At 37.2% G+C, this 72,089-nt stretch overlaps 1 protein-coding gene across 1 annotated transcript; it reads left to right on the top strand.

Annotated features, from left to right (window-relative positions):
- Positions 1–36,152: 36,152 nt before the first annotated feature.
- PPIF (peptidylprolyl isomerase F) lies at positions 36,153–59,479 on the top strand. Its single transcript, XM_053692106.1, has 6 exons — positions 36,153–36,338; positions 42,617–42,647; positions 49,859–49,947; positions 52,849–52,945; positions 56,168–56,243; positions 57,947–59,479. The coding sequence occupies exons 1-6, from the start codon at positions 36,174–36,176 to the stop codon at positions 58,080–58,082; spliced, it is 594 nt and encodes a 197-aa protein (XP_053548081.1). The 5' UTR covers positions 36,153–36,173; the 3' UTR covers positions 58,083–59,479.
- The last annotated feature ends 12,610 nt before the right edge of the window (positions 59,480–72,089 follow it).

The following is a 72,089-nucleotide window of genomic DNA, read 5'->3' as shown; positions in this document are numbered from 1 at the left end:
GCTCCACGGAAGATCTCACCCCGTGGGGTCAAAATGATAACAAGAAAGGTGAGCAAACATCCCAGAACCACACGGGGGGACCTAGTGAATGACCTGCAGAGAGCTGGGACCAACGTAACAAAGGCTACCATCAGTAACACACTATGCCGCCAGGGGCTCAGATCCTGCAGTGCCAGACGTGTCCCCCTGCTTAAGCCAGTACATGTCCGAGCCCGTCTGAAGTATGCTAGAGAGCATTTGGATGATCCAGAAGCGGATTGGGAGAATGTCATATGGTCAGCTGAAACCAAAGTAGAACTGTTTGGTAGAAACACAACTCGTCATGTTTGGAGAAAGAATGCTGAGTTGCAACCAAAGAACACCATACCTACTGTGAAGCATGGGGGTGGCAACATCATGCTTTGGGGCTGTTTCTCTGCAAAGGGAACGGGACGACTGATCCGTGTACATGAAAGAATGAATGGGGCAATGTATCGTGAGATTTTGAGTGCAAACCTCCTTCCATCAGCAAGGGCATTGAAGATGAAACGTGGCTGGGTCTTTCAGCATGACAATGATCCCAAACACACCGCCCGGGCAACAAAGGAGTGGCTTCGTAAGAAGTATTTCAAGGTCCTGGAGTGGCCTAACCAGTCTCCAGATCTCAACCCCATAGAAAACCTTTGGAGGGAGTTGAAAGTCCGTGTTGCCCAGCGACAGCCCCAAAATATCACTGCTCTAGAGGAGATCTGCATGCAGGAATGGGCCAACATACCAGCAACAGTGTGTGACAACCTTGTGAAGACTTACAGAAAACGTTTGACCTCTGTCATTGCCAACAAAGGATATATAACAAAGTATTGAGATGAACTTTTGATATTGACCAAATACTTATTTTCCACCATAATTTGTAAATAAATTCTTTTTAAATCAGACAATGTGATTGTCTGGATTTGTTTCCACATTTTGTCTCTCATAGTTGAGGTATACCTATGATGAAAATTACAGGCCTCTCTCATCGTCTTAAGTGGGCGAACTTGCACAATTGGTGACTGACTAAATACTTTTTTGCCCCACTGTATGTGTCAAGCGTTGTCTAATACCTGGAAATGTTTTTTCTGGCCGGAGAGGTATGGGATACCTTTAAGCTGCTGTGTTCTAATGGTTATACTTGAAACAACTATCAAGTATGGTAGGTATGATGTAAAGGAAGGAAAAGGAGCGCTGTAAGGTCCCAAATGATAAATAGAAAAATTCCACTATTACTATATCAATAATATGGTATAGTGTGTAGCAAATGACTGAATATCCTGTTGAGAATATTTATGACCCCACTATTGTAAATAGTTATAAGATCATATAATTTAAGGTGATACGGATGAATAATTAATAGTTTCCTTATATGGTGTATATAAACCAGTTGAAAATGTTGGACACAGTGAACACTGGCTGTAGTCACAGATTTTTGAAAACAGCGCTGGTGTGCTGAGTCCAGATGCACAAAAAATAAAAGCACAAAAAATAAAACAAAATAAAAGCACAAAAAATAAAACAAAAAGATCAACATACAATACACTAAAACCAAAGCTGTTTAATCTGGGTCTGGGCTACTGACTAAAACTAACTCATGGAAAGTATGTAAAAGTCAGGTCCCAGATCGTGGAAATGTCCAGAAAACCGGAGAATACATATTGCAAAGAAAAAATATTATTTAATATAGTGGATAACTTAATTTTGTTATATAAGAAACATGGAAGATTCTATAAGAACCAGCAGTGGTTCGCACAGACCGTAAAAAAGGATAAAGGGATAATAAAAAACAGGTAAAACTATAAAATATATCACAAGGTGTTTTAAAATGTATCCTACATTCTATAAAACAAAGTATAATCTAAAAAATAGCGAGGATAAAACTGTGTGAAGATGTGTAACTTATCTGAAAATCTGCCCAATCGTTGGTGTATAAAATGGAGGAGCCAAAAACACGCCGGCGTGAGTGGTTTTGAAGAAACCGGAAGTGATGTCACTCGTATCGCAATATCTTTTTTTTTGGCTCCTCCATTTTATATGTACACTGGATACATATATATTTTGTTTCCAGCTGTAATAGACGTCTTCCATGGTCCCCACCTCTAGTCAAGGGTGGTATGTTATCTATGATCATAGTCCTTAGACTGGAGACACAGTGTTTGAGCTGTTTTTTTTTTTCCAGTTTCTGTGATTCAATGACTCACTATTAGTTTCACCTTAAAGTGATGTAAACTCTCCCTGTTTTAAAATCAGATCTGGAATGTAAGCGCTATTTTAGATGAAGTTTAATTCATTAGCTGTAATGAAGATGCAGTATAACATGCTTTTTAATATAGATATGACATTTAAATACTGCATGCTCCTCCGCCCACTTCAAAAGTAAAATTTTCTGTGAGCTTACAGATTGAATTGTTGTCCAATCAGCACTCTCCCCATATGGCACTTTTGTTGTAGCTAGTGCATTAATTGGAGAGTAATTCAATCATTTAGCTGACAGAAAAATTGACTTTTGAAGTGGGTGGTGTAACGTGGGGCATTTGAATTTCATATCTATATTAAAAACTAAGTTATAGCGCATCTTCATTGCACATGATGAATAAAACTCTATCTAAAATAGTGCTTACATTCCAGATCTTATTTTAAAAAGGGGAGAGTTTACCATCACTTTAATTCTTCACTCTCTAGTTAAAAATTATTTCATTATTCAGATAGAGAATACAATCTTAAACAGCTTTCTATTTTACTTCTATTATTTAATTTGTTTTATTCTCTTGGTATCTTTTGTTGAAGGAGCAGCAATGCACTACTGGTTTCTAACTAAACACATGACAATCAGTATATATATGCAGCGGCCAATCAGCAGCTAGAACATAGATTATCTGCTGCTCCTGAGCTTTCATAGATAAACCTTTTAGCAAAGAATAACAAGAGAATGAAGCAAATTAAATAATAAAAGTAAATTGAAAAGTTGTTATCGTATTCTCTATCTGAATCATGAAAGAAACATTTTGGGTTTCATGTCCCTTTAAGTGCACATATACACAGTTTTTTTTTTAACAAACAGGCCTTTCTAGTTATGCCCTAATGGGTATATAAAATAACAATACATATGAATTTAATACTAAAAAATGGGGGGCAATAGAAAAAAAAAAACTTTTTTTTTTTGCAGTTTTCTTTATAACTATTTGTACAAAACTTCTGTAACTAAAGAAAAGTATCGTCAGATTCATTATGTTGTCCTGATTTTTTGCGAATATTCCGTATGTCTTTGTTTCCAGGTAAATTATAGCAAATATAGGCCAAATACTACAAAGATGGAATCATTGCTTTGCTATGATTTGTTTGCAATCTAAATAGCGGTCACCCAATTCAACACTGTTACACAAATGTATACATTTATAGAATGTAGACGTTCTGGGTTTCCCCATCCTCAAACCAACATACATACAGTCAACATTGCTTACCTAACTTAAAGTGATGGTAAATTCACTTCCATAACTTCACATAGTATGAAAACGCTCCTCCTAACTAGCATACTGATATGCTTATTTTGTTCCAATATCAAATCTACTTTTAATACTGAGCGTTTTTGTCAGGCTCCGTTACCTGATTCAATGCTGCCTCTCTGAATAATTTTCCCTTAGGCTTCTTTGACTGGCAGCTCTTTCAGCCAATCAGAGCCTCACCATGCGCCCCATGTAAGTTAATAACAGCACGCTCCCGTGCTTGGAACTCAGGCTGGAAGTTGAACTGCGCAAACGCAACTGCTACGCTATTTGCGCAACATAAACAGTGAGGCTACTTACAGTATGTTAACAGTAAGCAGCCTCACTGTTCATATGCAAATATATATATATATATAAAACTATATATATATATATATATATATATATATATATATATATATAAAACTGTCTTAAAATAAAATGTATTTAAAAAAAATATTTATATATATATATATATAGAAGCTCTTTACTAAAATAAATTGTACACTTTATTCGCTGTAAGTGTTCACTGGGACAAAATGGGAGGGGCAAAGACAAGCCATTGTTAGCATATTTCATTCATGACGTGATCAATGTGACTGGCTGTCACAGTGATCACATGACATTTTTGTGCTTCAGACCAGGACACAGTTGCTGTACAAGTTACGGCGCTGACTCTCAAGGTCTAAATGATCGGCGCCGGTCGTTATGGTGTTAAAGGGATAGAAAGGTCAAAATAAAAATGCTGATGGGTGGATTTCAGCTTTAAACACACACATTTTTGTAGTATTCTTCCATTATCAAAAATGCTTCAAGTAAAAGGTATTCCATTTTTTCAGTGGCATCTGCACATATGCTGTGAGGACCTGACACCACAACCTCTCAAAGAGACCAATTTCCCTTTAAGTAAAAAAAAGGAGATGAATAAGTGTGTGGCCATTCGCTCTCTTATTTTCCACTGATGTCGGGTTATGAAATACATTTTAATCTGACAAACAATAGTCACTCCTGAGCTTTTTCAGGTTAGACAAATATTTACAAGTGTTTCAGAACAAACAGTAGTTTACAAAGTCCAGCGTTTGTGCACTGCCAGGAAAGTAAACTCTCAAGGTGATTTCAAAGCTTTTTCTTTACAGTGAACAATTCTTATTTAACTCAATATTAGAGTATAACTACAGATACGTTTGTCATAATTTTTATATTATAGTGTTAGCCCTTCAATGTCAGATGTTTTTATTATATCTGACTAATTTCCCCTCAATTTTAGTTTACAAAACCTTAATTTTGATCTAGATTGTAAACTAAGCCCTATTTTCAATTTGTATCAGTGTTATAAAGTGTCAACAAATGTATATAGAGCCCTTGAGCACGTTACATTGACAGTTAAAGGAACAGTCAACTTAAAATCTTTTATTGTTTAAAAACATAGATAATCCCTTTATTACACACTCCCCAGTTTTGCACAGAAAACATGGTTATATTAATATACTTTTAACCTCTGTAAGTACCTTGTATCTAAGAATCTTCTGACAGCCCCCTGATCACATGATTTTTTATTAAAGGAATAGTCTAGTCAAAATGAATCTTTCATGATTGATAGAGCAGGTAATTTAAAGCAACTTTCTAATTTACTCCTATTATCAATTTTTTTCCATTCTTTTTGTATCTTTATTTGAAAAAGCAAGAATGTAAGCATAGAAACCGGCCCATTTTTGGTTCAGCACCTGGGTAGCACTTTCTGATTGGTCTCTAAATGTAGCAACCAATCAGCAAGTGCTACCCAGGTGCTGAACCAAAAACAGGCCAGCTCCTAAGCTTACATTCAATTAAAGATACCAAGAGAATGAAGAAAAATTGATAATAGGAGTAAATTAGAAACTAGAAAGTTGCTTAAAATTGCATGCTCTATCTGAATCATCAAAGTTTACTTTTGACTAGACTATCCCTTTAATTATCTATTGACTTACATTCAAGCCAATTAGTGCTGTGGTGTGCACAACTCATGGGCGTGAGCACGTTATCTATATGGTTCACATGAACTATCACCCCCCTGTTGTGAAAAGCTAATAAAAAAGCATGTGATAAGAGACTGTCTTTAGTGGCTTAGAAAAAGGCAGAAATTTAGAGATTTAAAGGCACACTCAAGTCAAAATTACACTTTCATGATTCAGATTGAGCATATAATTTTAAACAACTTTCCAATTTACTTTTATTACCAAAATTTACACGTTTTGAGTCATCAGCTCCTACTGAGCATGTGCAAGGATTTACAGAATATAGGTATATGCATTTGTGATTGGCTGATGGCTGTCACATGATACAGGGGAAATAGACATAACTTTGAAATTTGTCAGAAAAAAATCTACTACTCATTTGAAGTCCAGACTAAGTGCTATTGCATTGTCTTTACTGGTCCTTTTAATGCTATAACGTATATTACTCTAACAATGTTGGTTGTGCAAAGCTAGGGAATGATAAGTAAAGGCATTATTTATCTTTTTAAACAATAACAGTTTTTGTGTTGACTGTTCCTGTAAAGTGCAAAAAAACAATGCTCTAATGAGTTATTGCACATAGCTGTGTTTAATCCCTGTAAAGGTATATAGTTTAGCATACAATTTTAACCAACTTTTCTCTTTACTTCAATTATCATATTTACTTTGTTCTCTTGGTATCTTTTGTTGAAGAGTAAACCTACATAGGCTGATATGATCGCAGAGGAGCATGCACATTTCTTTAGTACTCTATGGCAGTAGTGTGTGTAACAGTGTACAGGGAGTGCAGAATTATTAGGCAAGTTGTATTTTTGAGGATTAATTTTATTATTGAACAACAACCATGTTCTCAATGAACCCAAAAAACTAATTAATATCAAAGCTGAATAGTTTTGGAAGTAGTTTTTAGTTTGTTTTTAGTTATAGCTATTTTAGGGGGATATCTGTGTGTGCAGGTGACTATTACTGTGCATAATTATTAGGCAACTTAACAAAAAACAAATATATACCCATTTCAATTATTTATGTTTACCAGTGAAACCAATATAACATCTCAACATTCACAAATATACATTTCTGACATTCAAAAACAAAACAAAAACAAATCAGTGACCAATATAGCCACCTTTCTTTGCAAGGACACTCAAAAGCCTGCCATCCATGGATTCTGTCAGTGTTTTGATCTGTTCACCATCAACATTGCGTGCAGCAGCAACCACAGCCTCCCAGACACTGTTCAGAGAGGTGTACTGTTTTCCCTCCTTGTAAATCTCACATTTGATGATGGACCACAGGTTCTCAATGGGGTTCAGATCAGGTGAACAAGGAGGCCATGTCATTAGATTTTCTTCTTTTATACCCTTTCTTGCCAGCCACGCTGTGGAGTACTTGGACGCGTGTGATGGAGCATTGTCCTGCATGAAAATCATGTTTTTCTTGAAGGATGCAGACTTCTTCCTGTACCACTGCTTGAAGAAGGTGTCTTCCAGAAACTGGCAGTAGGACTGGGAGTTGAGCTTGACTCCATCCTCAACCCGAAAAGGCCCCACAAGCTCATCTTTGATGATACCAGCCCAAACCAGTACTCCACCTCCACCTTGCTGGCGTCTGAGTCGGACTGGAGCTCTCTGCCCTTTACCAATCCAGCCACGGGCCCATCCATCTGGCCCATCAAGACTCACTCTCATTTCATCAGTCCATAAAACCTTAGAAAAATCAGTCTTGAGATATTTCTTGGCCCAGTCTTGACGTTTCAGCTTGTGTGTCTTGTTCAGTGGTGGTCGTCTTTCAGCCTTTCTTACCTTGGCCATGTCTCTGAGTATTGCACACCTTGTGCTTTTGGGCACTCCAGTGATGTTGCAGCTCTGAAATATGGCCAAACTGGTGGTAAGTGGTATCTTGGCAGCTGCACGCTTGACTTTTCTCAGTTCATGGGCAGTTATTTTGCGCCTTGGTTTTTCCACACGCTTCTTGCGACCCTGTTGACTATTTTGAATGAAACGCTTGATTGTTCGATGATCACGCTTCAGAAGCTTTGCAATTTTAAGAGTGCTGCATCCCTCTGCAAGATATCTCACTATTTGTGACTTTTCTGAGCCTGTCAAGTCCTTCTTTTGACCCATTTTGCCAAAGGAAAGGAAGTTGCCTAATAATTATGCACACCTGATATAGGGTGTTGATGTCATTAGACCACACCCCTTCTCATTACAGAGATGCACATCACCTAATATGCTTAATTGGTAGTAGGCTTTCGAGCCTATACAGCTTGGAGTAAGACAACATGCATAAAGAGGATGATGTGGTCAATATACTCATTTGCCTAATAATTCTGCACTCCCTGTATATAACATTGCTACAAACATTGTTACAAATGCTGATTCCATAGAGTACTGAAGAAGACACATGCACACTCCTCTGAGATCCTTTCAGCCTATGTAGGTTTACTCCTTCACGTGACAAAGGATGCCAAGAGAACAAAGCTAATTTGATAATATAAGTAAAATAAAAAGTTAATCAAAATTGCATTCTCCATCTAAACCATGAAAGTTTTTAATTTGGACTTTACTGTCCCTTTAAAGTCATCTCCAGTACAGCAATTCAATACCGAGAGCTAGCAGAACACATCTGATGAACCAATCACAAGAGGCATATGTGTGTAGCCACCGGTCAGCAGCTAGCTCTCAGTTGTGCCTTGCTGCTCCTGAGTCTATCTAGGTATGCTTTTCAGCAAATAATAGCAAGAGAACAAAGTACATTTGATAATAGTGAATTTAAAGGGATAAGAAAGGCAAAATTAAACTTGCATGATTCAGATAGAGCATGTCATTTTAAGACACTTTTAAATTCACTTCTATTTTCAAATGCACTCTGTTCTTTGGTATCCCTTGTTGAAAAACAAAATACGCATATAACCTGCACTAGTGCCAGAAACATGCACCAGGATAACAGATTTATACAATTCAATTTTTTCCTTCACAATTCAGGCAGAGCTTGCAATTTTAAACAACTTTCCAATTTATGTCTATTATTAAATTATCTTCATTCTCTTAGTTTCCTTTACTGAAATAGGGGAGGTATGCTCAGGAGCATGCACGTGTCTACAGTTTTACAAGAATGTTATACATTTGCAAGAGCACTAGATGGTAGCACTATTTCCTGTCATGTAGCGCTGCAGACATGTGCACCACTACCTATCTAGATATCTCTTCAACAAATAATAACAAAAGAACAAAGATAATTTGAAAATAAAAGTAAATTGAAAACTTTTGTATGTTCTGTCTGAATCACAAAATAATGCATTTGGGTTTCATGTCCCTTTTAAGTCTGATCTATTAGAAAACATTACAGGTTATTGCTGTGATTTATTTATGAACAGACAAATATTCTGTATGATCAGATGTACAAAAACAGCTTCCATTGAAGTCAGTATGTCCGTCCTACACTGGTGGGCAACTGGTGGTCTTTACAAACTTCCGATACAGTGTACTAAGGTTCTCTTGAGTGTATCCCTTTGCCAGAATAAATGCATTTTCTTTCACATTTATATTTTCTGCTTTGTGTCCTCCTCTCAGTTTCCTATTACATGTTACAAATAAAGCCAAGCACCTGCAATGGATTTTAAAAAAAATTGCGCAGAATTATAAGCAAAACAGTTTAAGGCACTGTAAGTTTTTTTTTTTACATTTTTGTTGTATTAAAATTTGCTCCCATTCACATGGGTTAGAATCGTTCTCTCCTCTTTACATAGCTTTTCTACAGCCAATACTGTATTATTACATTTAAAGTATAGGTAGTGATATAAGTAGGCAATATCACCTATTTCAAGCAACAAAATAAAGGTAAATGAGATACTTGTAAACTATTTAATACACTCCAGCAAGTAAATTGGGTTATTAGTAACATATTAATGGGGAGAAAATTTACAGTACAATGTCCCTTTACGTTAAGTGAGCATGAGCAATACAGATAAAACAGGGCTGCCCTAGAGAGATCATGTATCCCTATTTATAATTGCCAATTATTAAATGATAGATTTCTTAAAGGGACATTCAAGTCAAAATTAAACTTTCATTATTCAGATAAAGCAGCAATTTTAAACAACTTTCAAATTTACTTCCATTAACAAAATGTGCACAGTCTTTTTATATTTACACTTTTTGAACCACCAGCTCCTACTGAGCATGTGCAAGAATTCACAGAATATACGTATATGCATTTGTGATTGGCTAATGACTGTCACATAATACAGGAGGAGGGGAAATAGACATAACTAAAATTTGTAAGAAAAAAAATCTACTTCTCATTTGAAGTTCAGACTTTGGGGTCGATTTATCAAAGGCTTTCGCCAGCCTTCGACCCCCTACGACTGCAGTTTCTCACAAGAGAACCTGCAGTCTGTATTTATGAAGCAGCGGTCATCAGACCTCTTAGGTGGCGAATTTCAATCTCCCGGTCTTGTCCGACTGGGGAGATTGACAGCTCCTACCCACATGTGATTGGCTGTGCGTGGGCAGGATTCAGCCAGAGGCGAGCTGCGACGGACAGGGGCGCGTATGTGTGCCCCTGTTCGCCGCAGCTTGATAAATCAACCCCTAAGTGCTATTACATTGTCTTGCTATCGTGCATTTGTGTTTACTGGTCCTTTAACAGGACACAATCTCTGTTGTGAAAATGATAGATTAGGGCCATACTAGATACAGTTTGGGTCTATTCGCTGCCACATCTCAAAAGTTAAAGGGTTATATACAGATATAGGTTAAAGCAGCTATTTAGTGAAATCCACAGGAAATACTTATCACAACTGTGGGTATGTGGTTGCAGATTAATTATAAACTGCTTTATTTTGTATCGGTTTAAATAACAATAAAATGGCTACATTGGTTTGTAACATAAGATTCTCATCTCATTCTGCAAAGGTATAATGGCAACACCTTACAGCATGTTTAACCACTGAAATATAATGTAAGATATATACTCTAGAGTTTTCTCTTTGGTTTCAAGCACCACCCACCTCCATTCTCTACTTTTTCTTTTCAATTTTTGTTTTATTGAGGTTTTTAGCAAAAGTTACATTAGAAATATAATTTGCCACAATTCAATACAAACAGATAAAAGAACAATTGTTGTACCATAACGATAAAATATACAAATCCGTATGAGGAAACAATACAAACCTATCTAACATTTCCTTTTACAAAAATGTATGAGCCTCCCATTAGAACAATAGACTACACTTGAGTCTATGGCCTCTAGTTAAGAAGGTCTGTCGGACCTGATCTGACAGTGCGGATCAGGTCCGACAGACCTCGCTGAATACGGCGAGCAATACGCTCGCCGTATTCAGCATATTCACAAGAGCTGCTGGTGCAACGCCGCCCCCTGCAGAATCGCGGCCAATAGGCCGCCAGCAGGGGGGTGTCAATCAACCCGATCGTAGTCGATCAGGTTGAATTGCGGCGATGTCTGTCTGCTCAGAGCAGGCGGACAGGTTATGGAGCTTCGGTCTTTGTTACTGCTGCTTCATAACTGCTGTTTCTGGCGAGCCTGCAGGCTCGCCAGAAACACGGGGCATCAAGCTCCATTCGGAGCTTGATACATATGCCCCAATGTGTGGGGATTAAGATACATTAAATTAGGCTAAGCAAATATATAGACGTTATTTGGTGAGAATATATTCGCCTAGTATTACAATATAGGTACAATACAAACATATACATATAATGACATATAAACCAAGGAATGTTAGGCAAATACCACTGAAACCTCCTTTTATATATTTATATAAACCTCCTATGCTATAAGTAGGCCACTCTTGAACCTGCATAAGATAATAACTAGTATCAATGGAGGTAAACTAACATGAGATATAGTTTTATAGACCTCCTCAAGTAATATATGGGCTACACTTGAACCTATATACCTTGAATCTCTGGAGGTGGAAGAACTAAAATGATATACGATCACTTTTGGTCCATGGCACATCATTTATAATCTGATTAGATTTTATAGCAGACAAAAAGCTGCTAGTTAATAATTCCAGATAATAAATTGGGAATTTTTCTTAAATTTGAAATTAAGTCACATTCACAATATGTATAACTGTGAACCAGTAAAATATAAACTGCGTGACATAATGCTAAAATATTATCTTAATGGGGGGGGGGGGGGGGGAGCAGAGGTTTCTGGGACGGCCCAAGGTTATGGTATGAAATTGAATAGCAAAAAACATGGATGTTGTATAAATATATATAGATGGCATCATGTCAACCGTTTAGTATCACTGTCACGATTAGGCCTTAGATAATAAGCTATAACTAACCTATACATTGTCCATCCCCCATAATATCACAAAAATTAAAGGGTACATATGTTATAAACAGTACAATACTTAGACCCTAGGATAGTGTAGTGATAACCATCCAAAGATAGACACCCTATTACAGAATAATGTCTTCACAATCATGGTGCATAGAGGGTGGAAGTAGTATGGCATACTGAAGATAGCATAGCATAAATTAGCCCTATATATAAATAGCACTCTCTTGGGTTCTTCATTAGGCAGGTGGAAGGTAAGATAACAGGGATATCAAGTATTTAGCAAAATCCCCTTATATAAACATAGGATTACAAAGTATATACAAAACCATCTATTATGAATCTTAATATGCTCTATACCGACATTACACAGTCATCTGAATTATTGCTGGGTATATACAGGACCAGTGAGAAGTCACATAATACATAAATAAACTAACCATATTTGTGCAACAATAAAATATTGTGTTATCTATAATCCTAGGCCTAGGTTCTAGCTATACTAGTAGTGAAGTATAAGTATAAGAATATAGCCCTCTGCAGGCTTTAGTAATTTGGACCCTACCACCCTAGTATGGGCCTTTTACCGGGCGATAGGAAGTGAGGAGAACCTTCTATCCATGAGGGTGGTATAGTTATCCCCAAGCAGAAAATAAGTGAACTAGTAAGTAGGAGAGGAGATCTGGAGGGGCTGAACCTACATAAAGTAGCATAGTTATAATAAGTAAAGGTATAAGAGCAGTTATATATTTATAAAAAAAACATGGACGTCCAAAGAACCCTAAAGCTTTATTCAAGTAGAGGGTGAGCAATATTAGATCTAAAGCATAACAATAAACTCAGACATATAAAGGAACACAGATACCAAGCTAGCTCGTGACTCAATACTTGTAGTAAATATAGATAGATGTGATACTGACATATTAATCTAAGACTTCGCTAGTAGAGCCAAGGTAGCATTTCCTTTTTTTTAGTAAAGGTCGCAAAAACCGATTGTTGTAATAATATAGGGACAGATAGACCTTTACTTTAATCTATATTAGGCTATAACAATATAATATTAAACATAACACCCTATACTAAAACATTGTGCTTAGTCCACTAAAGAGCTGCATATCGTAAGAGACTGCTGTCTTGTTACATGGGGCTATGTAGGTCAGCAAGAGAGCGTACAGTAGAAAAGATTATCTAAATAGATAGCTAATGCGATAAAAACACTCCTAGCAATAAATCTGGGGACATCAAACTACCAGCCAAAATAGGGAGTAGCTTAGGATAGATTATAATAACAGGCATATGTCCTGGCAACCTACGATATTAGATTCAAAAAATTAACCTATGCCTACTGGAACATAAGAGCAAAAGTGTTTATCTTGTCCTTCGGTTTTCTGTGGCAGCGATCCGCTTGTTGCAATGAGATGTGGTATGACCGGGCAAGCTTTCCAAAGGAAACGGTGACCTCCTTTCAGACATGTTATGCCAGTTTGGAGTTGCACTGATGTGGAAGTGTCTACGAAAGGTTGCATGTAAATGGGGCAATCACATCTGAAGTGTGTTTCCCAGCTTAACAGATTCAGTCCGGCTGCATCTGTCAGTGTCCCAGCAAACGTTCTACAAGAGAACCGCTCGCTCTCAAATCTCCAGACTGCCAGCTTATCACCAGAGGCATATTCGAGAGGTCCAAGGTAGTAAGCATAGAGAGCTTGATCGTGGGGGTCCAACGGATATACCTCACCGAACCTGACGTCCTTGTCAGCTCTACTGCCATCTCCCTCAATCTCCCACCGGGTGCCAGCCACATCTTCCATGGCGGAAGCTGAGGTAAGAGGCACAGGACTTGTATCTGAGCTCCATGGCGAAACAGCAGGCACACTTTCTCTTGTAGGTATACTTATTTGAGCTTCTCTCTTCTGGCCGTTTACTTTAGCGGATACCTCCAGTTCAAAGATGGCCAACTCCATGTGTATATCTCTCACCATAGATTGCAGGGTGCCAAACCTCCTGGACAGCTTTTGATCTAGTCTCAGCAGCATCTTACAGATAGTAATATTGTCTTCCTCCATAGTCAAGGCGGCAGTCGTGTACTTAATGTAGTTAGAACCCGGTGACCGGAGGGATTAGTGCAGTCAGGTTGCTAGGTCATTACTGTGTAGCTTGAGTTAGTCCGGGTTCCTGAGGTCATACTCGCAGCAAATTTGAACTTAATGCAGATGGTAGCTTTAGGTTAGATATTGTTTAGCCTCCGTGATGTGGATTGTCAAAATTAACTTTTTAAGCTAGAAACAGTAGGAGCTCAGCTCAGGCACATCCACTCTCTTTGAGCGGTGGCTCCGCTCCCCCATTCTCTGCTTTTTAAAGTATTTAACATTGTTAATTAATAAATTCAAATTAGAAGGTTTTGCAAATCAAGAGACGGTCCCAATTACACCCCTTGTTTCTGGGCTACTTTGGTAGGGTCAATCAGGGCAGATTTTAGAGCTGTTATGATCTAAAGAATCAATATTTAGAATGTTTCAGGGTCATTTACATTTCACTATGTTTAAAAGGGACATAAATCCAATTTTTTTTCCCTTTAATAATTCAGAGTGTTAATTTAAAAAAACAAAAACAAATGTATTTTTATCCTTTATTGAAAAGCAGTAGGTAGACTCAGGAGCATGCACGTGTTTGGAGCACTAAATGTCATCAGTTTTGCAAGAATACTTTTAACAATGTTATACATTTATAAAAAAAATCAGACAACGCTACAAATGTGTGTCCAACAAAGTATTTATTTATGTTTAAAAAAACACAGTGAAAACAATGGCACCTGATGAAGAGGTGTGTCCTTGAAACGCGTTGCGTTCCAGTTTAGTCTGGCAAGACACTAATCAGGAGTTTGTAGAGATGTAAAGTCTCTATACTGGGAAAGTATTTTTGTTTTCCGTTTGTGCTGTAATATTAATATTATTTTTTGTTTTGTTAATATTATTTTTGCTTTGTATATTTACTACCCCATGGACAATAGTAATTTTATCTCTCATTTTATATGTTTTTAATATATTTTGTAAACGTAAATAAATACATTATTGTATATATATTTTTATACAGTTACTTAAAGGGACAGTATACTGTAAAATTGTGTTTCCCTTAATGTGTTTCCAATTACTTTTTTTTACCAGTTGCAGAGTATAAATGTATGAGATTTGCTTTTTTAAGGCTTATTTGTGAATATGAATTATCTGATTTTGTGTTTTGAAGCCACAACTTAATAAAATGGTTGGGCTAGGTATAATCAGATCTCATTACTTTATCACATTGTGTACATATACATACTTCTTTATCTTATATCTGTTCATAAACCAAAGACTACAACTTGGAGAGAACAATGGAAAATTGAATACACTCCAGCAGGTAAAGTGGATTATTGGGAACAAATTAATGGGAATATAATTTTTGAGTAAACTGTTTCTTTAAGTAATCATATTTCTTCCAAGATAGTAGCTATAAATTATTTTTATTGGTGCGGTATTCTTTTTTCTTCTGTATTGAACATTATACATCTGCAAGCGCACTAGAGGGCAGCAGTGTTTGCTCCCATGTAGTGCTCCAGACATGAGCCAGCTGTCTACTTAGGTATGTTCTTCAACAAATTATATCATGAGAAGTAAATTTAATAACGCAACATAATGGGAAACTTTTTAAAAATTCTATCAGCTATCTGAATGAGGAAAGACACATTTTTGGTTTTATGTCCCTTTAAGTATACTATTTTTATTGGTATTTTATCGCAAAAACAGGCAAAATAAATAATGAATACATAATGTAATCCTCCTGTAATTCTGTCAGCTTTACAGGTCACTGCCTTGTAAAAGATAAAAAATATTTTAGAGTCAAACTGAAACTTTGTTCTGAACAAACTGATGCTCATTTGCATGTTGTTTACATTAATCCACCCAATGATGTGATGTCAAATGCGTCTATTGTACAAACGTGTAATACTCACTTTTTTATGTAAGACACAATAACACCTAATGAAATGCCAAAGTTATGACAAAAAATACTTCAGAAAGGACGTCATTTCTATTGTAGATGTAAACAGTGTTCCAAACACTTAATTACATGTTGTACAGAGATACCAAATAAATAATTACGTTATGTACAGTCTTAAAGGAAAATCAAATAATTACATTGTGTACACTATTTCAGACAAATCTGATAAATAACTATGTTATGTATGTACAGTCTACAGTCTTTTCTGTCAAATCAAATAAGTAATTACATTGTTCACACTCTGACAAATCAATTAAATGATTATATAGTTTACAGTATTAAAAACAAAACCATAATTGCTGGTCTTAAAGGGACAGTCTACACAAAAATTGTTATTGTTTAAAAAGATAGATAATGCCTTTACTACCCATTCCCCCTGATTTGCCCAACCAACATTGATAGATTAATATACTTCTTAACATTTAAACCTCAAAATGTCTGCCTATTTCAAAGGATCTATTGACAGCCGCTTAATCACATGCTTTTGTATTTGCTTTTCACAACAGGAGACTGCTTGTTCGTATGGGTCATATAGATAACATTGTGCTCACACCCGGGGAGGTATTTAAGACTTAGCACAACACAGCACTACATGCAAGTCAATAGATAATAAATACAATGTCATGTGATCAGGGGGCTGTCAGAAGATGCTTAGATACAAGGTAATCACAGAGGTAAAAATTATATTAATATAACTGTGTTGGTTATGAAAAACTGGGGAATGGCTAATAAATGGATTATCTATCTTTTAAAACAATAAAAATGCTATTGTAGACTGTCCCTTTAAGCTATGTCTGTACAATAAAGTTCTAATTTTGTCACCTAATTATCAACATTTTACCAAAATATTAATATTTTTTTTTCTAACCCAATTTAACTATAAAATGTGAATATTTAATAATTGCTCCCTCCCTTGAGTCTATCTTTATGCATTGTCACAATATACTGTATATACTTGACAGATGACTACATTGTTGAATGTATATTTAGATTCTGTAACTTATGAGTTCCTTCATAAACAGACACATGACTAAATTAAATATATGTGTTCCTTACTGATGTACAGTACATTTTTGCATATTTGGAAGAATGTCTCAAGTGAGTAACATTTAGATATTCTTGTGCTTCACTATCAGTTCCCTCTTTGACATATTATACATAGACAAAAGAGAAAGATATGTTTGTGACAGAGGTTACAGCGTCTGTAAACTATGTGGGATGCAAAAGTTAGCAGTAATCAAGGGAGATAAAATAAACATACTCAGAGTTTTCAAGTGATTTATTGCCTGTGTAGTGTCGAAATCTGCGAGCCGACAGAATGTACGACCGTGACGTCACCACATTCCTTAGCACACACGTGACTGGTTGACCACCAGTCAACTGCAAGAGACACCTCTTTCAGTCATGGTCGCACATTCCGTCAGGTCACCTGACTCGCACTACTCACACTAAGTGACTTACTCATTGAAGGCATCTGAGTGCTCACATTGATCCGTGTGGGAAAATTACACAGTCACGTGTGTGCTGAGGAATGTGGTGATGTCACGGTCGCACATTCTGTCGGGTTACAGATTTCAACACTACACCGAATTTCAAAATGGGCAGTTTTTGAAAGTTTTAAATGCTTTTAAAACCTTTATAGAAGTATATACAAGCATAGCATTGTTTAAAGCAGCGGTCGCCAACCAGTGGTCGATGAGAAGATGTTGGTGGTCCTTGACACCATCAAGCAGGAATTAATCTCCTCTGATGGTGTCACCCCCGTTGCACTGGAACTCCCTACAGTGCCTTGCTAGACATCAGTGAAAACCAACGAAGGAGGAGTTAAATTACAATCTATCTACACATGTTGCGTAGTACTGCGCAACTTGCGTAGCTAGATTGTATTTTTAACTCCTCCCGCCCGACGCGCTGCTCAGAGGAAGATACTTCCTTTCTAAAGCCAGCAGATGTTGGTATAGTCTTGGATTGAAATAGTGGAATTAAAGTATAAAAAAAATTCTCTTACATTTAATTTATTTTCTTCCCTTTACCTGTCTCTGTAGTAGATTTCCTAATTCCTTCAGATGGACTTACACCACTGTTTGTCTTCCTCCCCTCCATCTTCTTTTTTTTTTTTAACTAAATATTATTTTTCATTCTAATAATTTTCCTGCGCACAAAGCCATTCCACCTGAATTCTAGTAATTGCCATCCATCAGATCAACCATAGTCCACCAGTATTATAGTAATTGCCAGTAACATCAGTCGTGGTTAGCTCACATCCATATTGAGAGCTTTGTGATATAAGCTTAATTTCTACTCCATTGTCTGTCCATGACCATAAGTAGTTTTGAATAATTCCTAACTGGGGAGGTAACTTGGAAGTCTTGTGGTCCTTTTAAACATAAGTCTTTTTTTCCCAAGTTGGAACTCACCCTTCATCTGTCATTTTGGAAGTATTCTCTCAGTTCTGTCATTCAGTTAGTTAATTCCAAAAAATAATTCTTAAAAATTTGTAAATATATACATAATGTAAACTTAGCTATGGTTATACTAGTTATGTACAGTATGTATGTGTTTATATATATATATATATATATATATATATATACACACACGCATTATAGAGGTTTGTACCTCATATATGTATGCTCTGTGAACTTTTGCACACGCTCAGTAGGATATGCATTTAAAAAGATTATGCACAATTTGATACTTGAAGTAAATCAAAACATTTTTAAAATAGCTTGTTTTATCTGAATCATGAAAGTTTAATTTTGAATTCTAATCCCCCCCTCTAACTCTACTCCAGTTTCAAAATTTTCTATCCCTGTTGGCGGCACCACTATCTCCCCCTCACCCCAAGTCCGCTGCCTTAGAGTCACACTTGACTCAAATCTGTCCTTCATTCCCCACATCCAATTGCTCTCTTCATCCTGCTGCAACCACCTACGCAATATCTCCAAAATTTGTCAGTTTCTGAGCGCTGAATCTACTAAACAGCTAATCCACTCCCTGGTAATTTCCCGACTTGACTACTGTAATAACCTACTAACTGGCCTCCCTCTCACCCGCCTCTCTCCCCCTTCAATCCATCCTAAATGCATCTGCCAGGCTAATCCACCTCTCCCGACGCTCTGTATCTGCTGCACCTCTCTGAGTCCCTTCACTGGCTCCACATTCACGGCAGAATTAAATTAAAAAATCTCACCCTGAACTACAAAGCCCTCACCAATGCTGCCCCACCCCCACATGTTTTCACTAATCAACAAATATACCCCAGCCCGCCCCCTAATATCCAACAACCTACTCCTTGCGTCCTCTAACATCACCTCCTCCCATGCTAAGCTACAGGACTTCTCTCATGCGGCACCAACCCTCTGGAACGCACTTCCTCGAGCTGTCAGACTTTCCCCTAACCTCTCCTCCTTTAAACACTCCCTAAAGACCTTTTTGTTCAGGGAAGCTTATCATCCGACTCATTAACAAATGAATTTCACTTACCTAACAGTTGCCCTCATCTATCTCCTCACTAACATCATTCTCACCTTTGCAGTCCCCACCTCTTGTTTCTCATCCTCCTACCCATCTAGATTGTAAATTCTTGTATAATATGATAGCAAATAAAGATAATGTAACACTATATATATATAACCACTTCCAATAAACGGTATTTCCCAGACAACAAAATATAATAATACAATTCATAATATAATGCACTCTTCAATGCAAAAAAAGCATTGTATGTTTGATGTTAATTACAGAGTTACATTAATACCTCAATTTTCTGTTATAATGTCTCTTTTGAGATACATTACATATTATAACATGTGAATACAAATAAACATCACATAACACTATGTAATTAACTGTTTCTAATAAACATTACATTTTATAACAACATTCAATACAAAATATTTATTGCTAGCATAAATACAATTTAAAGGGATAGGACATCTAAAAAAAAGACAGATTATACAACTGTTTTAAAAGTTTTCTCTTATCAAATTTGCTTCATTCCCATGATATTCTGTGTTGAAGAGATACCTAGGTTGGCATCTGGAGCACTACATGACAGGAAATAGTGCTGCCATCTAGTGCTCTTACAAATGGATAACATTCTTACAAAACTGCTGCCATCTAGTGCTCTTGCAAATGGATAACATTCTTACAAAACTGCTGCCATCTAGTGCTCTTGCAAATGGATAACATTCTTACAAAACTGCTGCCATCTAGTACTCTTGCAAATGGATAACATTCTTACAAAACTGCTGCCATCTAGTGCTCTTGCAAATGGATAACATTCTTACAAAACTGCTGCCATCTAGTGCTCTTGCAAATGGATAACATTCTTACAAAACTGCTGCCATCTAGTACTCTTGCAAATGGATAACATTCTTACAAAACTGCTGCCATCTAGTGCTCTTGCAAATGGATAACATTCTTACAAAACTGCTGCCATCTAGTGCTCTTGCAAATGGATAACATTCTTACAAAACTGCTGCCCTCTAGTGCTCTTGCAAATGGATAACATTCTTACAAAACTGCTGCCATCTAGTGCTCTTGCAAATGGATAACATTCTTAAAAAAACTGCTGCCATCTAGTGCTCTTACAAATGGATAACGTTCTTGCTAAACTGCCGCCATATAGTGCTCCAGAAATGGGCCGGCTTTTAAGCACACATCCCTGCTTATCAACAAAAGAACCAAGAGAACTATGAAAAATTGATAATAGGAGTAAATTAGAAAGCTGTTTAAAATTGAACACTCTATCTTAATCACGAAAGAAAAATTTGGGTTTCATATCCCTTTAATTAATGCCTATTTTTTTTCTTTTCTATAATATTACCCCTACACTAAACCTCTTAAGAACACATTAATACAGTTTTACTTATGGCTATCATAACCATCTACTTTTTAATCTCTCATCCTTTAATGTCATGAATTTTTAAAAAAGTTTTAGAATCTGGCTTTGTATATTACTAGGTGGTGCTAAAATAAAAGTTTGCCATTTCCTTAATAATGTACGTATACTAATTTAATTATTCATTTGTGAGTCATGCTTTCTTAATAATCATTTAGTTCTTAATAGCTTTTATAAATTGTGAAAGACTAGGTGATTTCTTATCTTTCCACTTCTTGAGAATTAAATTCCTGCTAATTAAGTTTCACAATGCTGCCACCACCAAGAGTTTTGAATAAGGGTGTATTGGAAACCCAATAACTCACACAATTAACAGTTAGGTAACATGCCTTGTCTCTTCAGAGTGTGAATTCAGATATTAGAGCCCAAAGACAGAATTAGATGTTCTATATGTTTAATAACAAAAGACAAATACAGGTTACACAGTGCCAAATTATAAAAACATACAAAAATAACAAAAAACAAGATATGCAAAGATACAATTCTTTAAAATAAAATGGGACATAATAAACAAACACAATACCTGTATATATTACCAAGTTTCTTTGTGTATGTGGAGAACCTCCTTCAGGTGTTACTTCTTCTGTTCCCAGGCAAGTTCTGAATACTTTTTCTGTAACATTCAGTTATAACTCAGTTTTCATTTGTCTTGTCAAGACCACCGCCCTTGTGTTAATTTATGATCATTTAACCATGCACCAGGGGGAGGGGGATCTTGAGACCACTGCATTCCTTAAACACAGATTCCACACAAAAAAAAGAACAGTTCAGATTAAACCTGGCAATGCTGAGACAACAATACCACCTCTGCTCGGTAGCTGATCCAGGTATCAACTACTCCTCATGAGTGTATCGTGCATGACAACTCCCCCTTTAAGATGGTGAAAAGAGGTGGTTAGCCCACGCTGAGCCCCTATGCCTACCTGAACCCTAGTCTTTCTCTGTTCATAATATCAGTTCTACCCATTTTGCACACCCTCTGTATTCATTTGCCCACTGCAGCAGTAAGCATCAGCTGACATAATTTCCTTTGTGGAGGGTGCTCCCTTGCTCTCACACTCACTCATGAAGGGATCTTAGGGTAACTCACTAGGGGACTAAGGGCAGTTCTTGCCAAGCTTAGGCCATGTAGTCTACTGTTCACACCAACCCATGTATGCTCTGTAGGCATAGCAGGTTCTCTATCCACTGTAGCTGCTGGGCTCATACATTCTTCATCCCGGGCACACACAACTATGGGAGAGTTGTAGGGGGAGTTCCATGTTCCCTCCCCTTCGTCTTCATATAAGCTATTACTGTAGGGTGGGGTTACAGAAACACCTAGGGTCCCATTCTGTCCTATCCTCTGTAACAGGGCAGAGGGTACTCTGGCCTCTACACCAGCTGTACCATTCACTCCTACTTCCATATGCAATGCTGCTTCAGAGGCAGACAAGCACATACCTGTCAGCTGTTCTTCTTGCCAGCTGCATAGCTGAGCCTGACATCCCTCACTAAGAGTGCATTTTACCTCAGGGGAAATCAGAGAAGAAGCCTCTTCTCCTGCCCCCTGTTCACTACACTCAGCTGACACACCACACTCAGGCACCAGACATGTCACATTGGCCACTTTTCCCCACTCCACACATCCTACCTTTTCCTGGGGTATAGCAATCCCAGCTCCAACAGTCCCTTCACTAGGTCCTGCCACTGCACATTCAATACCTTTCTCTTTCTCTCAGCATGCAATACTGGTTCAAGCACAGAAGGGTTCACACACTCAGTCTGCCCTTCTGCCCAACCCTGCTGCCCTCTATCTTCCCACACACTACATCAGGCATCACATGCTCACAGCATCCAGCAACCTCTAGGGCATCATCCTCTCTCTGCCCCCCACTCCACTCATAAGCAGGGGTAAACCAAGCTCTTCCACCAGTCCCTCCACTCTAGGGCCTGTCACATGGCACACATTATGATCATCAATGGCAGTATATCCCTTTTCACTGGAACAAGAAATTACTGGTACAAGCTCAAGTAAATCTGCATTTACCCTAGGCTCTCCCTCCCAGCAACCATGTTCAATAGAATCAATATTGCCACAATAACTTACAATACATCCCTCTTCCCTAAAACAAGACATTACTGGTGTACACACAGGCAGAGGTGGATTAACCCTCAGCTGCCCCTCCCAGCAACCATGTTCAAGGGAAGTATTCTCCATCCTTGGGTAGGATACTTCCGGCCCTGGTGTAGCTAGCGATTTGTCTATCCCCAGACTCCCCTCTGGGTCCACCAAAGTTTTACACAGTACCTCAGTTGGTGCTGGGCCCTCTGCTGGCCCTTCCAGGTTGCGGGTGTTGTCTTCTGAGGCATACTGACAAAGCATCCGGCCCAAATCATCCCCCATTAAAACATCAACAGGGATATCCACAGAAATCTCTACTCCCTGCAAACCTTTTATGACACCCCAATTTTGGTACACTTGTGCCACAGGCACTGCGGGGCAAACTCCCCCAATTCCTTGGATGGATACAGTCTTCTATGGTATAATGTCCTCCAGCTTTACCATTCCAGGATGCACCAAGGTAACCGAAGCTCCACTATCCCTGGGTCCTGTTGCCACCTGGTCACCCACAGATACTCTGTAGGTTATCCATGTATACCCACCCACAAACAAAACAGTTGCTGGTCCCCCAGCCATATTCCCACCCTCAGGAGTCTTCTTCTCTGGGCAGGGGAAACTCAGATGCCCCATCTGGTTACAATGAAAACATTGGCGGGTATCCCCCTGGCCAGATGTGGCCCCTGCCTCTCTCGCTGTAGGGTGTAGAGGAGATGGTCTCCCTGCTGGCTTGGTTGCCCTTTTCCATTTAGGAGATAAAGCTTGAACAGTTGCCTGCCTTGCTGCAGGTGCTCTGCTGTTGGCATAATCATTAGCCAGGTCTGCAGCCTCTGCCACTGTTTTGGGATTTCTGTCCAGAATGCATTCTATGGCCTCAGGACTCAATGTAAGGAATTGCTCCAGGATCGTCAAATCCTCCAAAGCCTCATAAGTGAGGACTTATAGGCCCCAGCCCATTGCTTAAAAGTAGTTCTCCGCTGTGCAACATGCTCTGTGCAGCTGTCACCTGCACCTTGCTGGACATTCCGACATTTGTTTCTGTAGAATTCTGGAGTGAGGTTAAAGCTTTTTAATAAGGCTGTTTTTATGGCCTCATAGTCTTTGTAATCCTCCACTGGCAGGAAAGCAAACACATCCAGGGCTTTACCCTTCAAGCGAGGAGCTAAATAGCGAACTCATTGCTCTTGGGGCAACTGATACTGCCTGCAGACTTTGTCAAAGCCCCTCAGAAAAACATCCATGTCAGTGTCCTTTTCTAACATTGGAAAATACTCCAAGTGGGTTTTCTCTGTTGCTGGTTCCCCACGATCACTGGTTTGGGGAGTCAGGCTGGTTCTGTTAATCCGCAAATCCTCCAGCTCTTGTCTCCGTTGAGCCTCCTTTTCTCTCTCTCTCTCTCTCTCTCTTGGCAGCCTTTCTCTCCCTCTCTCTGCAGCCTCTCTCTCCCATCTTTTTTCCTCTTGATACTTGAGGATCAGTCCTAGTTTTAGCTGCGGTTCAGCATCCTCCAAGTACCTGAGTGCTGTTTGTAGCTCACACTCCATGGCATTCACAGGGGTAACAGCATTAGGTATCATCTCCTGGGTTACAGGTTCCACAGTAACCCTTTCTGTGTCTATTTCATGCTCTGCTGTGATGCAGTCTGTCTGATGCAGCTTCTGGATCAACTGCTCCTTTGTTTTGCCAAAAGTTGCTATTGCTCTTTCTTGACAAAGCAACTCAAGTGAATCCTTGGGCATCTTTCTGTATGCTTCCAAATTGTTAGTAGAGACAGACACACAAGAGGGAACGGGAAATAACTGATTTCTTTGCACTGTATGTCTGTAATTAGGCACTGAGTTCAGTCTTTGGGAAATTACACAAAAAGCATGTAATTTATTTTATTACTATACAAATAGCACTAAAAAACTCTAAATATCCCCACCGCTGCCAACCAGTTTGTTACGATTAAGCCTTTCCACCCAGCCGTCACTATGGGGAGGGTGTGGGAATGAGGGGGTTAATATCACTCAGCCACTGCTTTTCCCTTACCTTTATCTCTACAAAGGACCTAAAGGGATACCAAATTAACCCCCAAATCCTGCCTACACCACCCCAGTTTAACAATTGCTGCCACCACCAAGAATTTTGAATAAGGGTGTCTTGTAAACCCAACAACTCACACAATTAACAATTAGGTAATGTGCCTTTAACCTTGTCTCATCAGAGTGTAAATTCAGATATTAGAGCCCAAAGACAGAATTAGATTTTCTATATGTTTAATAACAAAAGACAAATACAGGTTACACAGTGCCAAAATATAAAAACATACAAAAATAACAAAAAACAAGATATGCAAAAATACAGTTCTTTAAAATAAAAAGGGACACAATAAACAAACACAATACCTGTACGTATTACCAAGTTTCTTTGTGTATGTGGGGAACATCCGTCAGGTGTTACTTCTTCTGGTCCCAGGCAAGTTCTAAATACTTTTTCTGTAACATTCAGCTATAACTCAGTTTTCCTTTGTCTTGTCAAGACCACTGCCCTTGTATTAATTTACAATCATTCAACCACTCATAGCCAGCCTTAACTCACAGTATCAAGAAATAACATGCACCAGGAGGAGGGGGGGCTTGAGACCACTGCATTCCTTAAACACAGATTCCACACAAAAGAACAGTTCAGATTAAACCAGGCAATGTTGATACCACAATATCACTTCTGCTGGGTAGCTGATCTAGGTATCAACTACTCCCCATGAGTGTATCATGCATGACAATGTCTAATTTAAAGATACTCACAAAATTGTGAATTTAACATATTACATTTTATTTTTAACTCTTCAAAAGTTTTGCTTTGTTTTTTTTTTTTATGTGTATCAAATAATTGTGTTATATTAATTATACCTTTTTCTATTCCAATGATTAAAAGGTAAGTTTATATCATCTTTAAATTCTGGGTTGCTTCTAATGGGTAGAAAAATCAGAAACAAATATATTCATATTCCAAATCTTACACAACCTATGCCATACACCAACCAAATCTTTTTAAATTTCTTAATTTTATAAGGTAATTTGTTCAGTTTATTATAAAGAATGGCTTTTAGGTTTTAAGGATTAATAAATTATTTTTTTTCTACATTTAATACTGAAAAATGACCTTCAGATATTAAAGGAACAGTTAATACCGTAGATTTGAACCTGCAGTCAGTATTTATCAAGCAGCTGTCTCTTTGGTGGTGAATTTCAATCTCCCCGGTCTCTTCCGATCGTGATTGGCTGTGTGCAGGCAGGGGGCAATGATTAAAAGGTAAGACGTTTATATCCTCTTCAAATTCTGGGTTGCCTCTAATGGGTAGAAAAATCAGAAACAAATATATTAATTTTCCAAATCTGGGTTGCCTCTAATGGGTAGAAAATTCAGAAACAAATATATTCATTCCACCAAAGGAATTCTGCCCGCCAGAGGCAAGCTGCGGCGGAGAGGGGCACATATGTATGCCGCTGTTGCTTGCTAAATCGAGCCCATAGTCTGAACTTCAAATGAGTAGAATGTTTTCTGACAAATTTCAATTATGTTTTTCCACTCCCCCTGTATCATGTGACAGCAATCAGCCAATCACAAGAGCATATACGTATATTCTATGAATTCTTGCACATGCTCAGTAGGAGCTGGTGACTCAAAAAGTGTAAATATAAAAAGAATGTACACATTTTGTTAACGGGAGTAAATTGGAAAGTTGTTTAAAATTGCATGCTCTATCTGAATCATGAAGTTTAATTTTGACTTGAGTGTACCTTTAACCAATCTATTGCTAATTTACTAAAGCATAATAAGGAATACCATCCTAAATTTGGCAACATCAGTCCTCCATTTTCCTGCTTATAGTGTAACCTTCTGATTCTTGGCCTTTTTTTTTATCCCAGAGGAAATCCGTTATGGCTGTGTTCAAATTGTTTTATATCACTCTTTTTAATAACAAATGTAACATTTTGTATAACATATACGAGTTTGAGAAAGATAATGCTTTTAATCAAATTTACCTTACCAGAGAAGTATAGTGGAAATATGGAGCATTTGTTTAGATTATTATTTTTTTTTTAGTTTAGATCATACCAGGGGAGAGATGAAGTTGTACTTTGTATACCTAAATATGTAAAGTTTGTTTTCACTTCTTTAAATAGATTATTATATCTAGAAGATCTAGTCTTATGTATCCAAAGGACCTCTGTTTTAGAGGTATTAATTTTGTATCCTGAAAATGAGCCAAAACATTTAATTATATTGATGATTTTATAAAAAAAACAATCTTCAAATATCAATAAACCATCAGCATATAATGATACAGTTAATTATTTAACCCCAAATTATAATTCCAACACTGTTATTTCTAAGAGAAACTGCTAGTGGTTCTATGGCTAAATCAAACAAAAGAGGTGAAAGTGGACGGCCTTATCTAGTGCCACGATTAAGTGCAAAATAGTGTGTTAATTTCCCATTTCTTAACAAAGTTGTTTGTGGATCATTATATAAACTTATCTTATTACTCAAAACATATCTAATGTTGTAAATAAATGGTCCCATAAGAGACAGTCAAATGCTTTTTCTGCATCAACAGTTATTATAAAACTATCCTCATCACTTTAGATAGTATATGCAATTTTTTATGAAAACAAAAACAGCTTCCTTACGTCTTTCCACAAGAAGCAATTACTGATCACAGGGGTCGGACCAGGAAGCACCCTCCCTTGTCCCGGTGTGTAAATGTCCATGAATATTGTACTGGCACCTTACCAACATTCCCCTTGCCTTACATGCTGAGGCAGAGCTTGCCCAGTAAATCTGAATAACTTATCTTTAAAGGTAGGCTATCATGCTGACACTTGTGGAGTTTTGACCTTATGTATAGTTTGGCAGGGATATTGAACAGTTAAGCAAATTATCAATGTTCTTGCCATTTTATTTGTGTCTGTGTTAGTGTTTGTGTGTGATGGGTGTGTTTGTTTGTATGTATGTTTGTATGTATGTATGTGTTTGTTTGTGTATAATGCATATGGGTGTGTGTATGTGAGTGTGGTGTTTGTGTGTAGAGTGGTGGATGTGTTTGTATGTGTATGGTGTGTATATATGTGTGGTGTAGTAAGTGAGTATGCTATATGTGTATGTGGGTGTGTTTGTGTATGTGTGTAGACAAATGATCAGGAATGACAGAATTTGTAACCCAAATTCAATTTAGCTTTTTAAAGGTAATTTAACTGGTACCTAAAGTGTGTTCCTGTATGTGTGTATCTGACTGGTGTGTATATCTGACACCTAGAGTATACTTGACTACTGCCCTATTTTCTTGGTTCAGTCCTGTTTTTGGCCTGCTGTTCCATGAAAAAAAAATTGCTCTAAGGTGTGGGGCTTAGAAGGGATGTTTTGCTATGGGAATCCGATATATAATAATAAATGTATGTTGAAAAAAAATATTTTAATAAAATCAAAATCACAATATTGAATTATTATTTTATTTTTTCATTTAAATAGTTTCTATTTAAGATACAGTATCATTTAAAGGTTATACATCCTGAAATATAGATTAGTTTTTAATTATATAGCAAGATACTTTATATTCATTGGAGTAAAAGTTTAATATTTTTGGTAAATTCATTCCATTAATCCATTTACAATGTTATGCTCTTCCAGAGGTTTCTGTCAGATTATTTTGAGCAACTTTTTTATCTTGTAGATATTATTACTTATTATTGGTTTTGTTTTTCTCAAAACAGTGAATTTGTGACTGCATATATAACATAGGAAACGTTATAAAATAAACATACAGGGGGGTAGTTATCAAGCCGTCAACCTCAAATACGCTGCGTATTCCGCAGCGTATTTGTGGCGAGGCTGATACGCCTTAGTTATCAAAGGCTCGAGACCGGCAAAAGTAGAATTTTGTGACGTCAGCTTCGATCCGCCGGACTCAGTCCGACACAGATCGATTCTTACGTCACTCCAGATGTTCCGCACACAAGTGCGGCACATTCTCACTACTTTTGCTAGCTATCAAAAAACTAGCAGGTACGCTCGGCACTTTTACGGCCCAGCGTACCTGGTTTTCAAAGCGCCAGCCTGGAGGCGGCGGATCCCATAGGAATCAATGGGAGTCTGACCATAGCGAAAGTACAAGTTCGCTGCTGACAGACATCCCATTGATTTCTATGGGAGCTGTCTACACCTAACACCCTAACATGTACCCCGAGTCTAAACACCACTAATCTGACCCCCCCCTACACCGCCGCAACTAAATAAAGTTATTACCCCCTAAACCGCCGCTCCCGGAGCCCACCGCAAGCTACTCTATACATATTAACCCCTAAACCGCCGCTCCCGGAGCCCACCGCAACTATAATAAATGTATTAACCCCTAACCCGCCGCTCCCTGAACCCGCCGCAACCTATATTAAATGTATTAACCCCTATCCTGCCCCCCCTACACCGTCGCCACCTATAATACATTTATTAACCCCTAATCTGCCCCCCCTACACCGTCGCCACCTATAATAAATTTATTAACCCCTATCCTGCCCCCCACTACGCCGCCGCCACTGTAATAAAATGATTAACCCCTAAACCTAACCCTAACCCTAACGCCCCCTAACTTAAATATTAATTAAATAAATCTAAATAAATTAACTCTTATTAACTAAATGAATCCTATTTAAAACTAAATACTTACCTTTAAAATAAACCCTAATATAGCTACAATATAAATAATAATTATATTCTAGCTATCTTAGGATTTTTTTTTATTTTACAGGTACCTTTCAATTTATTTTAACCATGTACAATAGCTATTAAATAGTTATTAACTATTTAATAGCTTACCTAGCTAAAATAAAGAGAAATGTACCTGTGAAATAAATCCTAACCTAAGTTACAATTACACCTAACACTACACTATACTTTAATAAATTATTCCTATTTAAAAATAAATACTTACCTGTAAAATAAACCCTAAGATAGCTACAATGTAATTAATAATTATATTATAGCTATCTTAGGATTTATATTTATTTTACAGGTAACTTTGTATTTATTTTAGCTAGTTAGAATAGTTATTAAATAGTTATTAACTATTTAATAACTACCTAGCTAAAAGAAATACAAAATTACCTGTAAAATAAATCCTAACTTAAGTTACAATTAAACCTAATACTACACTATCATTAAATTAACTAAATAAACTACCTACAAAGAACTACAATGAAATACAATTACATAAACTAACTAAAGTACAAAAAATAAAAAAAGCTAAGTTACAAAAAATAAAAAATTAAGTTACAAACATGTTAAAAATATTACAACAATTTTAAGCTACTTACACCTAATCTAAGCCCCCTAATAAAATAACAAACCCCCCCAAAATAAAAAAAATCCCTACCCTATTCTAAATTACATAAATTTCAAAGCTCTTTTACCTTACCAGCCCTTAAAAGGGCCATTTGTGGGGGCATGCCCCAAAAAGTTCAGCTCTTTTGCCTGTAAAATAAAAATACAACCCCCCCCCCCAACATTAAAACCCACCACCCACATACCCCTAATCTAACCCAAACCCCCCTTACAAAAACCTAACACTAATCCCCTGAAGATCATCCTTGAGTCGTCTTCACTCAGCCGAGCCACCGATGGAACTGAAGAGGACATCCGGAGCGGAAGAAGTTAATCCTCCAAGCGGCGCTGAAGAAATCTTCCATCCGATGAAGTCATCATCCAGGCGGCGCTGAAGAAGTCTTCGATCCGGCCGATGTCATCTTCAAAGAGGCGCTGAAGAGGTCTTCTATCCGGGCGAAGTCATCTTCCAAGCCGGGTCTTCAATCTTCCTTCCGCCGACGCGGAACCACCTTCTTCACCGACGGACTACGACGAATGACGGCTCCTTTAAGGGACGTCATCCAAGATGGCGTCCCCTCAATTCCGATTGGCTGATAGGATTCTATCAGCCAATCGGAATTAAGGTAGGAAAATCTGATTGGCTGATGGAATCAGCCAATCAGATTGAGCTCGCATTCTATTGGCTGTTCCGATCAGCCAATAGAATGCGAGCTCAATCTGGTTGGCTGATTGGATCAGCCAATCGGATTGAACTTGAATCTGATTGGCTGATTCCATCAGCCAATCAGATTTTCCTACCTTAATTCCGATTGGCTGATAGAATCCTATCAGCCAATCGGAATTGAGGGGACGCCATCTTGGATGACGTCCCTTAAAGGAGCCGTCATTCGTCGTAGTCCGTCGGTGAAGAAGGTGGTTCCGCGTCGGCGGAAGGAAGATTGAAGACCCGGCTTGGAAGATGACTTCGCCCGGATAGAAGACCTCTTCAGCGCCTCTTTGAAGATGACATCGGCCGGATCGAAGACTTCTTCAGCGCCGCCTGGATGATGACTTCATCGGATGGAAGATTTCTTCAGCACCGCTTGGAGGATTAACTTCTTCCGCTCCGGATGTCCTCTTCAGTTCCATCGGTGGCTCGGCTGAGTGAAGACGACTCAAGGTAGGATGATCTTCAGGGGATTAGTGTTAGGTTTTTGTAAGGGGGGTTTGGGTTAGATTAGGGGTATGTGGGTGGTGGGTTTTAATGTTGGGGGGGGGGTTGTATTTTTATTTTACAGGCAAAAGAGCTGAACTTTTTGGGGCATGCCCCCACAAATGGCCCTTTTAAGGGCTGGTAAGGTAAAAGAGCTTTGAAATTTATGTAATTTAGAATAGGGTAGGGATTTTTTTTATTTTGGGGGGGTTTGTTATTTTATTAGGGGGCTTAGATTAGGTGTAAGTAGCTTAAAATTGTTGTAATATTTTTAACATGTTTGTAACTTAATTTTTTATTTTTTGTAACTTAGCTTTTTTTATTTTTTGTACTTTAGTTAGTTTATGTAATTGTATTTCATTGTAGTTCTTTGTAGGTAGTTTATTTAGTTAATTTAATGATAGTGTAGTATTAGGTTTAATTGTAACTTAAGTTAGGATTTATTTTACAGGTAATTTTGTATTTCTTTTAGCTAGGTAGTTATTAAATAGTTAATAACTATTTAATAACTATTCTAACTAGCTAAAATAAATACAAAGTTACCTGTAAAATAAATATAAATCCTAAGATAGCTATAATATAATTATTAATTACATTGTAGCTATCTTAGGGTTTATTTTACAGGTAAGTATTTATTTTTAAATAGGAATAATTTATTAAAGTATAGTGTAGTGTTAGGTGTAATTGTAACTTAGGTTAGGATTTATTTCACAGGTACATTTCTCTTTATTTTAGCTAGGTAAGCTATTAAATAGTTAATAACTATTTAATAGCTATTGTACATGGTTAAAATAAATTGAAAGGTACCTGTAAAATAAAAAAAAATCCTAAGATAGCTAGAATATAATTATTATTTATATTGTAGCTATATTAGGGTTTATTTTAAAGGTAAGTATTTAGTTTTAAATAGGATTCATTTAGTTAATAAGAGTTAATTTATTTAGATTTATTTAATTAATATTTAAGTTAGGGGGGCGTTATGGTTAGGGTTAGACTTAGGTTTAGGGGTTAATCATTTTATTACAGTGGCGGCGGCGTAGTGGGGGGCAGGATAGGGGTTAATAAATTTATTATAGGTTGCGGCGGGTTCATGGAGCGGCGGTTTAGGGGTTAAACTATTTATTTAGTTGCGGAGAGGTGCGGGATCAGCAGGATAGGGGTTAATAATTTTATAATAGAGGGCGACGGTATAGGGGGGCAGGATAGGGGTTACTAGGTATAATGTAGGTGGCAGCGGTGTCCGGGAGCGGCGGTTTAGGGGTTAATACATTTATAAGACTTGCGGCGGGGTCTAGGAGCGGCGGTTTAGGGGTTAATACATTTATAAGACTTGCGGCGGGGTCTAGGAGCGGCGGTTTAGGGGTTAGTAACTTTATTTAGTTGCGGGGGCCTCCGGGGGCGCCGGTATAGGGGGCAGAACAGTGTAGTTTAGTGTGAGTGCTTAGTGACAGGCTAGCAATAAAGCTGGGAAAAAGCCGAAGGGCAGCGAGATCGGATGAGTGATAACTGTCACAGTCCGCTGCTCATCGCCCCGCAGCTTTTTGACAGCTTTATTTGATAACTTAGGCGAACGTATTCAAGGTCCGCGGCGGCGAAGGTAGGCGAGCTTAGGCGGACGTATTGGGCCGGCGAAGCCAGAAAAGTAGACGGCTTGATAAGTAGCCCCCATAGAGTAAAGAAATAAACCTTAAAGGGACATAATCATGAAAGAAAGGGTTTTGGCTTCAGATAGAGTATACACTTTTCAGATTTACTTCTATTATCAAATTTGCCTCATTCTATTGGTATCCTTTGTTGAATAGAGAGCAATGCTCTACTGGGGCCCATCTGAATACATTGGGTGAGACAGTGACAAGCAGCTAGCTCACAGTAGTGCATTTCTTTTGAGCCTATCTATGTATTTTTTTCAACAATAGAGACCAAGAAAATGTAGTAAATTAGATCAGAGATATAAATTAGAAAATTGTTCAAAATTGCATGTTCTTTCTGAATCATGAAAGTTTAATTTTGACTTTACTGTCCCTTTAATGCCATTGTTTCCCTGCAAATCTATATACACAGTATCAACCCATACTAAGTTTCAAGAAGCTAAATAAATAGAAGATTGTTTGGAATGGAATAGATCTACACAAGGACCTACGTGTGAGGATGTAGGGGGGCAAGCATTACAAATGAAATGTAATGTTACTGTTTTAGTTAAATAAAACAATTTAAATTGCTATTATTAAGGTAATGGTTATTTATATAAATGATTAACCTATTAAACTGGAGATAATTCACCTCTCAATAATTTCATTAATTTAAATGATCTATTGTACACTAGTGTTCAAATATTGGGGTCACTTAGAAATGTCTTTGTTTTGTAAAGAGAAGCACATTTTTTGTCTGTTAAAATAACATCAAACTGATCAGAAATGCAGTGTAGACATTGTTAATATTGTTGTCACGGATACCAGGCTGCCAAGGCTACCCCCACCCCCCTACTACCTGTCTCACTCCTTTTCACACCAGTTTTTGCCTTTTCATGGCTTATGGGATCTCCCAAAGTCTTCCTGTTCTCTTTGTACCTCCTCACCGAAGAGCTGATCGCTGACCGCCTACCCCCTTTCCGGCTGACCGGCTCCTGGAACTACTGGTCGGCCCCACCACCCCGGACTTCCGCTGATCTTTACCCCCAGGTCCCTCCAGCGGCCCTTTGTCCCCGAGCTCCGCTCTTTGGGATTAGTACTTTCACGCCCCCTGCATTACTCATACCCGGATGAATTTGGATACACTCACAGCGTGATCGAACGCAGCAGGTAGTATTTCCCATACCTGAACAGTGGTTACCTTGCCGCTTGTGTGTTCCAGTAGTGTTTATTATGTTTCTCTCTTCTGAGTGAGGTGGGGCCGCGGTAGCAGAAGGGTGAGTTCCTTGCTCATTCTGCTAAGTGGATGCTACTGGGCTTTAACGTTCTGGGTGGTAAGTTTAGCTCTGTTCAGGTTTTGCTTTGCCTGCATCTGGCTATTTCATGTGAAGGGGTATGCTCATATAGCTGATTGAATCTTGGAAATGGGGTGCCGTGTGCTAATTTGACTGCCAATATTGGATTGTCCTTGTTGAGAAGGAGTTTTCTCTTTATTTTCAAATACATTACAGTGTCTAGTTTGAGAAACAGACGCCTCGCAGGTCCTTAACTGGCAGCTTTATTAAATAGAAGCCACAAGACACAAGTCTCTACGCCAACAATGAAGATGCAACTCTGGGATGCTGGCCTTCTAGGCAGAGTTGCTAAGAAAAAGACATATCTCAGACTGGCCAATAAAAATAAAAGTTTAAGATAAGCAAATCAACACAGACGTTGTTCAGAGGAAGAGGAACGAAGTGTTATGGACAGACAAATCTAAGTTTGAGGTGTTCCGATCACAAAGAAGAACATTTGTGAGACGCAGACCAAATGCATGGTGGAGGCAATGTGATGGTCTGGGGGAGCTTTGGGGGTGGTAAAGTTGGAGATTCATACAGGGTAAAAGGGACCTTGAAGAAGGAAGGCTATTACTCCATTTTACAATGTCATGGCACACTATGTGGAGGGCGCTTGATTAGAGCCAATTTCCTCCTACAAAAGGACAATGACACAGAACACATATCTCTCTATATATACAAAGACAAATACTTAGAGAGAATTTTTTTATTTTTTTTTATTGTTCTCTCTATCTCTTCTCCCCCATACTGGGTCAATGATTTTGTTTTCTGAACCTTCTTGCTTACATAGCAGTTAATGACTGCGAACATAACTTGTTTAGTATTAAATATAGATAGCATTACATTTGCAATAAACAAGCGTTATTTGTATATTCAGCATCTACATTTAAATCTGTCTTATTTTAAATGTGAATAGTAAACATTGTTTTAGTCACTACAACAACAAAAATATAATGTTCTCCTATTATCATTTTTTCTTTGTTCTCTTGGCATCTTTATTTAAAAAAGCTTGTACGAGCCGGCCTATCTTTGGTTCAGCACCAGGGTAGCGCTCGCTGATTTGTGAGTAAATGTAGCCACCGATTGGCAAGCGCTACCCAGGTGCTGAACCAAAAATGGGCCGGCTCCTAAACTTAACTTTTTGCTTTTTCAAATAAAGATAGCAAGAGACTGAAGAAAATTTGATAATAGGAGTTAATTAGAAAGTTGCCTAAAATTGCATGCTCTATCTGAATCATGAAAGTTTAATTTTGACTTGACTATTCCTTTAATAAAAAAAATAACTACTACTCAATTATAAACTACCCTCTCGTGTGCTAATAAAAATAAAACTACCACAGCTTTAACCTATAGGAGTTTTATTATTGATCAGGGGGTCCCACACTCATACCCCAGGGCTCACACTGCACTTATTATGGTTTATATTGTACTCAGTTATTGGTCACCTCTCAGGCTTCTGATTATATAACACTCAGCACGGTCACGTCCAGCTCAAGCTACCATACCCAAGTACCTAGTCACTGGTATTATGAGCATACTGTCCTCATTGTAATCCGTGCACGTGCTTTAGCACAGTCACTATAGAACACACCGCCCAGTACTCAGTGTACTTACTGCAATGCAAATGCTTAACAACCTGCAGTTCCCTTCTCTGTCGCTGGTGTCGCTGTCATGCGGCACAATCACATTCTACTGTTCTGCTCAAGCTGTCAATTTCGTTCCGTGCAATTCCGGTAATGGCCACTGGCGGCGCTGCGTTGGATAAGTATATTACTATGCTGTGCCGCACAATGGATTCAATCTGCTCCTATCATGCTTCCTGCTGTTACCCGCCTAACTCTCCGGTGCTGTCGGCCCGGTACCGGCTCACTCATCTTTACCAGAGCCAACGGAGACTACAGCTCAGACAAGAAGAACCCGCTGGTGTACATGGATTTGTCGGCTGATAACCAGCCCCTGGGGAGGGTGACCTTTGAGGTGAGAGGCTACCTCCGTATGACACCTGGCTGTCTTGTTAACCGTTTAGCTGGTGGGAATAGATCAAAGCATCGCTCTCTGGCTGCCTGATCAGCACCTTGATCTGCTTCCCAACTGCACTGGGGTCATCTGCAGAATGTCACTAAACTTTGTAACAATTTGCTGACCTCTGAACTCCCGGTACCACTTGCTGAATGTCTTTTTGTAGCTAATTATCCGCTTCTTGTGTTCCTTGGTACCAGCAGAATGTCAGGACTAATACATTGTGTATCTCTCAGATGATCACACAACTCCTGGTGCCTTGTTATTAATCGCTGTATAACTGGTTTCATACAGACTAGATGCCTGGTCACTATTTACTTATTTATTATATAGTATAATTTTAATAACCTACCTTATACTGATGACTGGAACATAGTATTATAGATTCTTGTGGATCTGCACTCCAGGTCAGGGAACCCATTGTTAATTTTATTTTGTTTGAAAGGTGAATTAAGGTCCCTATGTGCTTTATTATTTTATTTATTTATAAAATATGTTACCAGGAAGGATACATTGAGATTTCTCTCGTTTTCAAGTATGTCCTGGTTACTTAGTAGTTTCCTGGTTCTGAGATGTCAGTGATGGTTTTAAAGTGTATTTTAACCTTTTGATAGAAATCCTAAATGAGACTAATAGTGTTTAGTGTATTTATCCCAGATTGTTCCCCTTTTGACACGGTCATATATATATATATATATATATACTGTATATTAAATGGCACAGTGTCAAAGGGGAACAAACTGGGATAAATACACTAACACTTAGTATTTTTCTTTCTTTTTAAATCCTTGTTGACATTCCATTTCTCAACTCTTTGCAAATTTGTTTTAAAGCTATTTCACTGTCCCCAAGGTCACATCTGTCAGTGGTGCTAGGTGCCACGTGTTGCAGTGTCTAGCTTATCCCAGCACTTATGACACTTGTCCTAACTGCCATAAGAATTGTGACCTTGACACAGCATGTGCAACAGGCAGATAGGTCTAAGACTTCCTGTGAAGAAGCAGTTTGTTGGTAGATGTGAGGCAGGAGTATCTCATGTCTAAGAGCTGTGTGCAGCGGAAGACCCACCACAGATACTTTGTTCTAACCAAGTTATGTTTTAGTTATTTATCTCAAAAGACCATAGTTCATGATATCTTAAATGTATTGAGGGTTAGATACATTTTACAACTGATCATAAGTGTTGTGTTTAGAGAAATATATTTTAAATAGTTCCTAAACGATTATAGAACAGTTAGCTGCAATACCTTTTTATTATCTATAAATTCCTTTACTACTATTAATGAATCAAGGCCAGTGTTTCTTATAATGACCATCCAATATACCATTTTATTGGTCAGAAAATGCTCATGTATTTAACCATGTGTGCTCCAGTAATGGCCCCAATCAGAACTCGCTTGTGGTTGGCAGCTACATACATATGCCAGTCCTAATTGGCTCATGTCTCTCATTTTGCCCAGGAGTGGCAATGCATTCTGGCCCTTAAAGGGATACTGAATCCAAATTTTTTCTTTCATGATTCGGATAGAGGATGCAACTTTCTAATTTACTTCTGTTATCAATTTTTCTTCGTTCTTAGATATCTTTATTTGAAAAAGAAGGCATCTAAGCTAAGGAGCCAGCACATTTGTGGTTCAGAACCATGGACAGCATTTGTTAATTGGTGCTGTCCAATCAGCAAGGAGAACCCAGGTTGTTCACCAAAAATGGGCCAGCATCTAAACTTAAATTCTTGCTTTTCAAATAAACATACCAAGAGAATGAAGAACATAATAGGAGTACATTAGAAAGTTGCTTAAAATTGCATGCTCTATCTGAATCACAAAAGAAGAAATTTGGGTACAGTGTCCCTTTAAGCAGGAGTTTTATAACTGTATGTGTTAAATCCATTTAATTGGTTAAATGCAACATAATGTTATTGGGACTTTGTTCCCCCCCAAAAATGTACAGGATATTAAGGTGACTGATGCAGCTATACAGACTTTGGCAGCAGATTTTGGAAACTCGGGAGGAGAGGTGCTGTAGTCTGTGCATCTTTTTGCTTATTAAGGGGATTTTCAGTCTTGGTCACAATGTTCTATCTCATTGTGATGTTTTGGGGGCTACCCGTGGCTCCAGTTATTTTTTTTTTTAAAGCAGTTTGGGATGGTGGTCGAACAATACTTTACGGTCTCCTGTGAATTAGGGACGAGAGATCACATCTGCAAACAAGCTTTGTAATTAGATAAGAGGTCACCTGAAATTAACAGGACAGTATTTATAAGACGTTTCTGTTGTGCTGCTATAGAATAACGCAACAACAAAGTCTCTACAGTTTTAAAACAAATTAACATCATTTTTACTGCAGTTATTTTTCTATAGCCAAACTCCAGCCACCATTTGCCTTATTTGGAGAAGCCAATCTGGGCTTTAGTTTGCAGACACCAAGGCTAATCATGATCATAATGTTAGTATAGAGCACACTGTTTTGTAGTTGTTATCTAATAATAATTAAAAAAAACACTTTGCTACAGATGTGTAGCAGGTTTTGCCTTAAAGTCAGCAGAGTGCATTTCAAGTTCTGAGAATTAGAAAATGCTATATTAAATGAAAAGGGGAACAATAAATAAAGCATATTGCAGTTGTTTCAGTATGTACCCTTACATTTTTTTTTTTTAAATAAACATTTCAAGGAGTTTACTGATACAAATAAAGGAGACTTTCAGTCATACAGTATATTAAAAAAACAACAACTTTTTGTTGAAAGTTCCTTTATTTGCAGCGAGTTTATGCTGAGCTGAGAACCACAGCAGCCACCCACGGCAAAGTGCTGTTTTCTCAAAGAGGTGATGTTTTCGCTTCTTAGAACATAGCATGCTAGCCATCCGGCATAATGCTGATTGGCCCCCCACTGCTATTGGCTAAGAGGTGGAAACGTCACCTGATTGATAAAATATTGCTTTGTTGTGGGCGGCCGGTGGTGCTCAGCTCGTAATAAACTCACTGCAAATAAAGGAACATTATTTGATGCGCTCCCTTTAATCAAAAATACATATATATATATATATATATATATTTGTATACATATTTGTATACATATTTGTCTATATGCTATAAAATATAAATATCTCATATGGAAGGCCAAATGTTTCTGGCTCCTAGAATTTTGAACTGATTTGTCGAGCTCTGCCGCGTGATGTTAGAATATCACATTTTAATTGGGGCTAAATGAGTAACATTGCTTGTGTCGTGGTGCTAGACATACAGAGTAAAGGCAGAATCACTCTATATACATTGAAGTGAAATCCCTATAACGTGTGACATAATATGACAGTAAGTGTAGTCCTTCCAGTTTCTGTGTAGCCTGTTAAGGTGTAACATGAGTATTTGCCAACATACTGACTCAGCTGTTTACTCCTGTCCAAAGTTTTTATTCAGTTTTTTAAAAAGGACATTGTAGTGTAAAAATAAACAATCTATTTCTCTTAGAATATTTTATTTTTAAACAAAATCATTTTACAGGGTGTTAAATATGTGGCTTAAATTGTACTCGTTTGCCACTGTAGGTGGTGAGCCAATCAGGAGCAGGCATACATGTGTATATTCCAATCACTGGCCATATTCTTATTGAAGTAGAATGGGCTTGACCCAGAAGTTCACCTTTGGCTGTGTTTAACTTTTTTTTCTTTCTGATTAAATAATACGCAATGAATAACTTAATTTTAGTCACCAAGTAGTTCATAGGTATTCACTGTGCCCTTCCAATTTCCTGTATTATTGGTAGATTTTTCTATTTACTTTTGCAAATTAACCTTAAGCAAACCTCATGTGATCTGGTTTTATAAAGGAGGGATTTGTTTAGTGCTACAGATTAGCGGAGTTGTTCAGTTTGTCTTTATAGCTTCATGTTTTGTGTAATCTGAGTTTTCACTATTCCTTTTTTTTTTAATTTGACAGGCTTCTTATCTGGGGAATAATATTATCAATGCTATAGTTTGGCTGAGTATTTAATGATCAAATTTTTTTTTTTTTTTTTTTTTGGGTGTTTTTTATCTGTAAAATTTAGGGTGAAATCAAAATAAATTAAATATAATGCTAATCTTTGTTATATACTAAAAAACTAATTCAAGTCACTGACATCTTGTAATTGCAAGTTAAAGTGAATGTAAATTTTAATGAATAAGTGTCCGTTTTTTAAAAATACTCTTAAAAACAGGGGCACTTTCATTCATTAAACTTTACATTGAAACGTTTTATTAAAATACTTAACTTTTTCTTTAGGAAACGCAGACCGGCGCTTCTCCGCTCCTCTGTACTTAGCATATCAATGACAAAACCAGCTTCCTCCAATCTTTGCGTCATTGAGGTGCTAAGTACAGCAGGAGAAGCGGTCGGAGGATCGCCAGTCTGGTTTTCGTAAACAAAAAGGTAAGTATTTTTAAAAAACGTTTCAATGTAAAGTTTAATGAATGAAAGTGCCCCTGTTTTTAATAAACGGGCACTTATTTATACAACTTTACATTCACTTTACCGTTTCCTATACACATGTACTTTAGTTTGTGATCCTATGTTTAAAGGGACATTCTGAAGCAAAGGTTAAACACACACATGTGTAGGATCATGTCATTTTAGTATTACAGATTCTAGCTTACTATGTCCTTTAGCCCCTGCAGCTCTGAAGCCATTAACTATTTGGTTCCTGGTGTGTACACTGTCTGATTGGCTCACCTTTTGGTTTCCTGCTCATTATTGCTGATATAACAACAAGTTTAGTCTATGGAGATGGTTTATGTTTACAACAACAATGGAAACTAGGCCTCAGTTAGCTAGGATCAGTAAAGTTAACAAATTAGAGCACGCATTTAAGGGTTATTAAAACCTTAAAAATGTGCTAGAAACTGTTTTAATTATGTGTACTGGATACAGATTTGCTATATATTTTCATTATTTATTTTTCCCCTTTTCCTGTAATTTTTAATTTTGGAAATTGCACACTTTGCAATTCCTTTTTTAGAAGTGAGTGCAGACTCTGGATGTAACCCGGCTGTATTCCAGCTGTGCATACAGAGAGACGCACTCCACCAGGAATGAACAGTGGCTTGATGTGTGGCCCAGTTACTACCCAGGAGCAACCTCTTTTAGCCCAATTGAGCTTTCCTGAAGAATATAAGTCCGATCCCGACTGACAAGGTCAGTCCAGCCCTGAAATATATGGCTGCACCTCACTGACGAGGCCCAGAGAAGGCAGAAACGATCACCAGGGGTTGTCATTTTCCTTGTTCAGAGGAATTTTGGTACTGGGCTGACCTCGTTAGGTGGGATCAGACAGATGTACTTTAGGAAAGTTCCCTCTTTGAAAAACACAATTGGGCTAAACGAGGCTGCTCCTGGCTTGTAACTCACCATAGAACAAGCTTCTGTGACGTTTTTCATTCCTGGTAGACTTCTCTTTCAGTATGCATTTGTATTATGACCCTGGGGAGGTCTTCCTAAGGGGGAAACCAGACGTGGACTCCTTGCCCAGTGTGCTTAGAGGAATATGGCTGCACCTCACTGACGAGGCCCAGAGAAGACTGAAACAATCTTCTGGGTTTGTCATGTTCCTTGTTCAGAGTAGGATTGCCTGGTGTTTCAGGGCTGGACTGACCTTGATAGACAGATCAGACTGATGTACTTCAGGAAAGTTGTCCTCTGTAAAAAGCACAATTGGACTAAAAGAGGCTGCTCCTAGGTGGTAACCGGGTCATAGAACAAACTACTGAGCTGTTTGTTCTTGGTGGAACACCTCTCTCTCAGTATGTAATGTATAGCAGCCCCAGATTGGCCTAATGTAGAGAAGGAAATCTAGGTTGCAACATCATTGCTTTATAGACACTAAAACTTTCTACACATTTTTTTAAATATTTAAACAACGAATATAATTTTAAACAAATACTCCTGGATATTCTACCCAGGATAATTGCTATGGATACATTCTTCAATGTATTAAGTGTTTTATTGACCCTTTTAATGCATCTCTAAGCCTTTTTGTGATGTTTCAGTGTATAAGTTAAAAATAACGCGGTACTAGTCTCCCATACTGCAGATACTGATATTGATATTAAAAATTCCTTATTATCAAACTGCTCCTATCACTTCATAAGAATAGGAAAATCCAGAGACTGATTTGATTGTTTACTATTTTTTATTTCAGTAATTTTATCATTTTACACATTTCTTGCTCTGTACTAAAGTTGTCCTATCTTTTTGTTTTTCAGTTAAAATCTGATGTGGTGCCAAAGACTGCAGGTAAGAACCATAATATTGTCACATTTATTATTGGTTGTATAGACCACTGTATGTCTGATATAAGGCTTGTTATACCTGCACTGCCAGCGAATAGAATTAGCCGTTACATTTATTGTTGCTGTAAATTGTGTATTTGTGTTATGTACTAACACTAATATCCTAGGATACAACAAACCTTTTCATTGGTTATTCTATAAACAGGACTAGTTTGCTAGTTCTTGGACTAGTAAGAAGCTGCGCTGAGCGTGTTAGAAATGTGGCCTTTGTATAATCTCTAGCAGAAAGTGGGATAATACTTTTTTCCATCTGGATTAATAGCGTCGCCTCTTATTGGTAAACTGTAATGATATTTCTCCACCCCTATGTGTAATGCATTTTCCACTTAAAGGGACAGTTTACTCAAAACATTTCTCCCCTTTTAATTTGTTCCCAACAATTCACCTTACCTGCTGCAGTGTATTAAATTGTTTACAAGTATTTCCATTACCCTTATATTGGCATTTGAAATAGTTGATTTAGCCTTTGGTATCCCCACCTATTCTGAAAGTTTCTGGCCTAAGGTTCAAGCTATAGATAAGCTGTCTACACACAACCAGCAGAAGAAATTACACTCCCAGGGGGGGTATATAAGTGATAAGGTAACAAAATGTCAATTTTCCATTGTTTTCTCCAAGTATTGGTGATTGGTTTATGGACATATATATGATAGAGAAGCATGTATATATACACAATGTGATAAAGTAATGAGATCTTATTATACCTACAAGCTCAACCCTTTTTATTAGGTTGTGGCTTCAAAACACAAAATCAGCTATTTTATATACATCAATCAACCATAAAAAGCAAATCTCATACATGTTATACTCTGCAGCTGGTAAATAAAAGTAATTGGAAACTCATTAAGGGAAAAACAATTGTATAGTATACTGTCCCTTTAAGCAATCACTATTGCCTTGGCTCATAAAACTGCCAGACTTTATATCATTTTCCTCTCACTTCATTATAAATATATAATCTTTTAAGAACTGATACCTTAGAGGCATATCTTGCTGTACTGCTGGTGTCACTGAGGGTTCTGTGTATTACACCCACATTTGTCACACAAGTGGTCTGATCCTCACATGGCCAGTTATAGCCTTAGGGCTAGATTTATCAAGCCCCTACGGCAGCAAGTTCTCACAAGAACTTGCTCGCCGTGATTTATCAAGCAGCGGTCACCAGACCGCTGCTTCCCTAAGCTCTTCGCCACCTCTAAGGTGGCGAAATTCAATTTCCTAAGTCGAGTCCGCCCGAGGAGATTGACAGCTCCTGCCCGGGCGTGATTGGCTGTGCGCGGGCAGGGGGCGGGATTGCACGCGAGCGCAAAATTGTGCTCGTGTGCAATGTTAATTACCTACGGGTAATTTTGCCCTGCCACAGGCGAGCTGAGGCGTACAGGGGCGCGTATATGCGCCCCTGTACGCCTCAGCTATGATAAATCTAGCCCTTAGTATGAGACTCTATCAGACCTTGCTTATGTGATTCTTTTATTGCTGCATATGTGCTGATGCTATAGACAAGGAAGGTGCACTATATGGAAGCCGTGTTTGTAACAGTGGCACGTTCCTGAGCCTGCCTGAGCATGCTTTTCATGAAAACAGCTATGTTTCAACAACGCGTTCCAAGAGAAAGTTGATTGTTTCATAATGGAAGAATATTGTGTGCTTTATATGAATTGTGCAAGTATAATTTTGACTCCCTTGTCCCCCTTCAAACCACCTCAAATCCAGAATGATTGTTTAAAGGGAAAATAAATACCTTGTAATTACAAGACATTTTTGTTGTGGTTCTATAGAATATCATTGGCCAAGTCTGAACATTTTTAAAACCGATTAAATGCTTGCTTGCTGCAATTATTATTATATTTTTTTACAACTAAACGCCACCCTTATTTGCCTTATTTAGAGCAGCCACCTTGAACTTGAGTTTGCAAACAACACAGCTAGCTACAACCATTTAGTGCATTGTTTTGCAGTTATCTGTTAAAGCCACTTAGGAGTGAATATGTAGCAGGGTTAGCCTTCAGAAGTCTGTTGGGTGCATTTCAGTTAAGAGGAAATTTAAATAAAATGGCAGCAAAATAATGAAAGTATATTGCAAAGTTGTTACATTATGGGGTCGATTTATCAAAGGCTTTCGCCAGTCTTTGGGCCCCTATGGCTGCAGGTTCTCACACGAGAACCTGCATGCCGTATTTAACAAGTGGCAGTCATCAGACCGCGGCTTTGCTAACCTCTTCACCACCTTTTGTTTGGTAAAATTCAATCTCCCTGGTCTTTTCCGACCGGGGAGATTGACAGCTCCCGGATGAGATTTAACGTTCCAATGTAAACAAATTGAAATCCTGCGATCGCAAGATTTTAATGATGGGATCGGGTCAGGGGGGCGTTCTTATAATGCTAGCCACGCCCTCCAGACCGTGATCGCTTCCTGGAAGCGCTGTTGGCTTCAGGACAGCCAAATGGCTAGGACATTCTATTCCGTCCTAACGGTGCTAAAGCATGGCGCAGTTAGGACAAAATAGAACGTCATAATGGCGTTAAAAGATAATTTGTTAATAATAAAATGCTCTGATTTGTTAAACAATTTTATTACTATTATTATTATTATTATTATATTATTTATGATGCTTTCCACAGTGAAGACAAAGAATTAGTTTTTATAGGCAGAGACTTGTATTCCTTATTAATTAACTGAGCTAAATTTGTATTTTACTATGTTCATTGGTAAGTGGCTTGCTCTTGTCGTTTTTTTTAATTTTTATTATTTCCAGTCAGTTTGTCACTTATATAATTTATTTGTGTTGATTACGGTGATAGCTTGCGCTAACTGTAGATTAGAATATCAGAGTATTTAAAGGGATAGGAAAGTCAAAATTAAACTTAAAACTATAGTTCAGATAGAGCATGTGATTTTTAAGACACTTTTAAATTCACTTCTATTTTCAAATGTGTTTTCATTCTCTTGGTATCCCTTGTTGAAAAATAATACACACATTTCCTACACTAGGGGAGCTAGCTGCTGATTGGTGCCTGCACACATTTGTCTCTTGTGATTGGCTAACTAGACGTGTTCACCTAGCTGCCAGTAGTGCATTACTGTTCCTTCAGCAAAGGATAGCAAGATAATTAAGCAAATTTGATAATAGAAGTAAATTGGAAAGTTGTTTACAATTGTATGTTATATCTAAATCATGAAAGAAAATATTTTGGGTTTTCTGTCACTTTAATTTTATTTTATGGGAGACATTAATCTGAAAGCTGAAAAGTCATTTTAAAGGACCAGTCAACACAGTAGATTTGCATAATCAACAAATGCAAGATAACAAGACAATACAATAGCACTTAGTCTAAACTTCAAATGAGTAGTAGATTTTTTTTTTTTTTCTGACAATTTTAAAAGTTGTCTTTTTCCACTCCCCCTGTACCATGTGACAGCCTTCAGCCTATCACAAATGCATACACGTACCATGTGACGGCTATCAGCCATTATGCTCAGTAGGAGCTGGTTACTCAAAAAGTTTAAATATAAAAAGACTGTGCACATTTTGTTAATAGAAGTAAATTGGAAAGTTGTTTAAAATGGCATGCTCTATTTGAATAATGAGTTTTTAATTTTGATTGAGTGTCCCTTTAAGACTTTTTTTTTTTTTTTCCCCCCTTCTATATTTCTTATTTTCTACTTTCTACAGGCTGCACCTTCTCAGGCTATTTTTCCTTTCTTGAGTACCCATCTGTTACAACCATAGTACTGTATGCACGGGTGTACGTTCCTGGTCTTGGGAGCGCACACCAGCGCTTTTTCAATAGTGCATGCAGTATTCTGGCTGTACCGCTCGGGTTTTCAGAAAAGGAAAAAACGTCTGGTTAGAGGGGGTGGTAGCCAGCAAGTAGGAGAGAAGAAATAGAGGTAAAAATGAAGGTTTTAAAATGACCTTTTTCTATCAAATGTGTTAAAATATTCTCGTCTACAATTAGTGCATTCTCAAACAAAATAGCAGTAAAGGGACTGTAGCCTTGATAATTTTATATAAAATGTTTACTTGTGAATACTAGAGCAACTTTGCAATATACTTTATGTTGCCCCCTTTTCATGTAATTTAGTTCTAAAGATTGGGGATTTTCTAATTCTCAGAGCTAGAAAAGCACACTGCAGACTTCTCAAGACAAACCCTGCTACATATAGTTCCCCTTATTGGCTTTAGCTGATAGTATTAAATGCATTGTTTTGCAGTTGTTAACATTATGACCATGGTTAGCCTTGTTGTCTGCAAACTGAAGCCCTGATTGGCTCCTCCAAATAAGGCAAGTGGTAGGTGAAGTTTACCTATTGAAAAGAAAATTGCTGCAAACATTGTTAATTTGTTTTAAAAATGTTCACACCCGGCTGATGGTTTTTCTATAACTGAAATGTCTCGTAGTTAGAAGGTGTTTACTTTGTCTAACTTTAAAGAGACACTCAAGTCAAAATTAAACTTTCACAATTCAGATAGAGCAGCAATTTTAAACAACTTTCCAATTTCCTTCCATTAACAAAATGTGCAGTCTTTTTATATTTACACATTTTGAGTCACCAGCTCCTACTGAGCATGTGCAAGAATTCTCAGCATTTGTGATTGGCTTTTGGCTGTCCCATGATACTAGAGTGGAAATAAACATAATTTTGAATTTTTCAGAAAAAATCTACTCATTTGAAGTTCAGACTAAGTGCTATTGCATTGTCTTTTTATTATGGATATCTACTGTATTTACTGTCCTTTTAAGTGGTGTTCTAATTATACACTGTGGCTACTTCCGCTCATATTCTATCTATTTCCCAATCTCCCACAGTTACACAGCACTTGTATTAATATTGGAAGTCCCTTTTTCCTTTACATACTGCTGTACAGACGTGTGAAATGCCAAACCTTTAAATGACAAATGGCAGAAATATTTTGCACATCTTATTAAAACGTATTCATCAGTGACAAAAAAATGATGTGTCAGTAAGGACAGAATGTAAAATTCTTGTGATGTAATAGTAAACATTTAGCACTTTAGCAATCCCTTTGTAATTATATTATCTGCTCTCTGTAGGCTGCAAGAGGGAGCTTTCCCCCTGTGTATATTTCTGGAGGTTGGCAGCGTGAGTTAAGTGCTGACTGCAATTAAACTCCATAATGTCGACATACTTATATGCTGCATCACTTTCAAGGCTTTCAACATTTGGGTATCATGTCCCTTTAAGTAAAGATTTTAACCTCCCTTCTTTGCTCAACAGTGCTGCAGTTTGTTTCCTAATATGTTGTATTTCTCTTTGACAACCAAGGGGTCTGGCATCATAAAGGGCAATTAACAATAGCCTCATACTACTTGCCAAATGCCAACCAAGCCTTTGTGAGGTTAGGTTTCTGTCTGTGGATAAGGAACTGTTTTTCAGCAGAGTTCTAATGAACAGAATTGGTATATCCTTAGGCGTATGCAGCAGATCTCCTTATGGTGTCACCCAGAGATTTGTTTAGGTGACAAAATATGTGAAAAGAAATGACATTCATTTGAATCCATTATGTTGAAAATAAAACCAAAGTTTTAATGGAAGAACTTAAAGATGCATACTCCATAAATATGACACAAAATATCAACATTTTCTAGTAGTGATAACCAGGCACACAACATTTTTAACCAGAGATCTGAAACCCTCTACGTGTGGACCATAAGCAGGGGCTCCTAAACCTACACAGGCTGCCTTCTGCAGTGCAGGGAGATAACTGCGAGGGGCACTACGATATTGTCTTGTGCTGTTGACATCCTGCTAAACACTGTGCACGACAGTGATACTACCATCATGCCTCGCTCAAATTAAAGCAAGATGGCAGCTACAGCAATGGCAGTGAGTTACATTAGCCCTAGTCTAGCATGTCGGACCCTGATGCCAGTTACCCCATCAGCACTCTCCCTCTTGCTTCTGGGAGATTAAATGGAGAGGACCTGGCAAGTATTAAAAGTTCCCATTGGCCCTAAGTGACAGCGGTGCACAGAGAAAATCGCACAGTTGTCATTTAGCTTTGTCTAGTGTTGGCTGCATTAGGGTGTGTCTGTGCACATGCCTATGAGTATATCATCTTTCAGTAGTGTATATTGCAGAAAGTAGCATGTGTAATTCATACTAGTTAGACACAGTTCTGTATTATACTTGTATATGTGTATAACACTGGCCTCTGTAATATGTGCTGGAGTAGCCAGTTACCCAGGTGGATGTGGCGACCTGCTCGCTCACTGTCTGAATAGATTAGCTTAACGGTTCATCAGCTGATCCGTAACCATGGTGACTAACCTGCTCTCGCCCTTCAGATGATTATTTCACCTGTGCTCTAGTTAAGATATAATGAATATATGGCAGTTAAGGGTCCTAAGGACTGAGTTGAGAAACTAGCTTAGAGGAATATGGCTGAACCTCACTGAGTCCCACAGAAGGCCAAACCGATTGTCTGTTCCTTGTTCAGAGGAGAATTGCCTGGTATTTCTGGACTGACCTTCCTCGGCGGGATCAGACTTATATACTTCAGGAAAGTTTTCTCTGTGAAAAGCACAATTGGGCTAAAAGAGTCTGCTCCTAGATGATAACTCACCATAGAACAAGCTACTGAGCTGTTGTTTGTTCCTGGTAGAGCGCTTCTCTCTGTATGCAGATAAAAACACGCTCTTTATTCAGGCCATAATTGCACCAAACCAAACTCCTGGCTGACTCTTTGGGCTAACATGCCTTTTAATTAGAGGTAAAAAAGATTATTTTTTTCATAGCAAAGATTTTGCTAAGAAAACTTTCCTAAAACAATTTTTTAGCAGAGAATATTTACAGTGATCAAATTTGCTTTTAGAAAATCTCTGTAGCTCTAGATTTCGTTAAGATCTGTGGAAATCGCTGGGTCATATGACAATGTAGGTCATGTTTAGCAAGATGGAGGCCAACAGTGTAAATGCAGTGGTTCTTGCTTAGACTTTTTTTTTAATTGAAGTGATTCAGTGTGTGTTTAGCTGAAGCTGTCATCTGAAGAACGCTTTATGCCCAGGCTCCGTAGCAGGGCTCCTGGTTTTGCAATAAATCTCTGAAAGTGATGTTTATGACCTGAGAACTTCTCTTTTCTCCAGCCCACTTCCTGTAAATGTTAATAAAAATTTTTTTTCCTTTTGTAGAGAACTTCAGAGCCCTATGCACTGGTGAGAAAGGATTTGGCTATAAAGGGTCCACATTCCACCGAATCATCCCAAAATTTATGTGCCAGGTAAGCCTTGTTTCATGCGACTTTACTTTTTTTTTTTTTTTCATTTGGTGTGTAGGCCTGACGTTGGCATGACTGACTAGCAGAAGTATGTGTGAATGTGTCTTTATGTAGCTGTGCCTCACTACAGTTAATTTCGATAATCAAATTTACTTCATTCTATTTGTCACCTTTGTAGAAAATCATACCTAGATAGGCTTTTTAAGAGTGGCAATGCATTACTGATAGCTAGCTGGTGATTGGTGGCTATATAATTTTGTCTCTTGTCCTTAGCTCAACATATGTGTTTAACTAACTAGCTCCCAGTAGTGCCTTGATGCTCTGAAGCTGAGTTGAACTGTGTGTTTAACCTATTTGCATGGGTTAAGTACATAGTTAGAGCATTTTATTATCACTGTATTGCTTGTGTATACAGTATATCACATTCTGACACTTTATTAAATCTAATATTTTTAGGTTATTTTAAAAGATGTATGTGGTTCTGGGTTTTTCCAACCCTGTAACAGTCACTAATTTATCACAGAAAGGGTTAACAGACTCCTTCCACCTGGGACTTAGTTCAGTGGGTGCAAGGGTTAACAAACACTCTCTAGTCTGTACTAGACCCAGAAAAATACCCAAACTCCCCGTTAACGCCACCCACACTGAACAATCTCTGCTGCCACCACTCTATGATTATTATATGGGAAATCCTAAAGAAAACCCCAGACTAACGGATTAAAAATCCCAAAACACAATTTCTCAAAAATCAATTGAAAACACAGTACTGTTACCACCAGTCACTTCAGTAATGTGGTGCAAATATTAGACAAAGGCAAATTTAATAAAGGAAAATTTATTATGAATGCACAAAACAGGGTCACAGTGCATTTTTATATATATATATATATATATATATATATATATATATATATATATATATATATATATATATATATATATATATATATATATATATATATATATATTAATTACCAAACAAAAACACAACCATTTTTTTAAAAAAAGGAGAAAATATAACCGAACCTAATACTGTACTATCTTAGATATCTGTCCCAAGGGAGCTTGGCAACGGAAAGATGGTCATTTATGCTGTTTTACACAGCCTGCCATGTAGAATTACCATATTATTTTTCTAAAACCACAATTAAATACATTTTTTTTTTTTGGGGTCAGGTTTCTGCCACTGCCCCTTCCAGAGTAGACAAGGAAGCTAGCCGTCCCTTTTTTATGGCAGACCATAAACCCAAATTGCAAGCCCTGGCTGAAGTTATAGGATATTTTTTATCATTTTAATTATGTATCTATAATTCCCTTATAAGCAATCCCTTTGTGACATCATGAGGATTATTTTGATACCAAACATGACCTGTTTGTAATATTAAGTCATCCTCTAACATAACCGTGATTAGGATATCTTAATAATATGTTTTAGAGTGTCACTTCTGATTGCCCTCAGGTTAGTGTCTTCATAGGGACACTGTTTTCGGTCACTCTGGGTTGCATCTTGTTGAGAAAAAAAAAAAAAAACAGTGGTACCATAAGTTTGACTTTTTACATAGTTCTGGTACTGAATTGTAAATAGCAGTGAAGAAAAAGCAAAAAGAGAAAAAAATTAACCCCTGATGTCCTAAAATCATGAGGTCTCCATGACAATGTAAAATACTTCTAATAAAAAAAACACCCAACTTGGCTGAAATGTATCAGACATAAGTGTAGGTGACTAGGAAACAGATTCTGTCACCTAGGTTTATTTAATCAGTTATTGATTTGCAGGGCTGGCTAAAGATGCCAGGGAGCGTCGGATAAGCACAATCTTTACACAAAGAGCTGTTTTATGTCAGTTATAAAAGCCTTTATCGCATGTTATCTATTTTATTGTGCCCGCACCATTGTAATTTTCTGTAACTGAACCTTTTTCCTGTTAACGACTGGTGTCTCAAACAATTCTTAATGTGACACAGCACTGCAAGAAAAATGCTGTAACGTGTTCGAGAAGGTTCTTATTTCCCTATTGCTTACTACATTACTGAGAGATAGCTGGTGATTGGTGGCTACCCACGTTTGTCTCTTGTCATTGGCTCAACAGATGTGTTCATGGAGTTTGCAGTAGTGCATTGCTGCTCAGGAGCTGACTTAAACTCTTGCATAGGGTTTAAACACATAGTTAGAGCATTTTATAATTGCACTGATACTTGCATATGACACATTTTTTCTTTTTGGCACTTGCATGTCCATTTTAAGGTTAAACATAGGTATAGTAAAACTGTGGTGTGGTATGAAAATGCTAAAGATTAGTGTTTTGTTATTACAGCTTATGTCCCTTTTTTAAAAGACATTTCTGTGCTAGGTAACTTAATAATGCTTATAGGGACACTGAACCCAAATTTTTTCTTTTGTGATTCAGATAGAGCATGCGACTTTCTAATTTACTCCTATTATCAATTTTTCTTAGTTCTCGTGCTATCTTTATTTAAAAAAGAATGCATCTAAGCAATTTTTTTTTTGTTCAGAACTCTGGACAGCACTTTTTATTGGCGGAAGAATTTATCCAGCAATTAGCAAGAACAACCCAGGTTGTTAACCAAAAATGGGCCGGCATCTAAACTTACATTTTTGCATTTCAAATAAAGATACCAAGAGAATGAAGAAAAGTTCATAATAGGAGTAAATTAGAAAGTTGCTTAAAATGTCATGCTCTATCTGAATCACGGAATAAATAATTTGGGTTCAGTGTCCCTTTAAATAATTTACTTTTGTATATGATGTAGCGATATATACTATAAGTCTAACAGTTGATTGGTTGTTTGTGTATTGCATGTATGTAAAATCTCTTCCAGTTGCTTGTTCTATTGTCTGTGGATATTTTCATTAAACTAACACAGAAAGTTCTTCCTTGTTTAGGGGGGAGATTTTACAAATCACAATGGCACAGGAGGGAAATCCATTTATGGAAGTCGTTTTCCAGATGAGAATTTTATACTGAAACACACTGGGCCAGGTACTTGCATGTTACTCTCTGTATTTTTCCTTTTTATGGATTACTGCATTTTTTTAATTTTAGGATGTTATTTAACAAATCTCCCCATGGGCTATAATCTTTATTATCCCAGCAAAACCGGATGCCTGACTTTTTTTTTTTTTTTCTTAAAAGGACATGAAACTCAACATTTTCTTTTTCTTATTTTTCATTATTCAAATAGAGCATCTGATTTTAAACATCTTTCCAATTTACTTCTTTTATCCATTTTGCTTCGTTGTCTTTGTATTCTTTTTTGATGGGGCAGCTATGCACTACTGGGAGCTATCTGGAGACATCTGGTGAACCAATGAAAAGTGGCATTTTTGTGCAGCCACTAATTAGCAGCTTGCCCCTAGTAATGCATTGCTGCTCCTAAGCCTACCTAGATACAATTTTCAACTAAGTATATCAAGAGAATGAAGAAATTTAGATAATAGAAGCAAATTGTAAAGTTGTTTAAAATCACATGTTCTGGTTAAATCCTAAAATTAAATGTTTGGGTTTCATGTCCCTTTAAGGTTGTGAAGTTAAAGTGACATTAAACTTAATCAATTTTATATTAACAATATTTGTAATCGCAAAATAAATTATGGGCACTTTCATTCATGAAGAGCATTGTAAACGCTAAATTATTTAAATAATGACCCTTTTATGTTTTTATAGACCTCTAACACATAGTCTATATCTGTGTTCAATGAGGATTCAGGCTGTAGCCAATCGTATTGTGCCCCCTTTGGCATCCATCAAGTTAATAACGCCCCTGATTTTGAAGCCAAAGGGGGCGCAATACGATTGACTACAGCCTGAGTCGTCATTTAACACAGACATAGACTGCGCTACGGGCGGAGGAACAGCGCAATCTATAAAAACATGAAAGGGTAATTATTTAAATAATTTAGCGTTTACAATGAAAGTGCCCATCATTTACTTTGTGATTATAAATATTGTTAATATAACCGATAAAGTTTACCGTCACTGTAACATCTCATTTATTTGTCCTAAAGTCCATGCTAAGAGTGCAATGTCACCAATTTATATTGCTATCTGTTATAAAATATTATACAGAAAGATCGTTAAAATGCAAGATCAGCGAGGAAACCCTAATCATGCCTTGTTGGCACTACAACATATTGTGTTTTTATAATTGCAAATAGTTGTACTCCCTGTTGGCAAATACAATTTAGAAACACTTGTTCTACAGTGATTAAACTTCTTTCCCTTTTATAATGCAGATTTAGATTTTATTTGCAAATGCTGTAGGAAGGAAAACAGATTGAAATAGTTACAATATACACTGCCTTGGTGATATTAAATGCAAAATATGAGGTGACAAAAGTGTAAAATTGTTCTTTGTCACACACTCCCCAGAAAAAAAGAAGCAAACTCTGTAACTTAGGTTTTCAAACTGCTGCAAACTGCCTAATCCAGTGATTTGCAGAATTTACTTTTAGGCCGGTCTAGGGAGTGTGAGACAAAGTACAATTATTACACAAAAGAGAGAGGCATTTTAAGGGATATGAAACCAATTTTTATTTTTTTATTTTTTTCTTTAATGATTCACATAGATCACTGATTTTCAATCCTCCCTAAAAGGTCAGATTTTCAGGATTACCCTTGGTGTGAGCAAGTTAATAATCATGTTTACTAATCGGCTGATTATTTCACCTGTGCTCTAATACAGATATCCTTAAAATCTGGCCTGTTAGAGAGGTCTGAGGACAGGTTTGTAAAACTGTGACACAGAGCATGTTATTTTAAACAAATTTCAATTTACTTCTATGATATCATTTTCTTTGTTCTTTTGCTATTCTTTGTTGAAAAGAATACCTAGGTAGGCCCAGAAGCAGCAAAGAACTATTGAGAGCTAGCTGCTGATTGGCAGCTTCAAATATATACCTCTTGGTGTTCAGCTAGCTCACAGAGCGTGCAGTTTTAAACCACTTTCTAATATTATTTTATCTCATTTGCTTCAATCTCTTGGTATCCTTTATTGGAAATACAACAACAAGGGGGTTTGGTTAAGCACACCAAAAAACATTTATATATTATCACACATATTGTGGGAGCGCTGCCAAAGTGACCAAAATAATTGCAAAACAACAACAAGTATTGGCGCACATCCAAACACTTAAAGGGACAGTCTAGGCCAAAATAAACTTTCATGATTCAGATAGGGCATGTAATTTTAAACAATTTTCCAATTTACTTTTATCACCAATTTTGCTTTGTTTTCTTGGTATTCTTAGTTGAAAGCTTAACCTAGGAGGTTCATATGCTAATTTCTTAGACCTTGAAGGCCACCTCTTTTCAGAATGTATTTTAACATTTTTTCACCACTAGAGGGTGTTAGTTCACGTATTTCATATAGATAACACTGTGCTCATGCAGGTGAAGTTATCTGGGAGCAGGCACTGATTGGCTAAACTGCAAGTCTGTCAAAAGAACTGAAATAAAGGGGCAGTTTGCAGAGGCTTAGATACAAGATAATCACAGAGGTTAAAAGTATATTTATATAACTGTGTTGGTTATGCAAAACTGGGGAATGGGTAATAAAGGAATTATCTATCTTTTAAAACAATAAAAATTCTGGTGTAGACTGTCCCTTTAAGTCCACATATTAATAACATATTTATATATGCAGCAAAGCTAACTGATTAGTGTTAGGACCAGTCTATATTGGGGCACCTTGCAAGTGGTAACTGGCTTAGCAGAATATGGCCATATTGTGTGACTAAGATCCTAACTTTATTTAAAAATTTAAATGCATACAGGCAAAAAAGATTTGCAGCATAAATATATTAATAATATTGCGTGACAATGATCCCAATTTTATTTCAACAATTTTAAGAATATTTAGCAAACAAAAATATTTTTTGCAGCATATATAAATATGTTCTAAATATGTGGACTTAAGTGTTTGGCTGTGCGCCAATACTTGTTATCCTTTATTGGAAAGCATAGCTAGGTAGGCTCAGGATTCACCACTGAGAGCTAGCTGCTGATTGGTGGTTTTACATATATGCTCCTTGTCATTGGCTCATCCAATGTGTTCAGCTGAATTTGAATCATGAAAAAAAAATGTTGGATTTCATGTCCCCATGCAAGAAAATTTGTATTATTTGTTTTATAACTTTTATATTCATTAAATACATGAGTTAAAAACTGCATCTGACTAGCGTTTGTGTCCTTGTTTCCTTACAGGAGTCCTCTCAATGGCCAATGCAGGTCCAAACACAAATGGATCCCAGTTCTTTATCTGCACAATAGAAACTGAATGGTGAGTGTTCTTTATGCAGCACCTGCTCAAGGTTTTCATTTTAGCTACTACTATTTTTTATTTTTTTATTTTTTTTGTGCTACTGTCCTGACTAGAGTTTTAGAATGAGAACCTATTAGTGCGCTTGTGACAGGATGTCCACTAGGGGGCAGCAAAAGCTTTGCAATCTTTTTATGTGCGTAATTGTGGATCACACATTTTTATTTAAAGCACTGGCTTTGACTTTATCTTCTATTTATGTTAAAGGGACAGTATACTATAAAATAGTTTTTCCCTTAATGTGTTTCCAATTACTTTTTTTTTACCAGCTGCAGAGTATAATATGTATGAGCTTTGCTTTTTTTAAGGTTTATTTGTGTATATGAATTAGCTGATTTTGTGTTTATCACATTGTGTACATATACCTGCTTCTTTATCTTATATCTGTTCATAAACCAATCGCAAATACTTGGAGAGAACAATAGAAAATTAACATTTTATTACCTTATCTCTTCTATACCCCACTGGGAGTGTAATTTCTTCTACTGGCTGTGTTAACACAGCTTGGCCTCGAGGCCAAAAAATAAACTATTTCAAATGCCAATATAAGGGTAATGGAAATACTTGTAAACAATTGAATTCACTCCAGCAGGTAAAGTGGATCATTGAGAACAAATTAAAGGGGAGAATTTTTTTTTTTTTTTGAGTAAACTGTCCCTTTAAGGAGAAAGTGAACTGATAGTTTGACATTTACCCCCACGTGCTATTAAGATCTCAGAAGGTTTAAAACACTTATAGATTTTAGTAAAATAGCAGAACACCAACTTTATAATTGTATAGGTGAGCAAACTTCAAGAAGATCATCAGCAGGATGAGAGAAGCATTGTGGGAAACGATCCACAAGTATTGTGGGATATCCTATGGCTGAGAAAATTCTGTTGTGATTGTTTTTTTTTTTTTTTAAACTTTATTCTGTATATGTCTGTGTGTACAATACTTTGTCATAAAGGTCCTTTTTTTCCTTTGGCTATGAGACTGTGTGTAAATGTAAACAAAAGACATTAGAACAAATCAACATCACAGTGAGGTTGGGCAATATAGGTGCTAAAATGATCATTTTGAATTGTTCTCTCTAAATATTGGGATATGTGTATATAGACAGAAATAAGATAAGGAAGACTGTGTGTACAGAGAGTGAGAAGATAATGAGATCTCCTAACCCAGTTAATTTGATTGGGTTGGGGTTTTAAAGAACATACTATTTCATATACATAAAGGAGCAATTTCCCATATGTTTAATACTTTGTAGCTAGTATAACGAGCCATTAGCAACACATTAACATTTAGATTTTCAGTACACTGTCTCTTTAAGTAGAATTGCTATGTACTAGGTGCCAAAAGATTCTGCAATGCTATACATGGGGTACACATATAGACAGGAAGATTAGAGGGCCCAGCTTCCTAAAGAACTTACAATCCAAGTGATATAGTAGTGTGAGTGTCCCCTTCAGAGTACACATCTGAAAAATGCAATTTAGGGCACATTCAGCTGTGAAACCTGGGTTGTACTGAAGCCCTGCATCATGGATTTGTCATAAGCGCCTCCCCTTAAAGGGAAACTACAATAATTGCACCATAACCAATTACAGAACAAATCTATATATCGAGGAAGCCTTTCTGTCTTTATCTGTTCTTTATGATTTTTTGTTTTTTCCTCTCTCCAGGCTGGACAACAAACATGTAGTCTTTGGTTACGTTAAGGATGGCTATGAAGTAGTTGAAAAAATCGAGAGCTTTGGAAGTAAAAATGGGCGTCCCACCAAAAAGGTGATCATAGCGAACTGCGGGGAGCTTTCCTAAAATCCTCACCTTTTTCCAAGAATATTAACAAACTAGAATCTGTGAATTTTTTTGTTTTTTATTTAATTTTATATATATATTTTTTTTTTTTGAAGAATAATGTTAAACACTGTTCACTGGTGTTACTTAATGCAACTAAAGTTCTACCATGTTGAATTCATTCCTGGAACTGTACGATGCATTTCAGCAGAATCCAGGAGTTCACCACTGTATACGATGGCTTACTAGGGTCATTCACTGAGCCAATAAATGATCTCTGCTCTTCGTACTTATCTGTTCTGCTGTAGGCATCTGGCGCATGAAATGAGGCAGAGCAGCTAAACTCCTTAATGACTCGAACAGGTCATTAACCCGTTACATTCACTTCTATCAGAATGGTGTGAAAAAAATAGCAGCTTCAAACAATGTAAAAACTGATACAAATCTTATCAAAATACTGGCATGTGTATGCTTTGTGCTTTACATTATAGTCGCTAAGATTGTCTGTCTAACGCTGGTGTCCTCTTTAGGCCCACAAGTTGATAGCCAAAATTCTTTTAAAAGCCATATTCTTAAATATCTGAAATTGTAGGAAGCCACGTTACTGGAATGCCTTAAAGCGTGGTTGCCTATAGGTTATATTTAAAGTGCCTGTCAGTTTCCAGGAGCAAATACGATGTCCTTTTAAAACTTTGCAGATTACTTGGTTAGCTCAGGGAAACCACGTAAAGAATTTATTACAGAGCCTGGTGTCATTTGTAATATCAGAATTTTTTTTTTGTGAGTTATTTTATTCTTCCTTACACACTAATTATCACCTAAAAATCCACTTATAATGTATCAATCTGTAATTTAAATATTTTAATAATTTTGTTTACAAAATGTTTTGTCTAGAGCTGTTTAAATCCTGCGTTTATTGTATGTATTTTACTGCAGTGGTAAATTCTACTTTTCCCCCACTACAAAATTATTACAGACTGACAGTTTTGGGACTGGTGTGACTGGGATTTAAAGTAAAAAAAAAAAAAAAGGAGAATCTTGATAGCCATTTGCTTTGACCCAATGAGTTTGGCCACCACCTGTGTGGCTTGCAGCAGCTGGTCTGTCTCACGTTACACGTCTATAATTATTTCAGCTGTCTATGGATAGAATTCACTCTTCTTCTACAACCCATTGGCTACTTGAGTCCTATAGCAATTTAATCACTGTATTATAGACAGTTGGTCTCTTGACTGTCCAGTGTGCAACTATAATTAAATGATACCTCCTGAAGTTCAGAACAGAAAGGTGCAAATAAAATATATACAGATGGTTTTTGTTTTACGCGGAACACAATTGTAGCACTTTCATATATGTATTTCAGTTTCACTATTAAAATGTTGTAAATTAAAATTCATTAAACTCTATTTTGATATTGATGTCTGTCTCTTTGTGTTTTTTTATTTTATATTTTTTTTTACATTTTAAAACCTTGCTTCATTTTTTTTGGTATCGTTTGTTGAAGAGGCAGCAATGCATTATGGTGACCTAGCTAGCCAATGATGAGACATTTGTGCAGCCATCAATCAGCAGCTAGTGCCTAAGCCTACCTAGGTATGCTTTTTAACAAAGGATACTAAGAGGAAGAAGCAATGCAGATAATGGAATTACATTGGAAAGTATATATGCTCTATCCAAAAATGAAATAAAAATTAGTTTCATATCCCTCTTAACAGTTCTTATACACTAACATTTTTTCAGGGTGGTATACGGGACATATCCTATTAGTATAAATGCTTAGCTGATACTTGACCTGGTCAACATCCTGGATGGCAAAAAAATAATCTAATACTTCTGTGCCCAAATGGTAGATTATGTTCTACAGTTAGAGATTAAGTAGTGACCAGTAAATTACACCGTTAGTTCCCTTCAGCCAGCAGTGATGATTTAACAAAAAGCAACACGCAAGTGTGATTTGCACAATCGGACACTACACCACGCACTCTCCCCATCGCTCTACTCATGATCCATCTCCTCCACTCTCTTGTTGCCTCCTCACATTCCCATCTACAGAACTTCTTCTCCAGATTGGCCCCTATTTTGTGGAACTCTCTGCCTCGCTCCACAAGACTCCTTAATGACTCTACTGTTCAGGGATGCATGCAGTGTATGCTATTTCTTACCTTTTTAGTTCCTCTGCATCCTTTGTCAGTTCCCTGCATCCCTTTGGCATGTAAACCTAGGACCCCAGCTGTAGGCTCTTGGCAGGGCCTCTATCCCCTCATCTGGTGCACAATTTGCCTCTTTAAATGCTACTTTTTGTATATTATACCTATGTTTATAACACTGCACAATCTGTTGGCGCTCCAAAATAGCGAGGGCTAGCACGCTGCCTTTTGTTGTAAAATTGTGCTTGTTGCATTTTCTTATAGGGGGACTTGGGTTAATATTAAAGGGATATGAAACACCAAAAATTTATTTAATGATTCAGATAGAGCATTCAATTTTCCAATTAATTTTTATTATCTAATTTGCTCTGTTCTCTTGGTATCCTTTGTTGAAAAGCATACCTATGTAGGCTCAGGAGCGGGGAGCAATCTGCTGAATGGTGTCTGCCCATATACCGAGGTGTTCAGCCAGCTCCCAGTATTGCATTTCTGCTGCTTCAATAAAGGATACCAAGAGAATTAAGCAAAGTTGCTAATAAAAGTAAATTGTATGCTCTATCTGAATAATGGGGGGGAAGCGCAATACACGAATCACATTGCGCATATTTTACATTCCTATGTTCTTCACATGGAATAATAGGAATACAGGCATAGGTATATATCGAGCGAAGTTTACGCTTGAGCGCCAATTGTAATCGAGCCCAATGTAAATTGCACACTATAAATAAAAAAATATTAAATGTTATATTCTTTAATCAAAACTGTAGAAGATTCACAGATGCCAATTTACGAAATGTAGATATATTTTATTTTGCTATTTAAAAGAACAGTAAAGTAAAAATTAAATGGATAGGATAGAGCACAACATTTTTAAACAACTTTCCGTTGTACTTTTACTATTTTGCTTAGTACTCTAGGTATCCTTTTGTTAAAGAGTAATCCTAGGTAAGCTCAGGAGAGTACACGTGTCTTTAACCGTCTGGCAGAAGTGTTTGCAACTTTGTATAACATTACTGTACATAATGTTTCAAACACTACTCATCCTTTCCTGCCTCGACTATTACAACTCCGTCCTCTCTGGTCTATCTAGCTGCCACCTAGCTCCTTTACAATCCATAATGAATGCCTCTGCCAGGCTCATCTTCCTTACACGTCGCTCTTCATCTGCCAATCCCTTCACTGGCTTCCTTTTGCCTCCAGGATTAAACACAAAATCCTCACTCTGACATACAAAGCCATCAACTGCACTGCTCCCCCCCCTCCTATATCTCAGACCTTGTCTTCAGATACTCTCCCTCCCATCTCTTTGCAATGCTCACAACATTCTACTCTCCTCCTCTCTTGTTACTTCCTCACATTCCCGTTTACAGGACTTCTCCAGATTGGCTCCTATCTTGTGGAACTCCCTGCCTTGCTCCATAAGACTCTCCCCTAGTTTTAACAGCTTCAAGCACTCCCTAAAAACTCTACTGTTCAGGGATGCATACAACCTACACTAACCTACGGTTTCCCCTTGAACCCCTTAGAATGTAAGCTTATGAGCCCAGCTGTTTGTAGATTGCTTTCATAAGAGCCGACTACAACAGTGCAACTCTCGGCAGGGCCCTCTACCCATTTGATCCCTATAAATGTTATCCTGTATACCGCCTATGTTTATAACGCTGCATAATCTGTTGGTGCTCTACAAATACCTGATGGTAATAACTGCTGTTAAAAAAAACATGCACGCTCCTAAGATTCTATCAGCCTAAATAGGTTTAATCTAAACAAAGTATATCAAGAAAACAAAAAAAAATTTGTTAATAGAAGTAAATTGCGGAGATGAAAATCATGAGGACTTCCGTTGGGGGCGGAGCTGACAGACACTGTGCAGTTCCAAACAGGCCAAAGAGATCAGGAGCTGTGAAATCTCGCCCCAGCACCTTTTTACCCGTTGTACCCGGCCTTGTTCGGGGTTTGTTACGGGAGACGAGGCTGTGTCTGAGCCTGCGCTTTGGAAGCATTATTGGCTGTTGTCAGGGTATAAGAATATCATAAAATAATATACACATGTATACTTATAAATAATAATATGTCTGTGTACACCAAATAATTCATTTTGTTTATGGGAACCAAAAGGGAAAATGTATGTAAACCAGCCCCCTCTCTCACTCATCAAATAAATTACTTGCAGAACAAAGAAATGTTTTCAAAGTAATCTTAGAGGAGACATTTGGTCTATTTTTCAAATAAAATGATAAAAGTTTAAACTTGAGATAGGATAGGACCATTGAGTCATTTCAAAGAAGAACAAATTGTCTCAAAAGATAATATTAGCTATATGCTCAGTATATGACATCAGATAGGAGACACTTTTTCCTGATTAACATAGCTTTTGAAGCTCACAGCCCTGTAGGGGGTAACAACCAAGTTAGCAAACAAGGACTGATGGTCAAACACATCCTTGAATGTATGGAGACGATATTCTGAGCATAAACCAGATAAACAAGTGAAATTCTGACTACATAGTGATTAGCATAGACTTGTTTAATTACCCCTGCTGTGTATGAAGACAATAAAAAATTTGACCAGCAAAAACACGTTATAGTGTAACTACTTGAATTCAAAAAATGTTTTTATACAGCCTGAAAATTTAAATAACTATATAACAATGTATAATCTGCTGGATTTTTGTATAATTTTAAACACTGCATAGAAATTAATGTGTGTATGTATATACATATATTTTGGAAGCATAGGATGTTTTAGGATTTAAAATGAGCATTCTAACAATTATCTCTTTCATTCCAGGCATCTAAGAAGTACATATCTAATTGATATTTTAAATGATATCCTGTGTATTTTATCCTCTCAAAGAGAGATATACAGATATGAAATATTAACCTGTATGGAATAATAACCTCTGTATCTCTATATTTTTCAGACATATAATAACAAGATGTCCTATGAATATGGACCATAGACAAGATTCATGCATTCAGGATTTATTCGAAATATGGAATATAAAACATGCTGTATTTGTATGAATATATATATCTGGATTTTAAATGCTATTAATTTTGGAATAGTTAGCAATATAAATTACTTTAATGTAATATGATATTAAAAAGAATTTGATGTTTCATATTAAAATAATCAAGAAATTGACATGATGCTACCCTGTCTGGAATTTAGGTTGTAAGTGATTGATGCAAAAAGTTATGGTCTGATAAATGATCACTTTATAAAAATGTATTAAATTGTTAAAAATGGACAGATGAATATACTAGTCAGTTATGGAAACTTTCTGCACATGGGGAGAGACCGTCAGTATCTAACATGGAGCTGAATGTGACTTTAGATATTGGTGCGATGAACTACTCCAATGCAGTGCATCTGTCCCACACTCTACAACGCATTTGCTATGCTTCTTTATATGAGCTAGACTTTGTGAACTGTTTCTGCTTGTTGATCACCTAGCAGCCATATAGTCGACAAGGTTACGTAATCACTAGACTCTGGCTTGAATGACATTCTCTATTGTTCCCCAAATACACTTGTTACCACTGGGAGACCTGGACATTTACCACAAGCTTATTGTTGCTCATATTACTTTTACATTCTGACTATCTCTGAAGCAACACGCTGCTAAAAATGCTGGAGTGGGGTAGAACGCTAAGTCATTCACAGAGACTTATTTGGTTATTCTGAATGTTCTCCTAATATTAGCCTATGTATATATACATGATTGTTTGGCTTTTTCATTTTAGTTTTATTATCATTTCCATATTTCTTATTGCGTGCTCTGTTTATATTTTATGGTAGAGACACTACATCAGACAGGCAGCACACTACTGAACAATTTGGAGAGAGATAGACTAAAAAGACATATGCAGAGACTTACTGGGTGAATGTGAATGTACTCTTAGTATCAGTTTCTAGACATAAAATTGCTCAGCATTTCTAATATAGTTTTATTGCCATGTATCTATGCCGCTTTGCGTCCTTACCATATTTGTTAAGAGTGTTTTCATACACACTGTGTTTTCTATAGCTGATGGAATGCCTTTAGGCTTATAATGTATATACTGGATGTTATGGTTTGCTCCCAAGTTGACATATTCTGGGGTTTTCTTCTTTAGTAGATTGAAGTCCAGGCTATGCAGGACTAAACACCTCTTACCCTTCCTATTAGCTCTTGAATACATACTAGTCAGCTCCTTTTATATGGGCCCTATGCACTTATTAGCTAATGCTAACTATAATAGATTGGTTTATGTATGTGAATACCAGATTTGGAGCTAATGTATAATGATAGCAGAGCTAGGTCTGAGACACTGTAAATGGCTTCTACTTTTTTATTTGCTGAGCTGCCTGCGGCCGAGGTAGCCTAGCACACATGCCATATATGTACTGATATAGCCTTATATAGAAGTATTTTAGATACAAAATTATAATAGATTATATATGTCTCAGATTGGTTTACATTATGCTCCCTTATCAGCATGACCATATATATACAACTACATTCTGATATTTTGAATACAATGTCCTTTTCTATACTATGCAGGACTAAAACCCTTATTGAAAGAGAAAAGATAGGGACAGTATCTCCCCTCACCCTTTCCCACTCTGTATATCAGGGTGGGTCATACCCAATATCCCTTTTCCATCTGTGTCCAGTGGAGACAACAATCCCCGAGGGGAGATACAACTCACACCCCTTAGTCATAGTGGCTTATTATAGAGTAACAAATTAATACATAGTTCTCAGTTATCGTTGGAATACTGTACCTACTTTGTGCCAACACAGTCTTATAATCTTATTCTCAGATCCGCCCCCCACACCCTCTTCCCCCTACCCCCGGACATCACCAATATTCCTACTGGGTATTTATATTTGACCATTTACCTCCCTTCCCCCCCATATACTCCATTGGGCTCACGTCGTGAGCATAGGAAAATACAACAACAGAAGAAGCAGACACCAGGTAACGGCAGTTTCGAAATCCAAATTTATTTCTGTGAGACAGTGCAAGAACAATGTGCCCCAAACATGTAGAGAGAACAAGGCCTCTTACGCCTAGGATAGGAAAATACATCCTATAGCAATCTCATCTTTTATTACATATAATATTGTTATATATATTGTTGTTCTTGTATATAATTTCATGTGACATATTGAATACAAAAAAGAAAAAATGGGATTTACCATTTGAGATCCAAAAGTGGTCTCATATTGTTCATGGCTGACCTCTGTACCTACATGTTTCCATTAGAACTAGAGGTCCAAGAGTGGCCTCAGCTGCTAATCGGAGGGCTTCCAGTTTGAGAGGCAAGCTCTATGTCCATTAACACTGTTGCATATGGCCATGTACATGTATTTTGTCAATTATGTTTTGATTATTTAAGTCATTTAACTGGAAATTATCTCTTGGTTCAGACTGTCTGGCTCTGTAATGTTTGCTTGCTTTATTTTGAATCCCAATAAAAATATTAAAAAAAAAAAAAAAAATTGTTAGAAATGGTTAAATGAATCTGTTTGTCTGCTGCCCCCGATGGCCAAATCCGGTATTACAGCCGAAAAACTTGACTGTTAAAAGATACTTCCCAGATGAACCAATCTATGTTCAGTTTCAAAGGGCCAATCCGATACAAGATTCCGTTGGGCGTTTCCAATCTCACCAATGATGGTACTGATCAAAAAAGGGGAGGGGGGAGATCAGATGATTTAACCCCAAGCATAGAGAGAGAAGGGAGGCTGCTGGCTAACTCTTGCTAACTTTGGCTGGTAAACTGTTTTTGCTGAAACCCTGGACGAAGAACTGCTGCAGTTATGATAAGCAAACAGCTACTTTTATTCTCCATATGCAACAATACTCCAATTTTTGGTATTCTGAGGTGAGATTGAACCTGTTGAGAAATATTGGATTTGTTTTATCTGGGTAAAGTATACAAAGGTAATTGGTAAAATCATAGTCAAATTGTAAGTAATAGATTAAAGAAAGCAGTTTGTATTTTAGCTTGTATTCATAGCCTGTATATTTTAAACTAATCCTAAATTTTAAGTTGTTTATCTTTGCAAAATATAGATATATATATCTCTTAGAATTGGTTTTAATTATAAGTAAATAAGAATTTATTTCAGCTAGATTAGGACATTTAAAGGGACACTGTACCCAAAAATGTTCTTTCGTGATTCAGATTGAGCATGAAATTTTAAGCAACTTTCTAATTTACTCCTATTATCAAATGTTCTTCATTCTCTTGCTATCTTTATTTGAAATGCAAGAATGTAAGTTTAGATGCCGGCCCATTTTTGGTGAACAACCTGGGTTGTCCTTGCTGATTGGTGTATAAATTCATCCACCAATAAAAAAGTGCTGTCCAGAGTACTGAAACCAAAAAAAAGCTTAGATGCCTTCTTTTTCAAATAATGATAGAAAGAGAAAGAAGAAAAATTGATAATAGGAGTAAATTAGAAAGTTGCTTAAAATTGCATGCTTATTCTGAATTACAAAAGAAAAAATTTGGGTACAGTGTCCCTTTAAAGTGACTGTTTACATTAAGAATATATGTACTTTTAGTATCTTAATTAGAATTGTATTAGAACAAATTGTATCTATATAGCTGATTGTACTGTTGAATGTTAGTAGCTAAAATCTTGGAATCTCATTGTGTTAATTGAATGAAAGGCTATTGTGAATAAGGCTAGTTTTAAAGGTAAACGTTTATGAACTTTGCATAGCATACTTTAATAGTTTTAGTGTATAGTATTGATTCATATTCTTGTTCCTACAAATATATTTCAATGTGTTTATAGATATTAACTAATAAAAACAATTCAGGAATTTATATTAATTTTATTGTATTAGTATATGCATATTTGATTGTGGGTTTATTTTAAAGAATAATTATTAAATATATTGTGTTATAACCCGGCCATATACTGACACTGTTGAGCCTAGTGGTAAATACCACACCTACCGCCGAAGAACGCCAGTGAAGTGGAGTGCCGGGGCAGTAATAAGCTGTCAAGAAGCCGAGGGTTGTGAGAGGTACCAGGCATTCCCTGGTCCCGTGATGGTGCAGCCGCTTGTAGGTTGGGGCTGTCAGCCCGCGGAGGGATCCATGGGTGGTGCCTCCTCCTCACGGTGGAGAGCATCACGTTGAAAAAGGATATCCCGAAGATACGGAGGCACTTGCTTTGTTGCTGTGCACCCCAAGGTGGGCTTGATGTTCTAAGGAGTTGCTTAACTGTTTGTGGCCTCACTATACTCATGTTGATTTGGGGTCATCTTTGTCTGGAGGAAAGCGTAAAAATGAACTTTGTAAGGCCCAATTTACCTCTGTTCTCTGCTTGAAACATTGTGGAGTTGTTAAGGAGCCTTCTGACTTTCAGCTGTAAGCACCGCAAGTATCTGTTTACCGGTTCCTATCTCACTGTGTTAGACGGAGTATATACAGGGGAGGCTTTTTTTTTTTTATAAATCCCAGCTAGTAGTGGTAGCTGCTTACACGGGACTGTATAAGATTATCTCCGCTGGGGCTCTATAAGTAGAGTTTTTGAATTGCATCCTTGATAATCACCCCCTTGTATGTGTTAGGGAAAGATCTAATAACTGTTAGTTCGTGAAGAACTTGTGGAAAGAAGCAAGTTGTTATTTTTTACTCCACTATTTCCTTGTGCTCTCTATTTTGAACATGGGACTTCCTGGTCTCCTTTTTCCCCCATATTAAGCTAGGAAGAAGTGGTTAAAAAGAAAAAGGAACACATAACAGAGTATTTAAGAAGAACCTGGGAGAAGGAAAGTGGAAAATTTAAAGAAGGACTTGTCTTGTATGGTTAACCCTGTTAACCTAGCTCCCACTAGCAGTTGAAAGGGCGCATAGGATTGGCCCCAGGAAACCTATTGGCAGTTCCCCAAACAGAAGTAGAATGTGTATTTTTAAGTTACTTAGATACACAGATAAGGTAGAATTCCTAAAACTATACAGAAAAACTGAGGCATTTATATTTGCTAAAAATAAACTTATTATTTCAGGATTTTTCTCTGGAAACTTCCTCTAAGAGAAAGCAAATGATTCCGTACTGTACAACATTTTTTGATAAAGGCATGAAAGTTTAGTTAATTTATCCTGCAAAGATTATAGTGGAAGATAATGGTATCAGACGTGTCTTAAACAATCCACAAGAAGCTCAGGAATTTATTGCCACTAGATAGTACAATGGGGAGGTTTATTCCCTGGTCAGGTGCAAAGTTTATTTGGTCAAGGGCTTTTTTTTTTTTGCATGCAATAATAGGTTTTTGGAAACTATTTGAAATGTTTTTATCTGTAAACAATTTGCATAGCTTGGTTATCTCTGTAAACAAAAAGGCTGCTCCTTGTATATATTGTCAGAGTATTGCATTATTTTTTATTATTTTACTTTCTTGGGGGGGGGGGGGTTTATTTGTGTGGGTTTTTTTTTGGGGGGGGGGTTCTCTCCCCATCCTGCCTGCCCGGCTTTTTTTGTCTCATATAGACCTTAGGAAAAAATATGTTGTATTCACGAGATTGTGATGGCTGCGATTACAGTTAAGATTAATATTCTTTCTTGGAATGTTGGGGGTATAACATCCCCCAGGAAGTGTAAACTTATCATTAAATATCTCGCTAAATTTAATCCTGACGTGGTAATGCTGCAGGAAACCCATCTTAAAGAGTCAGAACTCCCTAAATTGAGATGTAAATGGGTGGGGGAAATAGTTTCCGTTACGGCAGTCAAAAGGAGATCTGGGGTTGTAATACTTTTTCATAAAAATTTAGATTACAAGATTTGAAGCAGATCCAGAAGGAAGGTATATTATCTTACAAGTTCAGCTTAATAACTGTAATTACACTTTATGCAATATATATGGCCCGAACACTTTCTCCATAGATTTTTGGGATATTATTAGGTGTAAACTATTCCCTTTTATTGGGGGGAATTTAATATTGGGGGGTGATTTTAATATTTCTATTTGTCCTGAACTGGACAGACTCTCAACAAAAAATGTAAGAGAATATCATAAAATTGCAAAATATTTTAAAAAAAATTGTCATGAATTAAGCTTGGTAGATATATGGAGGCTAAAAAATCCTGATGTGCTAAGTTTTACATGTGAGTCAAAAGTCCATAAGACTTTTTCTAGAATAGATCTTGTTTATTTCCAAACCATTGGCCATTTGTAAATCAGAAGCAAGTATTAATGACATTGTGATATCGGATCATGCGACAATTTCAGTTACGTTTCTTGCTTCATCCACTTCTAAGAATCAAAATTCTTCAGGGTTTTTTCCCCGCTTCTTGGCAAATAATCCTAGATTCATTAATTGGTTAAAACAAAAGTGGAAGGATTATACTACATTTAATATTGCCCAATTCAATACAATTTCTGGGAAGCATCTAAGGCTGTAATGAGGGGGGTATTTAAATGCTATCTCTGTAGTTGGAGAAAGAAAGTCTTGGCTACGGAATCCCAACTAGCCGCTCAAGTTAGAAATGCATTCAGAAGTTATTATATTGATAAATCAAAATAAATAAATATTGTAAGGTTAAAAGGGAAAGGGATATTTTCTTAAAACAAAGATCTCAGGAAGGTTAAAAGGGAAAGGGATATTTTCTTAAAACAAAGATCTCAGGAAGAGGAACAGAAAATTATCAGTTTAGAGGATTTGATGGGAATTCGGCAAAGTACTTGGCTAAATTAGTGAAAATTAGAAATAATAAAAATCTTATTTCTGCTATTAAAGTTGATAATATAAGATACTCTAATTCCGATGATATTAATAAAGTGTTCTTTAAGGTTTTTCAGCAACTGTATACAGAATCAGAGGTTGATTTGGATAACTCTACGAACTTCTGGACTAAGATCAAAATGCCCAGGATCCTTGAAGAGGAACTTCAAGTTCTGAATCAGCCTATCTCAGAGGAAGAGATCTTAGAAGTTATTCAATCAGCTAGTGTCAATAAGGCCCCCGGACCGGATTATTTACCGATAGAATTTTATAAAATTTTAAAAGAGGAAATCAAAATTCCATTAGTCAGTTTATTTAATTTATATTTTCATTCAAGTAATGAAATGTCGTTATTTGTTTTTCACTAATATTAAAGAAAGGTAAGGATCCTTTGGATCCGGGGGCCTATAGGCCTATTTCAGTTCTTAATGCAGATTACAAAATATTGACTGCTATTGTCTCATCACGGCTAGCTGTGCTGCTGGATAAAATGATTCATCCAGGTCAGACAGGATTTATGAAAGCTAGGAACTCACTCAAAAATATTCGAAAAGTCACATCTTTCCTAGATTATGTCTGGAATTTAGATTTAAATAAAGATGAATATAAACGATATAGGGAAGCAGCTATACTTACTGTTGATGCAGAAAAAGCCTTTGATGCAATTAATTGGAATTATTTATTTACAGACTTAGAGAAATTTGGATTTAGAAATCAATTTCTGTAATTTATTCGAAATCTTTATAAAAACCCTATATCATATTTATATATTAATGGTTGCTTATCTCCAAAGATATATCTTAAGAGAGGGACTAGGCAGTTATGCCCTCTCTCTCCTTTACTTTTTAATTTAGCATTGGAGCCTTTTGCTATATGGTTGAGGGATAGTTTATCAAGAATATCAATGGGTACTTATAGTTTAAAAATTCTTCTTTATGCAGCTGATTTTGCTTGTTTTTCTTGATAATGTACAACAAACTATTCCTCTAGTTCTGCGATAATTTCACTTTTTTTCTCGTTCTCAGGCTATAAAATAAATTTTAATAAGAGTGAATTGCTATGGCTTTGTAAAACAGGATCCAAGTTTTTAGATCATCCATTTAAAGTGGTGGATTATTTTCGGTATTTGGGTATAGTTCTACATAGAAACCCAGAAAAATGGTATAAACTGTATTTCTATCCGATGTTTCAGAAAATTAAAGCTGATCTGGAAATCTGGTCCTCGCTTTTAATTTCCATTTCGCCAAGGGTTAATTTGATAAAAACAAGTATTTTCCCCCGAATACTGTACCTTTTACAAAATCTTCCATTATTATTATCTAATAGAGATATTTATGATCTATATGGCTGGCAGTCTAAATTTATCTGGGGCAAAAAGAAGCCCCGGATTGCTTTAAAAAGGTTAATGCAAAAGCGGTTAACAGCCGGGCTAGCTTTACCAGACCTAAGATTATATAATTGGACATCTTTGGCTAAGATTGTCCTTGAATGGATCACAGAACTAAATCGGTTTGTATCCCCAGAGTTAGAAACATTTTTGGTAGCACCTTTTTCATTAAAGGCTATTTTACACTGTCCTGTAAAAAAACTACCTTCTAATATTGCTAAGTTGATCTCCATAAAAAAATGTTATTTTAGCATGGCATACAATCTGCAGTGTATTGAAGGTGTCCCCAGCATTCTCTGAGTTTCTACCGATAGTGGGTAACCCGGAGTTTATTCCAGGTATATGTCAAGATGTATTTAGACGATGGGCGGATCTTGGACAATGCCCCATAGATTCTCTATGGGGTTCAGGTCAGGCGAGTTTGCTGGCCAATCAAGCACAGTAATCCCACGGTCATTGAACCAGGTTTTGGTGCTTTTGGCAGTGTAGGCAGGTGCCAAGTTCTGCTGGAAAATGAAGTCAGCATCCCCATAGAGCTCGTGTGTGGAAGGAGGCATGAAGTGCTCCAAAATCTCCTGGTAGACGGCTGCATTGACCCTGGACTTAATGAAGCACAGTGGACCAACACAAGCAGATGACATGGCTCCCCAAATCAACACAGACTGTGGAAACTTCACACTGGACTTTAAGCATCTTGCAGTGTGTGCCTCTCCATTCTTCCTCCATACTCTGGGTCCTTGGTTTCCAAATGAG

The sequence above is a fragment of the Bombina bombina genome, chromosome 9, assembly GCF_027579735.1.
Source record: "Bombina bombina isolate aBomBom1 chromosome 9, aBomBom1.pri, whole genome shotgun sequence".
Taxonomy (NCBI): domain Eukaryota; kingdom Metazoa; phylum Chordata; class Amphibia; order Anura; family Bombinatoridae; genus Bombina; species Bombina bombina.
This window is presented reverse-complemented; position numbering and strand designations above follow the sequence as displayed.

Bases quoted from the DNA above. Each gene is read 5' to 3' on its own strand.
- PPIF (XM_053692106.1), top strand. From the start codon at position 36,174: ATGCTTCCTGCTGTTACCCGCCTAACTCTCCGGTGCTGTCGGCCCGGT. The intron at 36,339-42,616 runs GTGAGAGGCTAC...TTTGTTTTTCAG, and splicing joins TGGGGAGGGTGACCTTTGAG to TTAAAATCTGATGTGGTGCC. The intron at 42,648-49,858 runs GTAAGAACCATA...TTCCTTTTGTAG, and splicing joins TGTGGTGCCAAAGACTGCAG to AGAACTTCAGAGCCCTATGC.